This window comes from Myotis myotis, unplaced genomic scaffold (genome assembly GCF_014108235.1).
Source record: "Myotis myotis isolate mMyoMyo1 unplaced genomic scaffold, mMyoMyo1.p scaffold_m19_p_17, whole genome shotgun sequence".
Classification (NCBI taxonomy): domain Eukaryota; kingdom Metazoa; phylum Chordata; class Mammalia; order Chiroptera; family Vespertilionidae; genus Myotis; species Myotis myotis.
The window spans coordinates 39,594,922-39,659,648 of NW_023416321.1; the positions used below are offsets into that span (position 1 = coordinate 39,594,922).

Below are 64,727 nucleotides of genomic sequence, written 5' to 3' on the forward strand. Positions count from 1 at the left end.
GTTTAAAATAGTTGGCTCTCAAAAGAAATTTCAATCGTTGTACTGTTGACATTCCGCTCTGTTGACTAATGAGTTTGCCGACCACTGGTATATACTTATTGGCAAGCTCATTGAATTGTAGACATCAAATACATACAGATTTTAGATGTCAAGCATACCTCAAAGGTGGTTTTCTCACCCTGGCTGGTGTAGTTCAGTTGATCACAGTCCCATGTACTGAAAGTTCGCTGGTTCGATTCCCAATCAGGGCACATAGCCAGGTTGCAAGTTCGATCCCCGGTCATGGTGCATATGGGAGGTAGTAGATCAATGTTTCTCTCTCTCTCTTTCTCTCTCTCTAAAAAAATAAAAAATAAAGACCTATTTTTTAAGAGGTTAGCTTTCAAAAAAGCAAAACATCTCATATAAAAAATATATATACATTTTAGTCTGAAATCTCATTTATGGGAATCTATACTATAAAAATATGGGTATACAAATGAAGGTATTCATTAAAACACTCATCATAGTTAATACTGAATGCCCATCAAGGCAGTAATCCTTTAAGCTAGCGAAGAGAGCAGTTAAATCTCCATCTATTGATCTGGAGATATTCTCATGTATTTTTTTTTTTTTAGAGAGAGGGAGGAAGGGGGGGAGAGAGAGAGAGAGACAGGAAGTGGGGAGGAGAGAGAGAGAAAGAGAGAGACATCAATCGGTTGCCTTCTGTACACACCTCAACCAGGGATCAAACTTGTAACCTGGGTATGTGCCCTGACTGGGAATCAAACCCAAAACCTTTCCACGTACTGGACGATTCTCCAACCAACTGAGCCACACCAGCCAGGGCCATGTATTGTTAACTGTGGAAAATAAAATGTGGAGTGTGACCTCATTTTTGTGGAATAAATGACCCAAACTATATGAAGCAATCATATCAACAGAAAGGAGTGGGCAAGCAGAAACAGTAGATACTGACATTGATTGTCTGTCTTGCAATGGGGATGTGGATAGAAAACGAAAGCGAGAAGAGGGATACATTGCCTACTCTAGGCGCATGGACACCAAAAGTCTAATTACAGAAAATACTCTAACTTATCCCTGATTTCTGGAGTGTCCCTCAAGAAGTTCCTTCAGCCCGGCCGGTGTGGCTCAGCGGTTGAGCATGGGCCTGTGAACTAGGAGGTCACCTTTCAATTCCCATCAGGGCACATGACTGGGTTACAGGCTCAATTCCCAGTACGGGGTGTGCAGGAGATAGCTGATGGATGATTCTCTCTCATCATTGATGATTCTATCTCTTCCTCTCTCTGAAATCAATAAAATAAAATAAAAAAACATATTTAGCCATAGCCAGTTTGGCTCAGTGGATAGAGCATCAGCCCTCCGAATGAACGGTCCCCGTTTCAATTCCTGTCAAGGGCACGTCCCTCGGTTGCAGGCTCGATGCAGGCCCCAGTTGGGGGGCCAGTGGGAGGCAACCAACCCATGTGCTTCGCTCACATAGATGTTTCTCTCTGTGTGTCTCTCCCCCTCCCTTCTTCTCTCCCTAAAAATCAATGGAAAAATATCCTCAGGTGAGGATTAATATAAATAAATAAATAAATAAATAAATAAATAAATAAATAAATAAAACCATATTTTTAAAATACTTTTTAAAAGAAGCAGCAGGGCCTTCTATGGCCCCCAATGACAATCCCAGGGCTCCTTTAGCAAGTAGGTGAAGAGAAAGTGGGTGCAATCACCCAAGGACATCAGGCACTGCCAGCAAGAAAAGGGATTGGAACCCAGGCACCTTCAGAAAACACTATTCAATAGTAAAACTGCCGCCGAGTGTACACAGGGGAGAATGCACCCAGGCTCAGCCGCTCTCCTTCCTCCAAGCCCCATTCTCAGCACTTTGCTGAGAGGAGCAGCCGCCTTTCCCCCACCCTCTGGGCTAATCCCAGGCTCTGGTTTGTCTGGGGTGGGGCCCAATCCTGGAGTGGGCTGGCACACGCAGTGCTGCTTTATTAAGCCCCGGACTTGTCCTGAGGCAGCAGGACGAAGCCTGGCCGCGGAATCTTTGGTACCAGTAACAGAACCTCTGCCACCCAGGCGAGCCCACCTGCTGCCATGGGCCGCTACCGCATCCAAGTGGCCACCGGGGCCTGGCTCTTCTCCGGGTCGCACAACCGCGTGCAGCTGTGGCTGGTCGGGGAGCGCGGGGAGGTGGAGCTGCAGCTGCAGCTGCGGCCAGCGCGGGGCCAGGTGGGCGGGGGAAGCTGGACTCAGACCCCAACTGGGTTGGGCTCGCGGGCGGGAGGTGGGACCTGAGAAGCTGAGAGCCAGTGACAGCACAACGGCGCCAGCTGGGACTTCCAATGAGAAGGGACGCCTGCACTGAGCGGGTGAAAAATCCAGAGTCAGGGCCGGCGCTGAGCTGCCTCCCCCAGTGGTCCACGCAGCCGCCACTACTTCCCAATTTACCGGAGGCCAGTGTCTCTGTGGGGTCAGTGGTCAAAGAGAAGGTCCCAGGAGAGCGCGAAGGCTGCGAGAGCTCAGTTAATGGACAGGTGTAGGTGATGATGCTCAGTCCTCAATTCAAAACACTCAGGGCCTCGTCCCGCGTTCCAGGTCTTCCTGGTGAGCTGGGCATCTGAGACCCAATGCTGTCTTTGGCGGTTTTGTCACCGGACTCCACAAAGGACCCTGCACTCCAGTAAACGTCCTCTCCCGGGTCCCCGCTACTAAGCCTCACCGGGTTCTGTCCCCACAGGTGGAGGAGTTTGAGCAGGACGTTCCCCAGGACTTGGGGCCACTGCAGTTCGTGAAGTTGTGCAAACACTGCTCCCTGGTGGACGATGCCTGGTTCTGCGACCGCATCACCGTGCAGGGCCCAGGAGCCTTAGAGGAGGCCGCCTTCCCCTGCTACCGCTGGGTGCAGGGCGAGGGCGTGCTGACCCTGCCTGAGGGCACAGGTGAGGGGCCGCCTCGGAGAAGTGGGTGCAGGACTTAGGGAGTAGTGGGGAGGGGGGACATAGGGGATATCACTGAGGAAGGTCCTGAGGGTTTAAAAAGCGCATGGTCAGCAGGTTAAAGGTGGACAAGACAAGGGGAATGTTATACAGAGAATGAAAGAGCTGGAATTGGGACTGGACAAGGAAATAATGGATGTGTAGATCCCACCTCCCCAAAAAGGTGAGCACAGGGAATGGGAGGTGCAGCCATGCTGGAAACATCAGAGACAAAGTAAAGGGGAAAGGAGATCTCCATGTGACTGGGGACATGGCAGGGCAGGGACAGGTAAGGCTAGCACATGTGACCCCTGAGAGGAGGCATGTTAGAGAAGCAACAAATAATATGACATGAAGAGCGGGTTTGGGGGTGAAAATATGAAAAACAACTCTGAGGGCAGGGAGCACACTGACAGGGTGAGGGTGAATGAGGACAGCAAAGGGAGAATCTGTTACCTTAGGAAATAAGTACAAGAGACAATTGAGGAAAATGACAGGTAAGACTGGAAACCTGAACTAAAATGTCTTTGAGGCACAAGTAAGTATAAGTACCGACTTGTGAGGGCAGGTTTAAGCCAGGTTACCAACTATAAACTATGTGAAGTTGAGGCTAGGTGAGATGAAGCCAGGTAAATGTAGCAACATGGATCCATTACTTGGTTTGGCGCACATAAAATATCTTATCCCAGGGGAACAGGTGACAGTGGAAGGAGGCTGAGGTCAGAGGAGGTAAGTGTACCTAACTTGAAATATGTCATTTTGGAGAACAGCTTAAGGTGTGGACAGGGAAGGACCAGGACAGGGGAAATTAACAAAGAAATATGGGATCATGTAGGATAGGTGTGGACAGTGTGGACATTTCAGCTCATTAAGAATAAAGTTTATAGCTACTGTAATGAAGAACAGAGATAGAAAATTTTGAGTTAAGGGTTACAATAAGGCACCAAAAAATTGGATTTTCCTTTCAGGATAAACATGAGATTGGAGATTGGTGAAGTCAAGAAAACAGAGAGGGTAAAGATGAATGACCAGGGAATTAAGCAGGGAGAGAGAGCCAGAGAAAAAGGCAGAGTACGATGCCATACAGTTAAGGAACAGGAGATTGTGATCCCACTTCTAGGAATATATCCTAAGAAGCCCTTAAAACCAATCATAAAGAATAAATGCACTCCTACGTTCATTGCAGCATTATTTACAACTAGAGGCCCGGTGCACGAAATTCATGCATGGTGCGGGGGGGAAGGTGGGTATCCCTCAGCCCAACCTGCACCCTCTCCAATCTGGGACCCCTTGAGGGATGTCCGACTGCCCGTTTAAACAGGCATCCCTCTCACAATCCAGGACTGCTGGCTCCCAACCACTTGCCTGCCTGCCTGATTGCCCCTAATCACTTCTGCCTGCCAGCCTGATCACCCCCTAACCCAGCCGTGGGCAAACTACAGCCCGAGGGCCAGATCCGGCCCGTTTGAAATGAATAAAACTAAAAAAAAAAAAAAAAGACCGTACCCTTTTATGTAATGATGTTTACTTTGAATTTATATTAGTTCACACAAACACTCCATCCATGCTTTTGTTCCGGTCCTCCGGTCCAGTTTAAGAACCCATTGTGGCCCTTGAGTCAAAAAGTTTCTAGCTCTCTATCTCTCTCCCCTCCTCTCTGTAAAAAATCAATAAAATATATTTTTAAAAAAAAAGTAGCAGCTCAGAGAAGCTAAGAAGTCAGTCCAAGGTAATGCAGTTAGTCAGCAGCAAAGCAAGGACTGGTCTCTTGACTAAATAATTAACTACCCCCTTTACACTCATATCTCCTTTCCCTGACTTAGTTATATTCTTATCACTATCTCACATACTGTGTGTAATTTTACTTCGTTATTCTGTTTATTATCATTCTTCACTACTATAGTCTGATTTGTCCACCAACATATTCCCAGTGCCTGTATAGTGTCTGGTACATAGTAGTTCATGACTTTTTGAATAAATGAATGAACACTCACTAATTCTAATATATGGACATGCCAAGATATCAGCCTTTATTTCCTTATCTCCTTTGGAACTGCAGTGTCTAAGTTTTGTTCTTTTCTCTAGGTTTCCCTGTCTCCTTCCAGTCTCGGGCTCAGCTTTGTCATTTCCTTACCATGTGCATCTTCACATGCTCTGCCCAGCATGCAGCAGTCAACAACGGCCAGGTCTGGACAGCTAAAAGCCTGGGTCTCTGAGAGAAAGCTTCTGGGCTAGGGGACACTTCAGGGAGAGAGCTGGGGTCTAGGGTCCTGAATCAGAGTTTCTGAGTGACTCCGGATTCTTCCTCTTCCAGTTTGACTGGTATGCCTGGGTCCCTAATGCCCCAGGCTCAATGCGGATGCCCCCACCCACCACCAAGGAAGATGTCACAATGGACACAGTGATGGGCTCGCTGCCTAGTGTCTGGCAGACCAGTCTTCAGATGATTCTGCCACATCGCTTGTAAGCCGACACCCGCCAGACATGGTGAGAGGGGACCTCTGGAATTCTGAGGGGACTGATGGCTGACAAGGAGACATTAGGGTGAGGGACTGGAGTTTGGGTCTCTGTTTCTTAGGAGTAGAAGATGACTGATCCTTTCTTTCTGCTCCAGGTACCACTGGGGCATCACCAAGAAGAGTATTTCTCAGGCCCTGAGCCCAAGGCTGTTTTAAGGCAGTTTCAGGCTGATCTGGACAACCTGGAAAAGGAAATCCTGGCCCGGAATGAGCAGCTAGACCTTCCCTATGAATACCTGAAGCCCAGCCTCATAGAGAGCAGTGTTGCTATCTGAGCCCTAATTGTTCATCCTTCAAATACTTGAGGCCACCACCATGGTTAACATTTCCCCCACTCTTTTCATGGGTCTGAGTTGCTATGGTTCTATTTTCTCCTGTTGGGGTCCCTACCTAAATATCTCACCTGCATGAGGCATTGTCCTTCCTTCCAGTTCCCTAACAGGATGATCTTTAACTTGAAACCAACCCCCTTAGAGAAATCAAATATCTACTCATGCAATGTTTTCTTTCCTCTGGAAATGTTGCTTTCTCCATTTATCAATAAATCATTATATAATGGCATTACATTATTATTGATATAAGTGATTTAAAGGTATTTCTAATGGTATACTCAATTTTTAATACAGTGGGAGATAGAAGTTAATTCCATTCTTTTTTTTCCTGCTCTGGACAATCAGTTATCACAGCACGGTTCAGTGAAAAGCTCATCCTCCCTAAAAATTTATAATGCTGACATAGATTAAGTTGCCATCTATGAATGAATTAGTTCCTAGCTGTCCAGTATTTATACCACACTAGCATAATTGCCAGGGCTTTATACTTAATGTATCCTGCCTTTTACTGACATATTCATCCAATTTGTTCTTTAGAGGTACTTTAGCTTTCCTTGGGCTTCTGGCTTTCTATATAAACTAGAGGCCTGGTGCACAAAATTCATGCACGGGCGCGGTCCCTAGGCCTTGCCGGCAATCGAAGGACTAGCGTCTGGCATGGAAGGGCAGGTCCCAGCTGACCTCTGGGCCCTGAGAAGCACCTGGGCCCCCAGGCCCTCATGCACCCTCCTCCACCTGAGTCCCCATGCAGAGATGCAGGGAGCACGACCAGGTGCTGTGGCACAGAGTATATGGGCCTCTGGGCCACCCAGCAGCGCCACACTGAAGCTGGGCGGGCAGCACATTCTCTTCCAGCGGCCTCACAGACTGGCCACTGTGTGAACCCCCAGGGAGCCCAACTATCTCCTGTGGTCCCAGCGGCTGCAGCCCCGCCATGTTCCGCACCGCCCCCTGGGGGTCAGCGCATGTCAAACTCCCAGTTGAACAATTTGCATATTAGGCTTTTATTATATAGGACTAGAGGCCTGGTGCACAAAAATTTGTGCACTCGGGGGGGTCCCTCAGCCCAGCCTGTGCCCTCTCACAGTCTGGGACCCCTTGGGGGATGACCACCTGCTGGCTTAGGCCCACTCCCCGGGGGATTGGGCCTAAACTGGCAGTCAGACATCCCTCTGGCAGCCCGGGGGCCCTCGGGGGATGTCCACTTGCTAGCGGGGAGCAGGCCTAAGCTGCAGTCAGACTTCCTTAGCGCTGCTGAGGATGTGAGAGAGGCTCTCACCACTACCGCTGTGCTGGCAGCCATCAGCCTGGCTTGTGGCTGAGCAGAGCTCCACCTGTGGGAGTGCACTGACCACCAGGGGGCAGCTCCTGCATTGAGCATCTGCCCCCTGGTGGTCAGTGTGTGTCATAGTGACCAGTCATTCCCAGTCGTTCTGCTGTTAGGGTCAATTTGCATATTACCCTTTTAGTATATAGGAGTGCCTGGCCAGCCTGAGTGAGGGGCTGAGGGCCGTTTTCAGGCTGGCCACACCCCCTTCAGTGTGGGGGGGTCCTGCTGGGGTGCCTGGCCAGTCTGGGTGAGTGGCTTATGGCAGTTTGCAGGCTGGCCAAGCCCCCCAGTGGGAACCCTCACCCCATGAGGGTGTGGCCAGCCTGGGTGAGTGGCTGATGGCTGTTTGCAAGCTGGCCACAGCCCCTTCAGGGTGGGGGTCCCTGCTGGTGTGCCTGGCAAGCCTGGGTGAGGGGCTGATGGCTGTTTGCAGGCTGGCCACAGTCCCTTCAGTGTGGGGGTCCCGACCGGGGTGCCTGGCCATCCTGGGTGAGGGGCTGAGGGCCGTTTGCAGGCTGGCCACAGCCTCTTCAGAGTGGGGAGATCCTGCTGGGGTGCCTGGTCAGACTGGGTGAGGGGCTGAGGGCCGTTTTCAGGCTGGCTAAGCACCCCAGCAGGGACCCTCACCCTATGAGGGTGTGGCCAGCCTGGGTGAGGGGCTGATGGCTGTTTGCAGGCTGGCCACGGCCCCCAGCCACCCAAGCTCCCAGTGGAGGCTGGCTGGAAGCAGGTATCTGGGGTTTATTTATCTTCTATAATTGAAACTTTGTTGCCATGAGCGGAGGCCACAGCTGGCTCAGGGCAGGCGGGAAGCTTGGCTTCCTCCATCGCCCAGGCAACCAAGCCTCCTGCTTGCTCCAGCTCTGTGGCTGCCGGCCACCATCTTGGTTGGGTTAACTTGCATATAGTCGCTCTGATTGGCTGGTGGGCATGGCTTGGGGCATAGCGAAGGTGTGGTCAGTTATCATCATTGTCTTTTATTAGTGTAGATACTAGAGGCCCGGTGCATGGATTAGTGCACCAGTGGGGTCCCTTTGCCTGGCCTGCAGGGATCAAGCCAAAACTGGCTATCTGACTTCCCCCAAGGGATCCCGGATTATGAGAGGGCACAGGCCAGGCTGAGGGACCACACCAGTGCATGATTGGGGCCGGGGAGGGACTGAGAGAGGGCTCCAGGGCACGTCCAGCTCATCTTGGCCAGTCCCGATTGGCTGGACCCCAGCAGCAAGCTAACCTACCAGTCAGAGCATCTGCCCCCGGTGGTCAGTGCGCATCATAGCAATTGGTCAAACAGTCAGTCAGAGGGACAATTAGTGTATTAGGCTTTTATATATATAGACTAGAGGACCGGTGCACGAAATTCGTGCTAGGGGGGCATCCCTCAGCCCAGCCTGCACCCTCTCGCAATCTGGGACCATTGGCTCCTAACCGCTCACCTGCCTGCCTGCCTGATCACCCCTAACCACTCACCTGCCTGCCTGATCACCCCTAACCACTCCGCCTTCCTACCTGATCACCCCTAACCACTTGCTCGCCTGCCTGATCGCCCCTAACTGCTCACCTGCCTTCCTGATTGCCCCAACCACTCTGCCTGCCTGCCTGGTTGCCCCTAACCACCTCTGCCTCAGCTCCCGCCACTGCAGCTTTGTCCCAAAGGTCTTCCGGAAGGATTTCCAGAAGGTCGTTCAGCTGTCTGGTCTAATTAGCATATTATGCTTTTATTATTATAGACTAGGGGCCCCATGCATGAATTCGTGCACCTTGAAAGGAACTGTGGGCCACAAGGTTGTGGTAGGCACAGGAGTGGGTCTTGGCCCCTCCTCCGCACCCCCACCCACTGCAACCCCCGGTCCCATGTCCCAGCAGCCCCACTCCCGTTGCCACCGCTCCCACGCACTGACAGTGCTGGCCCCACTTACACCCACTGATGGCGCAGAGCAATTGGGGCCAGGGCCAGCCGCAGGTGCAAGTGACAGCTGCTGCCCCAATCACCCCTCAGGAGCAGGGGGAGGTGGAGAAGCCCTCAGAGGTAATCAGGGTCAGCAGTCGCCACTCGCACCCACTGATTGTGCCAAGTGATCAGGATTGGCGCCAAGCACCAGGCACTGGCAGCATGTGCAAGTGGCTGCTCCAGCACTAGCAGCGGGTGTGAGCACCAGGCGGGACCACAGCACACAGGAGCAAAGAATTTTCAGTAACCACCAGAGGCTCCCCCCGATGACAGTAACCGGCACCCTGCCTAGGTCTGGCACCCCTGCTCACCTGCCCCACCATTCCGCCATGGCTAACTGTGGGGAGCAGCTACAGTGTTTTGGACAGGTTCAAGCCTTGGACTGATGAGAGGGCACAGTCCTCTCATTGCCACGTGCAAGTCCCAGCTTGGAGGGAAGGGCTCTCCCAGCACAATTACAGCTAACAACTGTAGCTGTAAGCATGAACCTATGGTCCGAACACATGGCCCCATGTGCCTGAGTGATGTAGGCTTGATAGAGTGCAGGTGCATGTAGTTGAGTAGGATTGAAACCCACGAGAATATTGTAAACATCTTGATCACGCCCTTACTTTGCCTCGTGGCATCTGCTATATAATCAAGACACGGCTTGTGGGCGTCGTTGCTGTCACTCAGAGAAGCAGCGTCCCACCGAGACCCAGCTTTCATTCTCTTGTCTATCTTTTCTAAGCCTTTCAGCCACCCCCACTCAGGTTCACCCTTGTCCGTGCTGGTGTGGCACAGCTAACACCTGCCATGTTCCGCGCATGCCCCCTGGTGGTCAGCGCATGTCATAGCGACCAGTTGTTCGGTTATTCGGTTGTTCTAGTTGTTCCGCCATTCAGCCTATTTGCATATTAGCCTTTTATTATATAGGATTAGGACCTGTTTTCTAGTTCCACAAGTAAAATCACTTATAATTTTTTATTGGAGTGGCTTTGCATCTACATAATTTTTTTAAATTTTAAGCCAATTTTGCATTTCTGAAACATATACCCTGAGTTATCTTAAGCATTGTGAATTGAATTTGCTTATTTTGTTTACATATTTCACATCTGTGTTCATGAATAAGACTGGCCTATAATTATCTCGAGCTATCCTTGTCACATTTTTGTTAAGAAGGCTATTATTTCTCCCAAGGAATAAGGAGGGTAGTCTTCCTCAGACTGTGTTATTTGGGGGGAGATTTTATCTAAGATTTGAATTACCTTTTCCTGGAGTGTTTTATAGAATTTCACCTGTTGATATTATATAGGTCTGGTGGTTTTCTTCATGGGGAGATTTAAAAATACATATTAACATTCTTTAATATTTATAGGGCTATTCAAGTTTTCTATTTCTTCTTTAGTCAGATTTAGCTTTACCTTTTCTAGGACTTTTTTTACACTTCATCATATTGTCATTTAGTTTTTTCAGTATTATTTTCTTAGTTATCTGCAGCAAATGCTATTATTGTTCCTTTTCATTGCTAATATGGCTGTTTGTAACTTCCTTTTTTCTTGATCAATCTTGCCAGCAGTTTATCAGTTATACTGATATTCTGAAAGAACCAATTTTTGGCTTTTTGTTCCACTCAATTGTGTCTTTGTTTTCTAATGTGTTTTATATTTTATGTTTTTATATTCACAATTTCTTCTCCATACTCTTATTGGGATTTTTCTTTTATTCTTTTTCTATTTTGTTGGATATTTAATCTATCAAAAGTGTGACCTCATTTTAAGAGAAAGTGTGTGAATACAGGGACTTTTAAGATGGAGAAAATTAACAAGCATGCTTTAGTCCTGGTGAGAAAGATCCAAGAGAGAAAGAAAAATTGGTAATGCATAAGAAGAGTTAACATGATGTCTTTGGGTAGGTGAGAGATAATGGCACCTAATCCACAAGTGAAGGGTTGGCTGGTTTTTATGATAGGGATATTTCACCTATAGAAAAGGGAGATATGGTAGAATATATCTACACTTTTTTTTACTCACCAGGAATTATGATAATAGTATTGGGAATAGAGATCATGACCTAGAAATGAAATCTTCTAGGAATGAGGGGAACTGATCATAATAATAAAAAGATAATATGCAAATGGTTGTCACACCATGACGCCGTAATGACTGATCAGCAGGGACCTGAGGCTGCATGGCGCCTGGCCAGGGCAGGGGACCTCAGGCCATGCCCCATGCCCAGCAGGGCTTGATGGGGGACCTCAGGCTGCACCCCTCACCCCGGCGCCAGATCGGAGGACCTCAGGCTGCGACTCCCGCCCTGGCGCCGGGCCAAGGGACCTGAGGCTGCGCCCCCTGCCCGGCGGGGCTTGACAGGAGTGGGGCCGGCAAGGTCTGGGTCTCGCCCAATGGGTGTGGAGCTGGCTGGGTCTGGGTCTTGTGTGATTTTGAGGCATGCGCAGGTGGGCGGGAACTTGACTCTGGGTCCCACGGCCTGCCCCAGACTCTGACAGGAGGGAGATTTTCATATACATTTTCTTTCATCTCTGACACTTCTATTATAGAGAAAGGGCAAATAGCAACATTAAACTATTTCCCCTAATTAATTCCCTTTTAATATGCATGAATTTCGTGCACTGGGCCACTAGTTTGAGAATATGTAGATAATTACTACAAAAAAGAAATAGTAGTTGGTAGAATTTGATGAAGAGATTCAGAACTGGTTATGTTTAAGAAGGAGAGAGGAAATGACCTAGAAGTGTCAGTGAGGAACAAGAACATTTGTCTTAGTCCATTTGGGTTAGTAGAACAAAATATCACAGACTGTATGGCTTATAAACCACCAAATTAATTTCTCACAGTTCTGGAGGCTGGAAGTCCAAGATCAGGATGCTGGCATAGTCAGGTCAGGGCAATCTTCCAGGTTGCAGACTTGTATCCTCACATGGCAAAGGGACAGGGAACCTCTCTAAGGCCTTTTAATAAAGGCACTAATCCCTCATGATCTAACCATCTCCCAAAGGCCCCAGCTCCTAATTCCATCACATTGGACATTAGGATTTCAATATATGAATTGAGAGGGTAAAGGTGGACATTAACATTTAGCCTATAGCAACATTTAACCTGCCAGGGGATACAACATTAAAATTTCAATACTGCAGAAAAAGAATTAATGGAATCATGAAAATGGACAGACAGAAATTCTTGGAGATTAGAGTCCAGAAAACTGGACTTCTTGTAATAAGTGATATAAACAGGGAATACACAGTGTGAAAAATATTAGTCTCAATGATCCAAAGGCAGATAAGGAGGATGAAGTTTTGAGGATGTGGAGAAGAAAGATGAAGTCTCATTTCTGGGGCTCTCACTTGAAGCCTGCTGACTCAGGCAAAGGGACAGTCTTACTCCAGAGCCTTGTACTTCCTAAAATCAACTGCTGCCCAAAGAACCTGGACAGAAGGGCAAACTTACTCTAAGCTCTTTGGAGCCATGGAGGCCTGCAGACAGGCAATATTAAGCACTCTGCTGTAATGATTTATTGCCTTAATCAGAAAATAATAATAACAATAAAATTCTATAACTAGATGCTGAAAGTTCATTTGTTGAAGTTATGCATTCATCCCGTATAAAGCATCTAAGTGAAACAGAAATACAAGAAAACTTTCTTCAGATGGCGGCGGTATAGGCAGACGCGTCCCAGGTCGTGTCCCTGAGCAAATGGAGTGAGCAGCTGAAACTAGTAACATCCACCCCGAATTGGCGAAATTCCTCAGCTGGCGAGACAGTTTACAGCCGGGAAGAGCAGAACTCCCCTGGAAAGGTAAAAAAAACAGGGATTTGGGCAGGAAAGTTTGCCAGACCTCTGAGCCCAGAGAGTCGGAGGGAGACCGCGTGGCAGACAGCCGCATCCCTTGGGACAGGCACAGCCCCTAACAGGGGAAAGGAGAACCGCGGGATTCCTGGCGCTGCCGGGGGAATTGAGAGCTCGGTCTGTGATCACAGAGGACTGAGCCTAAAGGGGGCAGCCTGAAGAGCTGACCAGACCATGCAGTCCCGGTAAGAGAAGAAGCTTACAGAAACCAAGCCTTCCCTGTTTCCGCGGCCGGCGTTTGTTTGTTTGTTTTCACTGAACCCTGTTCATGGGACATTTCGGATACAGACACTCACCTGTGCTGAAGAGAGGGAGAGTGTGCGGAGGAGTGGAATCTGGGGAGAGACTGAGGAGAGAAGGGGGGCCGGGAGAGGTGGCAGCGAATTGAGTGCTGAGACACCCCTGAGCCCACGTCTGAGGCAGCCATTCTCTCCGGAGAGTGAGACTCCTCCCCCCAGCCCCCAGGCAAGGAGCACAGCCACACCCAGATTCCACCCTGTAGGAGATCAAGGATTAAAATAACCTGATCAGTCCCTGGGAGTTAACAGGGTCTGGCCTATAGAGGGATTTTCAATCCCAGCAACAACACAGCACTGGTAACTCTTACGCAGCCAGCTCTGGGCAGTGAACTTCCACTGGACAGAGAGGCCCTATAGCCTCAGAGGCCAACCCCAGAACACTGCCACCCAGAGGCTGACCCACAAACTGACTCTTTGCTAAACACAAAATAAGGCAGTCTGGGAAACAAATGCGGCTTGCTTTAAAATAAGGACTGTGGTTTACAACACAGAGGAACAGTGTATCGCAGGGAAACTCAACACTCTCCTGAATACCTGGCAGGTCTAAGGCGAGCCACACTGAAGAATAGAAGAACCGAAGGACCTTCACTACTGCAATATTTTTTTTTTCTTTTTTCACCTTTTAACTAAGAAACCAATTTTTTTTCTTTTTTTTTCTTTTTTTTTTTCTTTTTCTTTTTTTTTTTCTTTTTTTTTCTTTTTTTTTCTTCTTTTTTCCATCACCTGATTTTACCCTTTTAATTACTACCTTCTTATTTTTAACCAGTATTATTACTGCTACCATTTTACCATTTTTTTTAAAGTGCCATTTTATTTTCTCTTTATTTTATTTTGGGATTAGTGTTCTCCATTCTATTTTCATCGTTATATTATTGGTTGTTTCTAGTTTGCATTTATCTCCAGGGAGCTGTTGCTGGAATTTGTTGGGATTAATGGCTGTTCTATAGGAGCATTCTCCTCATATAAAAAGTCTCTTCCCCTCTTCCACTTCATTCTCTCTTTTCGCTCTTTTTTTTTCTTTTCCTTTCTTTTCTCGCTTTTACTTTCCCCCCTCCTTTTTCCCACTTTCATTTTTGCACTCCTTTTTTTGGTCCCTAATTTTCTTTTCTTTTTTCTCTTTTCTCTTTTTCTCTTCCTTCTTCCTTATCCCCTAATTCTCTTAATTCAGGTGGTCACCTTTATTTGGGGTTATTAATATCGTGAATATATTTGTGTATAGTGCCTGGTACGTGGTGCCTTGTTGTGTTGTATTTTGTGCCTTTAAATCAACACAGCAGATCCAAGCAACAGCAACCTCCTGAGCACCACACCCTCTGCTGAGGAACAGCAGCTGTACGTGAAACCTCGCCCCACCAGCCAGAAGAGCCACCACAGCTGTGAACAGCACCCACCAGAGGAGTTGCTGCCAACTGAAGAGCAGCTGCTACCGCAACCGCCCGAAGAGGAACCGCAGACCAAGGAGTCACTGCCACCAAGGGAGCAGCCACTGAACGACTCAACGTCTAGATATGTCAGTGAGATCAAACATGGGTAGACAAAGAAACCCCCAAAGGAAAGAGAAGGAGGACTCTCCAGAAAAGCAGCTAAGTAATACAGAGGCATGCAACATGACAGAAAAAGAATTCAGAATAAGGGTCCTAGAGTGCATAAACCGGATGGAGGAAAAAATCGACAACCTCAGCAAGAAGCAAGAAGAAACAGATGAAAAAATCGATAACATATGGAAGAAGCTAGAAGAAACAGATGAAAAAATCGATAACATATGGAAGAAGCTAGAAGAAACAGATGAAAAAATCAACAACTTAAGTAAGACCCAAGAAGATATGAAGAGTGATATAGCTGCAATGAAAAACTCCATTGAAAGTATCAACAGTAGACTAGGAGAAGCGGAGGACCGAATTAGTGATTTAGAAGACAAGGAAGCAAAACACACCCAAAATGTACTGCAATTGGAGAAAAAAATGAAAAGACAGGAGGAGAGCCTAAGGGAGCTTTGGGACAACATGAAACGAAACAACATACGAATAATAGGGGTACCAGAACAACAGAAGGATGAACAAGGATTAGAAAACCTATTAGAAGAAATAATATCAGAAAACTTCCCTGAGGTGGGGAAGAAAAAAGTCACACAAGCCCAGAGAGTCCCAAACAAGGTGAACCCAAAAAGACCCACACCAAGACACATCATAATTACCATGGCAAATGTTCAGGACAAAGAGAGAATCTTACAGGCTGCAAGAGAGAGACGGAAAGTTACATACAAGGGATCTCCCATTAGATTGTCAAATGATTTCTCAACAGAAACACATCAGGCCAGAAAAGAATGGACGGAAATTTACAAAGTGATGCAAAGCAAAGGACTGAATCCAAGAATACTCTATCCAGCAAGGCTATCATTCAAACTTGAAGGGGAAATAAGAAGCTTCACAGACAAAAAAAGGCTAAGGGAGTTTATCACCACCAAGCCAGCAATGCAAGCAATGCTAAAGGAACTGGTATAAAAATAAGAAATAAAAAGCTCAGAAAGAAAACAGCCACACAAAAACAGAAATGCCTACAAACAAGTACCTTTCAATAATAACTTTAAACGTAAACGGACTAAATGCTCCAAACAAAAGACATCGAGTGGCTGAATGGATAAAAAAACATGACCCATACATCTGCTGTCTACAAGAAACCCACCTCATTAGAAGGGACTCACACAGACTGAAAGTGAAAGGATGGAAAAATATCTTTCAGGCAAATGGAAAGGAAAAGAAAGCTGGGGTAGCAATACTTATATCGGACAAAATAGACCTCAAAGTGAAGGCCATAACAAGAGATAAGGAAGGCCACTTCATAATACTAAAGGGATCAATACAACAAGAAGATATAATCCTGGTAAACATATATGCACCCAATGCAGGAGCACCCAAATTCATAAAAAAACTCCTGGAAGATATCAAAGGAGACATCGACAACAATACAATCATAGTAGGGGACTTTAATACACCACTGACAGCACTGGATAAGTCCTCTAGACAAATAATCAGCAAAGATACAGCAATCCTAAATGACTCACTAGATCAGATGGACTTAATAGACATCTTCAGAACACTTCACCCGAAAGCCAGGGAATATACATTCTACTCAAATGCTCATAGGACATATTCAAAAATAGACCACATATTGGGTCACAAGCAAAGTATCCCCAAATTCAAGAAAATTGAAATCATAAAAAGCGTCTTCGCAGACCACGATGGCATAATATTAGAAATAAACTACAATAAAAACAACCCAAAATACTCAAACACCTGGAAGCTGAATAGCATGCTATTAAATATTGATTGGGTTACCAATGAAATCAAAGAAGAAATTCGAAACATCCTGGAAACTAATGACAATGAAAACACAACAATCCAAAACCTATGGGACACAATGAAAGCAGTCCTGAGAGGGAAGTTTATAGCTCTACAGGCCTATCTCAACAAACAAGAAAAAATGGTACTAAATCATCTAACTCTACAACTCAAAGAATTAGAAAGAGAGCAACAAGAAAACCCCAGAGTGAGCAGAAGGAAGGAGATAATAAAGATTAGAGCAGAAATAAATGACATAGAGACCAAAAAAACAATACAGAAAATCAATGAAACCAAGAGCTGGTTCTTTGAAAGGATAAACAAGATTGACAAACCTCTAGCCAGACTCACCAAGAAGCAAAGAGAGAGGACCCAAATAAACAAAATCAGAAACGATAGAGGCGAAATAACAACAGACCCCACAGAAATACAAATGATTGTTAAAAAATACTATGGACAGCTCTACTCCAACAAACTAGACAACCTGGAGGAAATGGACAAATTCCTAGAAAAATACAACATTCCAAAACTCAATCAGGAAGAATCTAAAAATCTCAACAGGCCAATAACTATGGAAGAAATTGAAGCAGTCATCAAAAAGCTTCCAGCAAACAAAAGCCCAGGACCAGACGGCTTCACAGGGGAGTTTTACCAAACATTCAAGGAAGAACTAAAACCTATCCTCCTCAGACTACTACAAAAAATTCAAGAGGAAGGAACACTTCCAAGCTCATTCTATGAAGCCAGCATCACCCTAATACCAAAACCAGGGAAAGACAACACAATGAAAGAGAATTACAGGCCAATATCCCTCATGAACATAGATGCCAAAATCCTCAACAAAATCTTAGCAAATCGGATCCAGCAGTACATCAGAAAGATCAAACACTATGACCAAGTAGGATTTATCCCAGGGATGCAAGGATGGTACAATATCCGCAAATCAATAAACGTGATACATCACATAAACAAATTGAAAGAAAAAAACCACATGGTCATATCAATTGATGCAGAAAAAGCATTTGACAAAATTCAACACCCATTTTTGATAAAAGCTCTCAGCAAGGTGGGAGTAGAAGGATCATACCTCAACATAATAAAAGCCATATATGACAGGCCCACAGCCAGCATCATACTCAATGGACAAAAACTAACACCATTTCCCCTAAGAACAGGAACAAGACAGGGATGCCCCCTCTCACCACTCCTGTTCAACATAGTACTGGAAGTGTTAGCCATTGCAATTCGGCAAGAAGAAGAAATAAAAGGCATCCAAATTGGAAAAGAGGAAGTAAAACTGTCCTTATTTGCAGACGACATGATATTATACATACAAAACCCTAGAGACTCCATCAAAAAGCTACTGGACTTAATACATGAATTTGGCAATGTAGCAGGATACAAAATTAACCCCAAGAAATCCGAGGCATTTCTATACACCAATAGTGATCTTTCAGAAAGAGAGATTATAAAAACAATCCCATTTACCATCGCACCAAAAAAATTAAGCTACCTAGGAATAAACTTAACTAAAGAGGTAAAAGACCTCTACTCAGAAAACTACAGGACGTTGAAAAAAGATATAGAGGAAGACATAAACAGATGGAAGAACATACCGTGTTCATGGATTGGTAGAATCAACATCATTAAAATGTCCATACTACCCAAAGCAATCTATAAATTCAACGCACTTCCCATTAAAATACCAACGGCATACTTCAGAGATCTAGAATGAACTCTCCAAAAATTCATCTGGAATAAAAAAAGACCTCGAATAGCTGCAGCAATCCTGAAAAAGACCAAAGTAGGTGGGATCTCAATACCAGATATCAAGATGTATTACAAAGCCACTGTTCTCAAAACTGCCTGGTACTGGCACAAGAATAGGCATATAGATCAATGGAATAGAATAGAGAGCCCAGAAATCGGCCCGAACCAATATGCTCAATTAATATTTGACAAAGGAGGCAAGAACATACAATGGAGCCAAGATAGTCTCTTCAATAAATGGTGCTGGGAAAATTGGACAGATATATGCAAGAAAATAAAACTAGACCACCAACTTACACCATACACAAAAATAAACTCAAAATGGATAAAGGACTTAAATGTACGACAGGAAACTATAAAAATTCTAGAAGAATCCAAAGGCAACAAAATCTCAGACATATGCCGAAGCAATTTCTTCACTGATACAGCTCCTAGGGCACTTGAAACTAAAGAGAAAATGAACAAATGGGACTACATCAAAATAAAAAGCTTCTGCACAGCAAAAGAAACCATCAACAAAACAACGAGAAAACCCACTGTGTGGGAAAACATATTTGCCAATGTCATATCCGATAAGGGCCTAATCTCCAAAATTTATAGGGAACTCATACAACTTAACAAAAGGAAGATAAACAATCCAATCAAAAAATGGGCAAAGGACCTAAATAGACACCTTTCAAAAGAGGACATTCAGAAAGCCAAGAGACATATGAAAACATGCTCAAAGTCACTAATCATCCGAGAGATGCAAATCAAAACAACAATGAGGTACCATCTCACACCTGTCAGACTGGCTATCATCAACAAATCAACAAACCACAAGTGCTGGAGAGGATGTGGAGAAAAAGGAACACTTGTGCACTGCTGGTGGGAATGCAGACTGGTGCAGCCACTATGGAAGACAGTATGGAGTTTCCTTAAAAAACTGAAAATGGAACTCCCATTTGACCCTGTGATCCCACTTCTAGGAATATATCCCAAGAAACCAGAAACACCAATCAGAAAGGATATATGCACCCCTATGTTCATAGCAGCACAATTCACCATAGCTAAGATCTGGAAACAGCCGAAGTGCCCATCAGTAGATGAATGGATTAGAAAACTGTGGTACATCTACACGATGGAATACTATGCTGCTGTAAAAAGGAAGGAACTCTTACCATTTGCAACGTCATGGATGGAACTGGAGAGCATTATGCTAAGTGAAATAAGCCAGTCAATGAAGGAAAAATACCACATGATCTCACTCATTCATGGATAATAGAGACCATTATAAACTTTTGAACAATAATAGATACAGAGGCAGAGCTGCCTCAAACAGATTGTCAAACTGCAGCAGGAAGGCCGGGGAGGGTTGCGGGGCAGGAGGTAGGGGGGTAAGAGATCAACTAAAGGACTTGTATGCATGCATAGAAGCATAACCAGTGGACATAAGACATTGGGGGATAGGGGAGGCTAGGGGACTGTCTAGGGCGGGGGGATAAAATGGACACATATGTAATACCCTTTGTAATACTTTAAGCAATAAAAAAAAAAAAAAAAAAAGAAAACTTTCTTCATATTACAAAATATATAAGAAATGAACTGAAAACGTTATATTAAACAAAATCATCTAAAATCAGGACCAGGACAGAGATCACCATCACCTCTATTATTCCACATTCTTTGTGAGAGTCCAGTTAATACAATAAGGAAGGAAAAGAAGTACAGTTGACCCAAGAACAACAAGGGGGTAGGGACACCAACCCCCACCGCCATTGAAAATCTGCATATAATGTTTGACTTCCCAAAAAGTTAACTACCAATAGCCTATTGTTGACCAGAAGTCTTACTAATAACATAAACAGTCAATTAACAAATATTTTGTATGTTGTATTATATACTGTATTGCTACAATAAAGTAATAAGAAATGTTAAGAAAATTATAATGAAAATACATTCACAGCACTGCATGTATTTATATTTTTAAAATTCACATTTACGTGAACTCCCTGCAGTCTGTATGTGACTTTCTATCTGAAGTGAGTCTCCTTTGGGCAAAATATATATATATCTTGTTTTCTTATTCATTCATCCACCTTACATTTTTTTTAATTTAATTCATTTATATTTACAGTGATTATTGGTAGGTATATAGTTATTGCTACTTTATTATTCATATTTTTTTTATTTTTTTATTCTCCTTAAAGAAGCCCCTTTAGCCCTAACCAGTTTGGCTCAGTGAGGAGAGCGTTGGCCTGTGGACTGAAGGGTCCCAGGTTCGGTTCTGGTCAAGGGCATGTACCTTGGTTGCAGGCACATCCCCCATAGGGGGTGTGCAGGAGGCAGCTGATTGATGTTTCTCTCTCATCGATGTTTCTAACTCTCTATCCTTCTCCCTTCCTCTCTGTAAAAAATCAATAAAATATATATTTTTTTAAAAAGAAGCCCCTTTAATTCTTTTTTTAATATATTTTTTATTGATTAAGATATTACATATGTGTCCTTGTCCCCACGTTACCCTCTACCCCCCCCCCCGCTCATGCCCTCACCCCCCCCCCCCCGTTGTCCGTGTCCATTGGTTAGGCCTATATGCTTGCATATAAGTCCTTTGGTTGATCTTTCCCCCTTACTCCCACCCTCCCCGACCGTCCCTCCAAGGCCCGACAGTCCAATCAATGCCTCTCCGTCTCTGGATCAGTCCTTGTTCATCAGTTTATGTTGTTCATTATATTCCACAAATGAGTGAGATCCTGTGGTATTTATCCGCTCTCCAGTTCCATCCATGCTGTGGCAAATGGTAAGAGTTCCTTTTTCTTCTTCCTCTTTTTAAAGAATACCTTTCAGCATTTCATATAATGCTGGTTTGGTGGTGATGAACTCCTTTAGCTTTTTCTTTTCTTTTTTTTTTTTTTTTTTTTTTTTTTTTTTTTTTTTTTTCAATTTTGAAGACTCAGTTTATTAACTGACCAGATTTACAAAAATAAGCATGGTAGATACCTTAGTTCATCCTTCTAATAAGCCTATTGATCTGGTCTTCCCTGTTCCCAGCATCTCCACCTTCTACAAAATGGGTGGTCTTCTTCTTCATCCCACCACGTGGAGAAGATAACTTAAAGGGCCACAGGAAGTTGTTCGCTTCTTTGAAGCGCTTTCCAACAGTGTAGATCTCATGAATCAGATCTTCCATGCAGATGATGCCATATTTACCAAGAGATCGAGCAATCAGTGAGTTATCTGTCAGGGCAATTCGTTTTTTGTTGATTTTGCCATAACCACGCTTGTAGATCAATTCATTCACTGACTTCAGGTTTGGGTACCCCCAAGCAATGTATGGCTCCACAATCCTCAGCATGTTAATGGAAGCCTTGTTGAGCTTAACGAAGGTGCCATTGAAGATCTGGCGAAGGCGAAGAAGCTGCAGCACCTTCCGGACCTTTGGGCTCACACCATTGATACCTCTGATCCTGATGACAAATGCCAACTTGGGCTCGGCGGGGACGTAGAAGTGGCCCGCTTTTCTCGCCATCCTGGCCATTCGGATCTCCGTTCGGTACATCTGCCTGTACTCCTTGTGGTAGTGCTTGGCCTTTTCGTAGATGAGCTTCCTCCTCGCCTTTCGAAGCATCTTTTGGGCAAACTTCTTCCTCAGGCGCTTGATCTTCAGCTCCGCGAAGTTCCTGCGCTTCTTCTTGAGGGTTTCTGGCACCGCAGGAACTTCTTCTTCTTCTTCTCTTCTGCACCCTCCATGGTTCCAGCCGGAAAAGAGCCCTTTAGCTTTTTCTTATCTGTGAAGCTCTTTATCTGACCTTCTATTCTGAATGATAGCTTTGCTGGATAAAGTAATCTTGGTTGCAGGTTCTTGCTATTCATCACTTTGAATATTTCTTGCCACTCTCTTCTGGCCTGCGTGCTTTCTGTTGAGAAATCAGCTGACAGTCGTATGGGTACTCCCTTGTAGGTAACTGACTGTCTTTCTCTTGCTTCTTTTAAGATTCTCTCTTTATCTTTTGCTCTTGGCATTTTAATGATGATGTGTCTTGGTGTGGTCCTCTTTGGATTCCTTTTGTTTGGGGTTCTCTGCGCTTCCTGGACTTGTAAGTCTATTTCTTTCACCAGGTGGGGGAAGTTTTCTGTCATTATTTCTTCAAAAAGGTTTTCAATATCTTGCCCTCTCTCTCCTTCTGGTACCCCTATAATTCTGATGTTGGTACGCTTGAAGTTGTCCCAGAGGTTCCTTACACTATCTTCATATTTTTGGAATCTCTTTTCTTTTTTCTTTTTCGGTTGGGTATTTTTTGTTTCTTTGTATTTCAAATCTTTGACTTGATTCTTGGGATCCTCTTGTCTGCTGTTGGATCTCTGTAAATTATTCTTTATTTCAGTCAGTGTATGCTTAATTTCTAGTTGGTCCTTTTTCATGTCCTCCATGGTCTCACTATACTTATTGAGGGATTCGTTAAATTTATCGGCGGTTTCCATAAAATTCTTGAAAAACCTTATAAACGTGGCCTTGAACTCTATATCCAGTTGTTGCTTTCCTCCATTTCTGCCATTTGTGACCTGTTTCTTTGTCTCCGCATTTTGGCTGCTTCCCTGTGTTGATAGAGTGGCCCTGTGCGCCAGGTGTCCTGTAGGGCCCAGTAGCTCAGCCTCCCCAGTTACCTGGGGTGGACACTCTTGGTGCACTCTTGGTGCCTTGGTTGTTGTAGGATCACTGGGAGGAATTGACCTCCAGGCCAATTGGCTGTGAGAATCAGCTGTGTCTGAAGTGGGAGAACTTCTGTGCTGAAGACACCCTTCTGGGGCAAGACTTGCTTCAGTGGGGCTTTGGTGCTCACTGAGTCTGCCCCCTGAGTGTGTCCCTTATGGATCTGAGGAGTTGCAATCTGGATGGTCCCCCTCTGACCACTGGCTACAGTGGCTCCTGGATCTAAGGAGGTGCTAATTCAGCCTCTGCCTGAGGCCACACAGCAGGAGCCACGAAGAGGCTCAGCTGTGAAGCAATGCAAGCCGCTGCGGAGCCTTGGGCCTTCTCTTAGAAGTTCCGGGTCTGCCTGGCTCGGCTGCAGTTAGGTACATTCACATGCAAAAGCCTCTGCCGCAGCCTGGGTGGGGCGGGGTCTCAGGGAATCAAAGGGCAGAGAAAGCAGCTATGGCTGATTCTCCGCCGGGAGTCGCGTGTCTCACTGTCCCGGTAACGGCTGCAAGCACCTCTGAGGGAAAGACGCCCTCAAGTTCGCCCGCTGCCCGACAGACCAGCTTCTCCCCTTATGAGTCCTGGGTCCCCAGAGACTTGCCGGAACCGGAGTTCAGAGCAGTCGGGAGCTTGTGATTCAAAAAGACAGCCGCATCCTCAGGTGCCACCCCCTTTCCTCGCGCGAGCGCGCGCACGAGCTGCCATACCTCTGCACTTGTACCTCTGCACTTCACCTCTGCAGCTCCTCTGGCTCTCAGCGTGCTTTTCTTTCCTTCTAGTTGTAGAATTTACACTCAGCCAGCCTTCCTGTTGTTCTGGATAATGTCTGCTCTGTCCTTTGCGGTATTTTTCAATTGTTGTGGGAGGCGGCAATTTCCCGGTGTTTATCTATGCCGCCATCTTAGTTTCCGCCCCTTTAATTCTTGATAGCCTTGGTGGGTAGAGTAATCTTGGTTGTAGAGCCACCTATTAGGATCTACAAAGTGATCTGCAGATGGCTGCCACTTGTGCTGGGCTTGGAGGTGCCCATGAGAGACAAGCTGCAAACGGAGTTCGACTGCCACCAGTGCCAAGCCTGGGGCCACTTAGCCAGAAGTATGGGAACACAAAGTCCAGATGCTGCTTCTTTGGGGTTTGTGAACCTTTGAGGGATTTTAGCAAAGTCCACAGCATGAACCAAAACAGGCCATTTGTATGGAAAAGCCACTAGAAACAGCTTCAGTGTGTTTGAACGTTGGGTGGGGTAGCATCTCAGGGAATCACCAGGGCAGGTGGAACTGAGAATGCCAGGTTATGGAGACTCAGATATGGTGCCCTCCTGCTGGCTCTTTGGGGGAAGGGCTCAGAAAAGGAACAATGGCTCTGCCAGCACTTCTGTCTGGGAGAAAGCTGCCCCTCCAACACTTGCCCTGATGCCAGACAATTTGGTTCCTCCCCATATACGCCTGGCACCTTCCAAGCTGCTGCCCCTGTGCTGGAGCTCAGAGTGAGTCCAAGGAAGTCCATGTGTAGGCCCTTTAACAGGAGTGCCTGGGACTCAAGCAGCCCTCTGTCTCACTCAGCCACCCTCTCCAATGGGTTTTACCGCCAGAAGCTATGAGGACTTCTCTTCCTCTCACTGGAACCCGGGCTTGGGAGCCTCATGTGGGGCTGGGACCCCTTGCTCCTCGGGAACACGTGGCTGGGACATCCTCTCAATCTTTAACTACCACACATGGTTGTGTGACCAGTGGGTTCTTCCTTTCTGTCCCTCCTACCAGTCTCCATATGGCTTCTTCTGTGTGTCTCTAGTTATAGGACTGCTGTTCGGCTAGACTTGAGGCTGTTCTGAATGATGGTTGTTCTGTAGTTTGGTTGTAATTTTGATGCATAATTTTACTGCATTTATCTACCCCACCATCTTGACTGGAAACCCAGCTATTCCACCAATAAATGTGTATCCAAAGAAAACCAAAACACTATGGGCAAGATATGGAAGCACCCTACATGTCCATCAATGGACAAATTGACAAAGAGAAGGTGGTACATATATACAATAGAACGTTACTCAGCTAAAAAAAAAAAAAAAAAAAAAATGTTGCCATCTGTCACAGTATAGATGGACCTGGAAGGTATTATGGAATACTATGCACCTGTAAAAAAAAAAAAAAAAAAAAAAAAGGATCTCTCACCATTTGGGACAGCATGGATAGGCCTGGAAAATATTATACTAAGTGAAATAAGCCAAACTGAGAAAGAAAAATATCACATGATCTCACTCATTTGTGGAATCTAATGAACAAAATAAATTGACAAACAAAATAAGGCCCAAAGCATGGAGACAAGGAAAGACTGACATACCTGGATTGTGGGGTTGGGGAGACAAGAAGAGATAAAACAAAGAACCTTTATACTTATATGCATAGCCCATGGACATGGGCAACGGGGTAGTGAAGATCTGGGAGAGTGGATAGGGGCTTAGAGGAGGGGAGAAAATGGGGAATGGGAGATACCTGTAATACTATCAACAATAAAAATATATTAAATAAATAAAAAACAGAAACAAACTCATAGATAGAGAACATTTTGATGGCTGCCAGATGGGAGGAGGTTGGGACGATGCATGATAATGGGGAAAGGATTAAGATGTGCAAACTGCCAGTTATAAAAACAGTCACAGAGATGTACGGTACAGTATGGCTAATACAGTCAATAATATGGGTGATAACTATACATGGTGTCAGACAGGTACTAGGCTTAGCAAGGTGATTACCCTATAAGTTATATTAATATCTGATCAATATGTTGCACATCTGAAACTGATATATTACATGTCAACTGTAATTGAAAAATTAAAATTATTTTTAAAAAGGACTGAATTCATTTAAAAAGTGGATGAATTTCCTTCTTCCCTGAAATCAATTTTTTAAAGTGTTATTGAGCACCTCTTATACTCCAGGTACTGAGGTAATAAGTGATATAAACAGAGATTTTGCCCTTAAGGTGTTTCTAGTCTAGGTTGGAGACAAATATGTAAAAAATAAATGCACTGGTATGTTACTATAAAGAAAGAATTCTGTACAAGGCGTTGTGGCACCCAAAGCAAGGAGGGGTGGGTTTACCTTGGGGAAACAGAAAAGGCTTCTCAGTAACTTGCAGTAACTTGAACTGAGTCTTGAAATTTGAGTAGGCAAAGGGAGTAGAGGAGGATTGGGAGAGGGGAGGCATCCTGGGCAAATAGGCAGCAAGAGTTTCAGAGAGATGGTAAATTTTAAGGAAATTCATGAGGCTGGGACCAGGAAGAGGTAAGTGATGTGGTGGGAAACAAACAGGAGGCCCTTGAGGAGACATGTGGGGTGCGCTGGGGAGAGATTACAAGGGCCTGCAACAAGGCAGTGTCAGCAGGAATGGAGTTGGAGGAGAGTAAGATAGATGCTAAGGAAGTGGAAGACTCCATTTTCAACTCGTGCTGATAGAAGAATGTGAGAGAGGGCAGAAGAGAGAGAGGGGGAGAAAGCTTGATCCAGAGTGATGCCCTGGTTCCTGGCTCAGGCAACCAGCTATAGGATGGTGTCATTTACTGAGAGGTGGGACTCATAAGAAGTGGAAAGATTGGGGAATAGGATAAACCTGCTCTTTGACAAACCAAGTTTGGGGTGCCTCTTGGAGTTATTATAGAGGGGTAGTTTATGGCCCAGTTAACTGTCCACTGCTTTGTATATGTGAAAACATTAATGTCTGAGAAAGATCAAAGGCCTGTCTGACTTGTTCACATTTGCATCCCAGTGGCGGGTACACAGTGGACCTTTAATTAATATTTGCTGAGTGACTAACTGAATGCATGAATGAATGTGTTTGATAGTGGGAATGCAGCAATGAGTATCTTCTGAATCCATCCTCTGGGAGCTTGCTGTCTGTCCGAGGAGACAAATGCATAGACAAGCAGTGTCAAACCGCATATTAAATGTTTGAATCGAGGTTGCTGGGCAGTAAGGACTGGGATGGGAGGGAGCGACTTAATCTTTGTGTTGGGTTTTAAAGAACATATACAAGTTTTCTAGGCAGAGAGGAAAAGACATTCCAGGAAAAAGGAATAGACCATCTAAAGGCTTAGAGGGGTGAAAGTGTATGGCATGGTCGTCCAGCTAAGGTTTAGTGCAGCTGTGTGTCCAAATGGCAATCATTATGCCTTTTGTCCCCTTAAATGGAAATCTGCCCCATCCACAGCCCTTGCTGAGGGGAAAGCTCTGAGTATACTTGCTTTACACAAAATGAAAGTGCTACTCAGCCACAGGTGGCCACTTGCCCAAGGATTTGGGATTATATTCTGGATATTTTGAATATGGTGGTATGAGACTCAATCTTGTTAGAGAATGCTGATGTTTTTGTTTTATCAGGCTGTTGGGCTGGTTGGATTTAGGTACCAAATTCCTACCCGTCTTCTGTGGCAATAGTTTTAATGCCAGTTTTGTTTTTCAGACTTTTGTAATGCTATTTGCATCTGTCCCATGTGTGTGCCACCAATGGCAAGTCTGGAACCTGGGTGGTGGCTTATGTCAATTCCATTTTCAAAGTTGTTGGTCGTCTGTTTGTGATAAGATCTTTACATGTGCAATTCAGGAGTGAGTTCAGGAGAGAGAGAGAGAGAGAGAGAGAGAGAGAGAGAGAGAGAGAGAGAGAGAGAGAGAGAGATATCAATTGGTTGCTTCCTGTATACACCCCAACCAGGGAACAAACTTGTAACCTGGGTATGTGCCCTAACCCAGAACCTTTCCATGTACTGGATGATTCTCCAACCAACTGAGCCACACCAGCCAGGGCCATGTATTGTTAACTGTGGAAAATAAAATCTGGCGTGTGACCTCATTTTTGTGGAAGAAATGACCCAAACTATATGAAGCAATCCTATCAACAGAAAGGAGTGGGCAAGCAGAAACAGTAGATATTGACATTGGTTGTCTGTCTTGGAATGGGGATGTGGATAGAAAACGAAAGCGAGAAGAGGGATACATTGCCTACTCTAGGTGCATGGACACCAAAAGTCTAATTACAGAAAATACTCTAACTTATCCCTGATTTCTGGAGTGTCCCTCAAGAAGTTCCTTCAGCCTGGCCGGTGTGGCTCAGTGGTTGAGCATGAACCTGTGAACCAGGAGGTCACCTTTCAATTCCCATGAGGGCATATGCCGGAGCTGCAGGCTCAATCCACAGTAGGGAGCATGCTCAATCCACAGTAGGGAGCATGCAGGAGACAGCTGATGGATGATTCTCTCTCACTGATGTTTCTCCCTCTCCCTCTCCCTCTCCCTCTCCCCCTCCCTCTCCCTCTCCCTCTCCCCCTCCCCCCTCCCCCTCCCCCTCCCCCTTCCTCTCTCAGAAATCAGATGGGCGTCAGAGACCCACGGCACAGGTGTTGGGGGAGGAGGCTATGCTGTCTCTGGAGGCCTCGTTACCGGCTCCACAGAGGACCCCGCACCCTCAGTTAAGCGTCCTCTCCCGGGTCCCCGCTACTAAGTCTCACCGGGTTCTGTCCCCACAGGTGGAGGAGTTCCAACAGGACGTTCCCCAGGACTTGGGGCCACTGCAATTCGTGAAGTTGCACAAACACCACTCCCTGGTGCACAACGCCTGGTTCTGCAACTGCATCACCGTGCAGGGCCCAGGAGCCTTAGAGGAGGCCGCCTTCCCCTGCTACCGCTGGGTGCAGGGCCAGGGCGTGCTGACCCTGCCCGAGGGCACCAGTGAGGGGCCATCTCAGGAAAGTGGGTGGGGGACCCAAGGAGTACTGGAGGTGGGGGAGACAGAGGATAGCATTGAGGAAGACCCTAGTGGTTGAAAAGGTACATGCTCAGCAGGTTAAAGGTGGACAAGACAGGAAATGACAGGAAAGTTATACATAGAATTAAAAGTGCTAGAAGTGGGGCTGGACAGGGAAATGAGTGATGTGTACATCCCACCTCCCAAAAAGGTGAGCAGAGGGAATGGGAGGTGCAGACACACTGGGAAACAGAAGAGCCAAAGTAAAGGGGAAAGGAGATCTCCATGTGACTGGGAACCAGTTAGGGCAGGGACAGGAAAGGCTAGCACATGTGACCCCTGAGAGGAGGCAGGGAAAGGAAGCAATAAATGATATGATGTGAAGAATCAGTTTGGCTGTGAAAACATGGAAGACAACTGTGAGGCCAGGGAGCACACTGCCTGGGGCGGGGGGGGGGGGGGTGAGGGCAGGGGGAGGGGGAAGATGAATGAGGACAGCAAACAGAATCTGTTACCTTAGGAAATAAGTACAAGAGACAATTGAGGGAAATGACAGGTAAGAATGGACGCCTGAACTAAACGTCTTTGAGGCACAAGTAAGTATAAGTACCGATGAGGGCAGGTTTAAGCCAGGTTACCAACTATAAACTATGTGAAGTTGAGGATAGGTGAGATGAAGCCAGGTAAATGTAGCAACATGGATTCATTACTTGGTTTGGCACACATAGACTACCTTATCCCAGGGGAACAGGTGACAGTGGAAGGAGGCTGAGGTCAGAGGATGTAAGTGTACCTCACTTGAAATATGTCATTTTGGAGAACAGCTTACGATGTAGATAGGGAAGGACCAGGACAGGGGAAAATAACAAAGGAATATAAGATCATATAGAATAGATGGTGTGGACATTTCAGCTGATTAGAATGAAATTTATAGTTACTGTAATGAAGAACAGTGATAGGAAATTTTGAGTTAAGAGTTACAATAAGGTGTCAAAAAGTCAGATTTTCCTCTCAGGACAAATATGAGATTGGAGATTGGTGAAATTAAGAAGACAGAGTGGATGAAAATAAATGACTGGGGAATTAAGCAGGAGAAACAGAGACCGAGAATAGATAAAAGAGTACGATGCCATACAGTTAAGAAACAGGAGACTGGGATCCCACTTCTAGGAATATATCCTAAGAAGTCCTTAACACCAATCAGAAAGAATATATGCACCCCTACGTTCATTGCAGCATTATTTACAATGCCTAAGATCTGGAAATAGCTCAAGTGCCCATCATTAGATGAGTGGATAAAAAAGCTGTGGTACAGTTACACAATGGAATAGTGTGCAGCTGTAAACAAGGCTTTCTTACCCTTTGCAACAGCATGGATAGACCTGCTGTTGCAAAAGGTAATAATGGGAGAATATTATGCTGAGTGAAATAAGCCAGTCAGAGAAAGACAAGTATCCCATGGTCTCACTTATAAGTAGAATCCAAAGAACACAATAAACTGATGAACAAAACAGATCCAGAGGCATGGAGGCATGGAACAGACTGACATACTCAGAGGTGAGGGGTGAGATGGGAAGAGCTTAACCAAAGAATTTATGTACATACATGCATAACCAATGGATACAGCCAATAGTGTGGTGAAGGCCTTATGTGGGGCAGGGGCTGGGAGGAGGAAAAAAAGGAGGGAATAATTAGAGAACATCTATAATACTGTCAACAATCCTATATAATAAAAGGGTAATATGCAAATCAACCAAATGGCAGAACAACCAGTCACTCTAACAAGCACTGATCAAGCAGGCAGGCAGGTGAGCAGTTAGGGGCAATCAGGCAGGCAGAGCAGTTAGGGTGATCAGGCAGGCAGGCAGGCAGAGCGATTAGGGGCAATCAGGCAGGCGAGCGGTTAGAGGCGATCAGGCAGGCAGGCAGGCATGCATTTAGGGGTGATCAGTCAGGCAGGCAGAATGTTTAGGCACCAGTGGTTAGGAGCCAGTGGTCCCAGATTGCAAAAGGGATGTCTGACTGCCGGTTTAGGCCCTAAACCAGCAGTTGGACATCCCCCAAGGGCTCCCGGATTGCGAGAGTACACAGGCTGGGCTGAGGGAACCCCTCCCCTCCCTGTGCACAAATTTTGTCCACCGGGCCTCTAGTCCTATATAATAAAAGGCTAATATGCAAATCGATCGAATGGCGAAACGACCAGTCACTATGATGCGCACTGACCACTAGGGGGCCGATGCTCAATGCAGGAGCTGCCCCCTGGTGGTCAGTGTGCTCCCAAACGGGGAGTGCCACTCAGCCAGAAGCCCTGAGCTAGGCTGAACCTCTCCTGCCTCCGCAGCAGTGCTAAGGATATCCAACCAATGGCTTCCAGACTGCAAGAGTGTGCAGGCCGGGCTGAGGGAACCGCCTGAGTGCACAAATTTCCTGCACCAGGCCTCTAGTTTAAAAATAAAAAGAAACAGGATATTGGACAAAGCCAGGGCATAGCATGAGATTGCAGAAAGCATTGAAGAGAATTGCTTTAATGTCTCCCCAGCCCGCCTGGCAAGAAACAATACCTTGGATGTGTTCCAGAAGCATCAAGAAAAGGAACTGGAGGAAACACAGCAAATCTACTGGTGACTGTCCTTTTAGAAGCCTCCCAGTTAACCCCCTTCCCTGACAACTTTCTCCATCAATGACTTCTACCCCCTCCATTAACCTTTTCCCTCATCTTCTAGCTGGGCCACCTGGGTTACCCAAGACAATTGATGCAGGCAGTATAGATGGTCTACCTCCAAATATGAGATTCCATGAGCAGAAGAGGCTTCACTATGGATGGACAGTGATTGCAGGGTGAGGAAATGGTCAGAGAGGAGTGGGGCTGGTGGATCCAGGAACAGGTAGGATTTGGTAAATTGGTGGTTTCATCCTTGATATCTGCTCTAGGCTTATGGAGATGGTCCTCAAATATATTTACACCCTCCCAAGCCCCTGGAAACGCCTGGAAGATTTTGATCAGATCTTCTGGGGACAAAAGGCTGCCCTGGCTGGTCAGTTATTTGCCCAGGTCCAATAACACCTTGATGACCCTTCTAATGAGGTATGTGTCACACTGCATAGTCTCCAAAACTTCTTGCCAAAATAGAATTTAAGAAACAGAGGAAGTCTCTCTCCTTGAGTTGGACTTGCCCGCCTGGCTCCCCGACATTTCCAAATTAAAAATAAATAAATAAATAAATAAATAAATAAAAATAAAAATAAAAATAAATAAAAAAATTAAAAAAAAAAAAGAATTTAAGAAACAAGAAAACCCACTGCATGGGAGAACATATTTGCCAACATTATCACCGATAAGGGTTTAATCTCTAACATTTACAGAGTACTCATACAACTTAACAAAAGAAAGATAAACAACCCAATCAAAAAATGGGCAACGGACATAGATACTTTTCGAAAGAGAACATAAGGAAGGCCAAGAGACATATAAAAACATGCTCAATGTCACTAATCATCCAAGAGATGCAAATCAAAACGACAATGAGGTACCACCTCACACCTGTCAGAATGGCTATCATCAATAAATCAACAAATGACAAGTGCTAGCAACGATGCGGAGAAAAAGGAACCCTCGTGCACTGCCGGTGGGAATGCAGACTGGTGCAGCCACTGTGGAGAACAGTATGGAGTTTCCTCAAAAAACTAAAAATGGAACTCCCATTTGACCCAGTGATCCCACTTCTAGGAATATATCCCAAGAAACTAGAAACACCAATCAGAAAGGATATATGCACCCCTATGTTCATAGCAGCAAAATTTACCATAGCTAACATAAGTGCCCATCAGCAAATGAGTGGATTAAAAAACTGTGGTATATCTAAACAATGGAATATTACGCTGCGGGGGAAAAGATGGAATTCTTACCATTTGCAACAGCATGATGGAACTGGAGAGCATTATACTAAGTGAAATAAGCCACTCAGAGAAAGATAAATATCACATGATATCATTCATTTGTGGAATATAATGAATATCATAAACAGCTGAACAAAAATAGATCCAGAGATAGAGAAGCATCAATCAGACCATCAAACTTCAAAGGGAAGGTAGGGGAGGGCGGGGGTAAGGGGGAGAGATCAACCAAAGGACTTGTATGCATGAATATAAGCCTAACCAATGGACACAGACACCAGGGGGGTGAGGGCACAACGGGGGGAGTAACAACAGCGAGGATAAGGACACATTTGTAATACCTTAATCAATAAAGAAAAAAATTTTAAAAATAAAATAATAAACAAAAAAATTTAAGAACTGGGGATCTCACAAAGGCCTCATGAACGAAAATATATGGGCTGGGTATGGAGGAGTCATGTGACTTAATCCCTGTAGTAGAGTCTGAAGGAGAGGAACATCAGGTTGTGGTGAATATCCTCCTCCTAAACTCCACTCTAATCCCACAGAGAAGGTTCACCAGTGCTGGCAAAATGACCAGCTTTTGGCTACCAGTTCCTCAATGGCACCAACCCCATGCTGTTAAGACGCTCCACCTCTCTGCCCTCCAGGCTGGTGCTGCCCTCAGGGAGGGAGGAGCTTCAGCCCAATTGGAGAACTCCAGGTATACCCTCCAGCCCGTAACTGTCTTCTCCTTGTCTATGAGAGGAGTAGAGGTGGTGAAGGGGAGGGACCAAAGTTGAGTCTGGAAAGGGAGGCTGTGGTAATCCACTGTCCCTGGGTGTAGAGTCCTCTGCTGGAAAAAATTAGAGGTGATGATGTAGGGAAAAGCATCGAAGCTGGATTCTGCCAATAAAGCTGACCATTAGGAGATGGTGGGGAAAGGAGCTTGGGCAGCCTGACAAGGGGAGAGCCTGGCATACCTGTGCTACAGAATCAACTGGCATACTTAGTCCTAAAACTTCCTGACACAGACAAGCTGCAGGTCTCTAGGGAAGACTCCTTTCATGGGGTCTTAGTCCTCCCTGTAAAATAAGAGAACTTGAACTTGATGTTCTGGTGCTTCCTTCAGTTCTGCCACTGGGACTCAGGTACTGATATAGGATAATGGCAAGAAAGGAGAGTGACTGTCTTTACATTTCTTCCCCTTTGCCTTGGCCATGGGGAGGAACGTTTTCAACTCTAACCATAGATACATTACACTTTTCTTAGAAAGGTTCCATTTTTCAGGCTGATTCCACTGGATGGAATTCCAGCCAATGTGATCCAAGGAGAGAAGTAATACCTGGCTGGCCCCCTTGTCAGGCTGAAGATGGAACCCAGTGGGAAGCTGCTACCCATGGTCATCCAGGTGAGGTACCCTGGGTATCCCATTCCCAACACTGCCCTGTGTTCATCCCCAACATCTGCCAAGGGACACAGACAGCAGGCTCTGGTCACCCACCCCTGCCTCATTCAGTGACACCTGTCCTTGTATCCAATATGTCCTTTCTACCTGACAGCCTACTCACTACTCACCTGAAACTGCCTTTTTGAGAGTCAGAATGCTCTCTGTTGGTTCTCACCATAAGGCTCCTTAATCTCTTTTTGACCTATGATTCTGTGGAATATTCCTTTTTCTTAGACGTATTTTCTCCCTTGGTTTTAATGTTTTCACTCACTGTTCTCATCAATCAGTTGGTAAGAACTGTCACTTATCTCACATGTCCAGCTTTTCCTTCCTATTCTACCATCCTAACTCACACCCTCATCAAGTTTCTCTGTCATACTAGACCAGTGATGGCGAACCTATGACACGCGTGTCAGAGGTGACACGCGAACTCATTTTTTTGGTTGATTTTTCTTTGTTAAATGGCATTTAAATATATAAAATAAATATCAAAAATATAAGTCTTTGTTTTACTATGGTTGCAAATATCAAAAAATTTCTATATGTGACACAGCACCAGAGTTAAGTTAGGGTTTTTCAAAATGCTGATGCGCCGAGCTCAAAAGGTTCACCATCACTATACTAGACACTTCTAATTCGTCCTGCTTTGAACCTGACCATCATGGCACTGACACTTCCCCACAGCACTTGAGGATGAGTGGAAGGGCCTTCATTCCTCCTACTATATTATAATCCCTGGGAGACAATAATCTTAGTCACCAGTGTTTCCCCCAGAATAATAAGCATAGTTTCTCACAGGATGAAGCCAGTGAATGCTTAACTCCTGTTTCAGATCCAGCCTCCCAGCGCCAGCTGCCCCACCCCACCACTGTTCCTGCCCGCAGATCCTCCACTTGCCTGGCTCCTGGCAAAGTCCTGGGTCCGAAGTTCAGATTTCCAACTTCATGAGCTCTAATATCACTTGCTGAACACTCATCTGCAGGGTCAGGTCATTGCTGTGGCCACCATGAGGTGCCTCTCAGGACTGCACCCTGTCTTCAAGGTACATCCTCTACCCTCCATGTCCCACCTCCAACATCCCAGAGGAAGGAAACAACACAACAATTCTCTAGGATTTAAAGAGCGTAAACCACCTGTTTGGGAAGAAGTTAACAAAGCTTCTTCTAATTGAATGAGTGTCCATGTTATTGTAATAAAAAAAATCTTTATAGCAATTTGTAAACAGACAAGGGGAAATTATTGTGTCAGGACCTTGCAACTTGTGGCTGGCTGTATTTCTAATTTTTAAATTATTTTATTTTGAGATAATCATAGGCTCTCATGCAGTTTGAAGAAATAATAGAGAGGTGCTATCTATTTCACTAAGTCAAGTTACTTAGCAAATATTCAGCACTGATTGTAAGGCAGCTGGTATTCTCCAGCAGAGACTGCTGTAGAGCAGGAATATAATTTGATAAAAGTATTGCTCTGCTTTCAAAGAGCGAGCATTTAACTTGCAAGACAAATGGTAGAAATGAAAAATAAGCAGAGAACAGAATCTGGATAGAGTTAGAAATCAAAAGAAAAAGCAATAAACACTATATTTTTGATGGAGAATGTTCCAAAACTTAGAATTCTTTAAGTAGAAGGTCAAAGGGACAAAAGACCTGCCCAAGAGGTTATTTAACCTGCTTAATGAGAGGTGCATGACATGGTAGTTAGATCAATGGAAAGGAAAATGCAAAGACTTTGTGATGAGAGGAAATAGTTGCAGCATGTCTGGGTGCAAGACTGGAGAGAAAGCTCAGAGGTCTGAGCTGCTGCAACAACTAGGCCACCCAGTAGTACAGTTGTAGTGATCCAGAAATATTGTAATTTTATACAGCAGTGAGCCTAGAATCTATTGCTAACCAGAAGGCAGCAAAAATAGCCTTTGCTAGCCTAAAAAACATTTCTGAAATCGTGATGACACTAGCAGCAGGAGCAAAAATGGTACAAGCTTATGAACCAGAACAATTGTCAGAAACAATACATTCAGCAGAAGCCCATTTTGAAGTCAAAGATGATATGTTCAGTTTTAGGTACATGGAGTTTGAAGTGGTAGCAAGATATGTGAGTACATGCTATGTAGACCAAGCATGTCAAATTCAAAGGCTAACACGGGCCAAATAAACAAGGTTTAAGTTTATGTGGGCTGCAAAAAAAAACAAAAAACAAGAAAAACAAAAGAATCAATTTTCATAGAAATGTAGATTTATTTCAAATAGTATAGTATAAAAAAAAAAAAGCAATGATATAATTAATGTTTTCTTCCTGACACTTGGCATCTCTTCTCTGCTACTATCTTTCCTACTTCGGGGGAAATCTTGTTCGCAGTGATTATTTTCAAAACTGACCCAAGGTGAACATCACTAATTCTGGATCTGACAGGAGACTTATTTCCTTTCATAACTGTAAATAACTGCTCACACAGATAAGTACTTCCAAACATGGAAATAATTTCATATGCAAATTTTCGAGTATTTTCAAACCTGGCAGGTAAATATTTGTAAAATTCAGGCACGCCAACTTCACTGAATTTTGCCTTCAAATCTGAATTGCACTGGATCTCAATTACCTCCATTTGCATTTGATTAGGTACTAAGTCTATATTTATTGAAAAAATCGAAGAAAACAAAGAAAACTTGTCCTCCAAAAATTTAAAATCTGCAAACCTTGTTTCAAATTCAGTTCTAAGGCTTAAAATTTTTTCTGCGTATTTTTGATACGACGCAGTTTCACCTAAACTTGATTTGTTCATGTTGCATGTTGGAAAGTGCGTTAAATCTTCATTTTTCAACTGCTTTTCCCAAAGAACTAGCTTACATTTAAATGCTTTGACTTGGTCACACATGTTTGTAATAATCTGATCTCTTCCTTGCAATTTTAAGTTTAAATCATACAAATGTTTTGTTATATCAACCATGAAGGATAAATCCTGCAACCATATTGTGTCAAAAAATAGGCTTGTGTCTTGATTTTTAGACATTAAGAACTGACATATTTCTTCTTTCAAGTCCCAGAATTGTTTAAGAACCTTGGAGCAGGAGAGCCAACGTACCTCGGTATAGGACAAACTGGAATATTCGCTGTCTAATTCACTTAAGAAAGCAGAGAACTGTGGCTGATTTAAACTTCGAGATCTTATGAAATTGATAATTTTTTTGATAGATGTCAACACATTTTCCATGTTTATTACCTTTGCGCATAATACTTCTTGATGTATAATGCAATGTGTATGATGAATCATGGATCCGTCATAAATTTCACTTTGTTTTTTTTGCAGTAATTCCACGAAACCATTGTTTCCGGTCATCGAAGGAGCTCCATCTGTAGCTGCAGAAGTTAATTTTGAGAGAGGTAGATTGTATTTTTGCAGAAGTTTAAAAACACAATTAAATATATCTTGTCCTGTACTAGTGTTATGCATCGGTACTAGTTCCAACAACTCCTCAAAAATGTTGAAATCCGTGTCGCAAGCACGAAGAAACACAGCTAACTGAGCCACGCCTCCAATGTCCGTACTCTCGTCACAGGCAATGGAGAAAGCTTCGAAACTAGGTGATTTTGCTTTGATCTGAATACTTAAATTGTCAGCCAAATCAGTAACTCTTTCCGCAACTGTATTTCGAGACAAAGAGATTCTCTGAAAAGACTTCACATTTCCAGGACAAATAATTTCTGCAGCTTTAATGAGACATTCCTTGATGAAACCACCTTCAGTAAAAGGTTTCGAGTGTTTAGCTATCAACTCCGACAAGACGTAGCTTGCATGCACCGCCGCTTCACTTTCTTGAGATACTTTAGTCACCATGAACTGCTGTTTATTCAGCCCCAACTTGAGCTCTTTCAACTTTTCTTCTCTCATTAATCCCTCGTAATTATCATACTTTGACTTATGTTGTTCATAGTGACGATTAATGTTGTATAACTTTGGTACGCTAATAGCATTATTACATATCAAGCAGATTATTTTATTTTTTACTTCACAGCAAAAATACTCCAATTCCCACTTTTCTTGGAAATTTCGATGTTCATCAGCAATTTTTCGTTTATTTTTACTACCACTTGATTTCGATAGAGACATGCTGAATACAAAGGGCTGAAATAAATGAGTAATCATTAACATAAAATAATAGAACATTTTAATAAAAATTAATATTTTCTCTTGAACCTTAACTTACCAGACACTGAATAAACTGCACAAATTAATAAGCGTAACGCAAATAAACCTATTTTTCTTGTTCTCCGAAAGCGAAATATTTCCTGTTGCACACACCAAACAAGTCAGTACAAGACTAATGACGTGGCAATCGGCTGCTAAAATATTCGCTGCTAGTATTAGTGGAGAGAAATGGTGCGCCTGTGCATAGGTGCGTAAGGGAAATGAATCCAACACAATTCTAGTAATCAGTCATTAGCGAACATTTTAGTTCGTTATTAATAATTATAACAGGATATTGTAAAAATTAAGCTACGAACTTTGTATTAAAACGTTTCTTACATACCGTTGTATTGGCTGGGCCGCAAAAATATTCCTTGTGGGCCACATGCGGCCCATGGGCCGCGAGTTTGACATGCTTGCGGTACCTAGTCAAACACATCAGGGAAATAGTTCTGAAAATTCTCAATGCACTGAAGCACTTTAAAGGTTCATAGTTCCAACAGTATCCTTTAACTTGGCTCATTTAACCCAAAATGACAACCACTGACCATTTACCCTTTATTTAAAGCTACTACTCAATTCCACAGGACGATTTTAGAAAAACATTTTCTTAAAACCCCCCATACAACCTCATCAAGCTTCTGAATCCATACTTACTCTTCATCGTCATCATCCTCATCATCATCGTCCTCATCATCCTCATCAACAGCAAGTTTTACTTTTTTCTTTAAAGAGAAAAACAACAAAAAACCTCATGAGCAAGTGCCCAAACTAAAAATCAGAATAAGGTACCTGTAGTAAATTACATCTATACCTGCGGAACCCTGCTACCACCTCCAGGGGCAGAACGCTTTCCAGACATGAGTTTCACATCCTCCTCCTCGTCATCTTCTGACTGCATCTTCCTCCACAGCTAAAATAAATTTCTTTATTAGCTACTACTAAAACTCAACCCAGAAGCAAGAACTCAGAAAACAGGGCATTAATTTACAGTAATGAGTATTTAAAAACAGACTCTACTGCTTAAAAAAGGCAAAAAGCAAACAAAATTTTTTACAAAAAGGAACTGTGAGGCCTAACACTCATTACTAGGTTTTATATGCAAAATAACAGGTGTTTCCAGTGATAAATTAGTAATATATGTAACTACTAGATTCCCATTTGAACCTACTATAAAGACAGTAGTCCTGCTGGGACAAAGTAGCTGCATAAAATAAAAATAACATACCTACTAAGTGCTGTCCACTTTGCATCCTTTGCACCGGCCCCTAACCTGACCTGTGAACAGAAAAACAGCACTTCAACTTAAGTTTCTGTATTATACAATCCCCCCAAAAGTTCTTATATTAAAAAAAAAAGTTACTTATAAACTTTTCACTATTACCACTGATGGAAAACTAATTTGTGCACAATGTTGTCTTCAAGTTTTATGGGACTTTGACAATCAATTTCTCATATTCAATAAATTTGAACAAATGCGTAGGGGTGCCCTCAAAAATTGCATACACACTTTAACAGCCGATAGCTCAATTTTGAAAATGAAATGCACTTTAATAAACACCACCTTTATAATTATCCAAAGTGTGTGCCTACATTTTGGGGAGACACCCTGTAGTTGTACATGTCATCACCTATCCACAGTATGATTACCTAACATTTATTGACCACCTACAAGTTAAGCAGCAAGCTATGGGCTAGTCTCTGCAGGGGACAAAGATTTACCACTACTCTAAAGGACTTTTTAAGGCAAATGAAGTATATAAACATGAAAAGTTGAACAGTAGTGTAACTGGACTTTTATATGATTACCAAAGGAGTGATAAAAATGCCAAGTTTTGTATCACAGGTATACAGAAAATCAGTATATACAATACTCAGTTATAAAAATACTATCATAAAAATTAAATATTAAGCCACATGAATAGGAACTAAGGCTGAAATCGAGAAAGGTTTCGTAGTTTATTTTGAAAAGTTTAAGTACCATTTGTAAAGATAATTGGTGCTCATTTTCATCATTATCCACCTTAAAGTGATAATCTTTGTCGGCTTTTAGTTCACAACCTGTAAGTGAAGAAAAAAAGCAACTATAACATGGAGAAAAAAATAATACTGAAACTTCATATGGGTAACCAAAAAGGAAACAATTAACTTGTGATTTTTCACTATCTTACCAGAAGGCCTCTCTTCCTAGGTTTCTTGAATACAAATGCCTACAATCAAATAACATCCATACAGGCTTTAACCATCCCTAGGATATGTCTATACTTGCCTTAAACATAATTTCTGACATAATTTAATGTACACCATTTCTGTTACTTCAACAATATGTTGACATATCCTAGGGAATATTTCCAATGAAAAGGGTCAACAAAAAATATCTTGATATAAATTGATCAGAAACCCAGCTATTCAAAATGGCTAGAAATAAAAGCACTATTTGTACAGTGCATATTAGCTATTCCACTAATAAGCAAATTGTTTTAAGTACCATCAGAGTAAAATTTTAATTAATGTAAATGATTCCATTTAATTGCAGCACTCTAATACCATAGTTACTAGTACATAGATGTTTAAATATTATTGCTCAATTAACAAAACTCAGCATGGCACATGAAACAAAATAAACTTGGGGCAGAATTTGCAGTTACTTGAAGCCTGACACACAAAGAAAGGGCTTCAACAAGTTTACTGAAAACCAATTCTGCTCTTTCCTTAGTATGATATGTACTGTGTCCTGGGAAGAGGAGGAATCCCAAAACCTTGATATATAATATAGTAACAGTACTGAGTCTTATTGACCCAAATTGAACCTGAGCACATTTCTCATCTTTAAAAAAAAAAAAAAAAAAAAAAGCTCTTTGCTCGATTCTGCACATAAAAAAAAGTCATTTATAGGAGTCAGGACTCGTGGTTTAGATCTTATCTATTTACCTGCAAGTGCAACCTTCCTTAAGTCACTTTAGTTCTGAGCATCACTATCAGCACCTGCCTAGCAGGCAATTCCCACCTCTCGCGGTGAAGCCTGGTGAGAACCTGCCTGAACAAAGACCTCCACCATCCCGGTGCTACCAACCACTTCACCCAACATTTCCCACCTGACAGCCCCAATGAAGCCCCAGGATCCCGAGCTCAGGGATGACAAGACACCAGTGAGCCCCGGAGATAGCGCCCACACCCCTTCCTTCCCCCGACCACCTGCAAACCACAGGCTCCCAGCGCCTGCGCCTCCCCTGCACCCCGCCTCCCTGCACCCCGCCGAGGCACCGGGGCTCGGGGCTCGGGGCTCTAGAATGCCTGAGGCCTGGAGAGCAAGGCCAGGCTCTGTGCACCCTCTCCTCCTGGAAGAAGGCCTATGCCTCACACCACGAGCTGCACAGCCTCCTGCACCACTGGGGCCCCGCACCCAAGACACTGGCTGCGAATCGAAAGCCGCCGCGCACACACACAGCCCTTGGGAAAGGTAATGCCTGGAACTCGATGGTTTACCCCAGGCAACACTGAACCCTCAGCCAGGCGGTTCCCAGGGAACCCCAGACTCTGGGTCTCCAACCGCTCGCCCCCAAGCTTCAGGTCACCCCTCCTTCCCATCCCTTAGTGCTCACCCCTCCCGCTGCTCCACCCCTTAGTGCTCACCCCTCCTGGTGCTCCACCCCTTAGTGCTCACCCCTCTCGATGCTCCATCCCTTAGTGCTCACCCCTCTCAATGCTCCATCCCTTAGTGCTCACCCCTCCTGGTGCTCCATCCCTTAGTGCTCACCCCTCCCGGTGCTCCATCCCTTAGTGCTCACCCTCCTGCTGATGCTCCATCCCTTAGTGCTCACCCCTCCCGGTGCTCCATCCCTTAGTGCTCACCACTCCCGGTGCTCCATCCCTTAGTGCTCACCCTCCCGGTGCTCCATCCCTTAGTGCTCACCCTCCCGGTGCTCCATCCCTTAGTGCTCACCCCTCCCGGTGCTCCATCCCTTAGTGCTCACCCTCCCGGTGCTCCATCCCTTAGTGCTCACCCTCCCGGTGCTCCATCCCTTAGTGCTCACCCTCCCGGTGCTCCATCCCTTAGTGCTCACCACTCCCGGTGCTCCATCCCTTAGTGCTCACCCTCCCGGTGCTCCATCCCTTAGTGCTCACCCTCCCGGTGCTCCATCCCTTAGTGCTCACCCTCCTGGTGCTCCATCCCTTAGTGCTCACCCCTCCCGGTGCTCCATCCCTTAGTGCTCACCCTCCTGGTGCTCCATCCCTTAGTGCTCACCCTCCCGGTGCTCCATCCCTTAGTGCTCACCCCTCCCGGTGCTCCATCCCTTAGTGCTCACCCTCCTGCTGATGCTCCATCCCTTAGTGCTCACCTCTCCCGGTGCTCCATCCCTTAGTGCTCACCTCTCCCGGTGCTCCATCCCTTAGTGCTCACCCTCCTGCTGGTGCTCCATCCCTTAGTGCTCACCTCTCCCGATGCTCCATCCCTTAGTGCTCACCCCTCCTGGTGCTCCATCCCTTAGTGCTCACCTCTCCTGGTGCTCCATCCCTTAGTGCTCACCCTCCCGGTGCTCCATCCCTTAGTGCTCACCCTCCCGGTGCTCCATCCCTTAGTGCTCACCCCTCCCGGTGCTCCATCCCTTAGTGCTCACCCCTCCCGGTGCTCCATCCCTTAGTGCTCACCCCTCCCGGTGCTCCATCCCTTAGTGCTCACCCCTCCCGGTGCTCCATCCCTTAGTGCTCACCCCTCCCGGTGCTCCATCCCTTAGTGCTCACCCCTCCTGGTGCTCCATCCCTTAGTGCTCACCCCTCCTGGTGCTCCATCCCTTAGTGCTCACCCCTCCCGGTGCTCCATCCTTTAGGCTGCAGGGCCCTGCCATCTCGCCTCCCACCCACTCAGGCCTCCAGCCGGCCTCGCTTCCTTCCACAGCCCGGCCTCTGCCGCATCCCCGCCCCGCCCCCTCCCGCGCCCCCCACCTCAAAGCCACTAGGGACTAGGCCCTGCTCGGCCTCCCTCCAACCCCCCAGTAGTTACCGAAAAGGCAGTTCTAGGGCCTCAGAGGGCTCATGTCCATGTCCATACAACCTTCCAGGGGGCGGTAGCACGCACTCAGGTGAGAGAGAAGGCGGGCGGAGAGAAACGGCCTCTGCGATGCACGATGGAACCGCACCCGGGAAAGGACGCGAGCCCTCGGCGTCCACATAAAGCACCAGGAGATCTCGCGAGAGTTCCCACAGTCTCGTCGCCGCGCGCGTGCTCAGGAGCCCCTCTCCCCGCACAGTAGCCCTCCCGCATGAGCGCTCTCCGACCCGACTCCTTCCTTCCTCGCCCCCCGCCTCCTCCAGGTACTCGCCGGGCTCCCACGAGCACGCGCACTCACTGCGAAGCGGGCCCCACCCCTCCGCCGCCGCGGCCGGTGCGCACGCGTGCTTCCCCCGGGAGCGCGCGCCCCCTCCCCTTCCCAGCTCTGCGCGCGGGCCTGGCGCCAAAAGTCTGCGCGGCCCACCCTGCAATATGGCGACGGCAGCCCTCAGCGTGTATGTGGGGGTGGGAGGATGAGGAGAGAGAAACCAAAGAACTTTTACACTTATGTGCATAGGACGTGGGCAATGGGGTGGTGAAGATCTGGAGGGGGCGGGGGGGGGAGGGTGGGGGGGGAAGAGTGGGCGGGGGGGGGTGGATAGAGGCTTGGGGGGAGGGGGAATGGGAGAGCTCTGTAATGCTATCAACAATTAAAATATATTAAATAAATAAATAAAACAGAAAGAAGCTCATAGATGCGGAGAACATTTTGATGGTTGCCAGATGGGAGGATGCGTGATAATGGGGAAAGGATTAAGATGTGCAAACTGCCAGTTGTAAAAACCGTCACAGGATGTACGGTACAGTATGGCTAATACAGTCAATAATATGGGTGATAACTGTACATGGTGTCAGACGGGTACTAGGCTTAACCTATAAGTTATATTAACCCCTAGAGTGCTGGGGAGCGAGATCCCGCGCTCCTGTCTTTCGCCAAAAGTGCTGGGAGCGTTATCGCGCTCCTCCTGCAGTGTCACTCACTATTAGATGCTAGTAGTTCACTCTTTATTGACAGATGGCACCTAAGTGCAGATTTCCTAAACTGCTGTAAAATCAGCAAAAATGCCTTGGCAATTTTAGCATAGTTCCTAGGATATTGGTTGGCACTCAAAGGGTTAATATCTGATCAATATGTTGTACACCTGAAACTAATATGATATTACATGTCAACTGTGATTGAAAAATAAGTTATTTTTTAAAAGGACTGAATTCATTCAAAAAGTGAATGAATTCCCTTCCTCTCTAAAATCAATTTTTTAAAGTGTTCCTTGAGCACCTATTATACTCCAGGTACCGAGGTAATAAGTGATATAAACAGAGATTTTACCCTTAAGGTGTTTCTAGTCTAGAGTGGAGATAAATATGTAAAAAACAGATGCAACGGTATCTATAATAATAAAAGTGTAATATGCTAATTAGACTGGACGTCCTTCCAAATGATGATCTTCCAGACAAAGCCCAGGTCCCGGGTGCCAGAGGGAAGCCAGTGCCGGCAGCTGGGGGAAGGAAGGCCTACTCTTGCACAAATTTTGTGCATCAGGCCGCTAGTGTTACTCAATGGAAAGAATTCTGTACAGGGGGTTGTGGCGCCAAAGCAAGGAGGGGTGGGTTTACCTTGGGGAAACAGAAAAGGCTTCTCAGTAACTTGCAGTAACTTGAACTGAGTCTTGAAATTTGAGTAGGCAAAGGGAGTAGAGGAGGATTGGGAGAGGGGAGGCATCCTGGGCAAATAGGCAGCAAGAGTTTCAGAGAGATGGTAAATTTTAAGGAAATTCATGAGGCTGGGACCAGGAAGAGGTAAGTGATGTGGTGGGAAACAAACAGGAGGCCCATGAGGAGACATGTGGGGTGCGCTGGGGAGAGATTACAAGGGCCTGCAACAAGGCAGTGTCAGCAGGAATGGAGTTGGAGGAGAATAAGATAGATGCTAAGGAAGTGGAAGACTCCATTTTCAACTCGTGCTGATAGAAGAATGTGAGAGAGGGCAGAAGAGAGAGAGGGGGAGAAAGCTTGATCCAGAGTGATGCCCTGGTTCCTGGTTCAGGCAACCAGCTATAGGATGGTGTCATTTACTGAGAGGTGGGACTCATAAGAAGTGGAAAGATTGGGGAATAGGATAAACCTGCTCTTTGACAAACCAAGTTTGGGGTGCCTCTTGGAGTTATTATAGAGGGGTAGTTTATGGCCCAGTTAACTGTCCACTGCTTTGTATATGTGAAAACATTAATGTCTGAGAAAGATCAAAGGCCTGTCTGACTTGTTCACATTTGCATCCCAGTGGCGGGTACACAGTGGACCTTTAATTAATATTTGCTGAGTGACTAACTGAATGCATGAATGAATGTGTTTGATAGTGGGAAGGCAGCAATGAGTATCTTCTGAATCCATCCCCTGGGAGCTTGCTGTCTGTCTGAGGAGACAAATGCATAGACAAGCAGTGTCAAACCTCATATTAAATGTTTGAATCGAGGTTGCTGGGCAGTAAGGGCTGGGAAGGGAGGGAGCGACTTAATCTTTGTGCTGGGTTTTAAAGAACATATACAAGTTTTCTAGGCAGAGAGGAAAAGACATTCCAGGAAAAAGGAATAGGCCATCTAAAGGCTTAGAGGGGTGAAAGTGTATGGCATGGTCGTCCAGCTAAGGTTTAGTGTAGCTGTGTGTGTCCAAATGGCAATCATTATGCCTTTTGTCCCCTTATATGGAAATCTGCCCCATCCACAGCTTGCTGAGGGGAAGCTCTGAGTATACTTGCTTTACACAAAATGAAAGTGCTACTCAGCCACAGGTGGCCACTTGCCCAAGGATTTGGGATTATATTCTGGGTATTTTGAATATAGTGGTATGAGACTCAATCTTGTTAGAGAATGCTGATGTTTTTGTTTTATCAGGCTGTTGGGCTGGTTGGATTTAGGTAGCAAATTCCTACCAGTCTTCTGTGGTGGTGGTTTTAATGCCAGTTTTGTTTTCCGGACTTTTGTAATGCTGTCTGTCCCATGTGTGTGCCACCCAGTGGCAAGTCTGGAACCTGGGTGGTGGCTTGTCTCAATTCCATTTTCAACTTCTTTGGTCGTCTGTCTGTGATATGATCTATGTAAGTGCAATTCAGAAGTGAGCACAGGAGTTCATAAACAACATTTTGGGGTTCCTTTCCTAAGCTCCATCTCTTTGGTATTTCCAGCGCTTCCCTGTTTCCTGGTTTCTCCCTTTTTGATCCTCCAGCAAAAGTTGGGGTGTAACTTACGCTGCCATACACTTATGGCAACAGTGCCCTCATCTGAATTGAAGTGGTATGACGACAGAGAGAGAAAAAAAGCAATCGGGGTTTTCCCCATTCTCTTGGGACTACACCTCTTCTGATTAGATAGGGCGGTTCCCCTTCTTCAGAGTTGTAGGTTCTTATAGGTTCCCACTCTATGGTCATTCCCACTCCTTAAGCCAGACCTGAGAGTTTTCCCTGAACCCCCCTCTGTCCATGCTGATACACATTTCTGGGCTTTAGGCTGCCTTGAAGTCAGCCTAGGAATTACTGGAGGGGGAAAATGGTAAACTCCCCCAGTTTGCATTCTGGTCTTTTCCCTCAACCCAACTGCTGCTACTACTATCACAGCCCTTAAAAAGCTGCTGCATGCATTCTACTCAGGTCTTTCACCGCTGCACTTGGTGGGAGACAGGAGCCATGGTTTCCTCCTCAGGGACTTCCCCTGTGTGTATGTTGACAAGCTGTTACCTGTATTCTGTCTGTACCTCTTAGTGCTCTTAACCTCCTAATCACTTTCTTAACTTATTTCATTATGTTTACTTATCTCATGTTTATCTTCTAGATGACTGTGCTTTCTGTTCCTCGTTGTACTTTGTCTTCATTCCTGTTGTGATTTTTCTTTTACTTCTATTTCTTTTCTGAGTTTTACTAATTCTCATTTTCATCCCTGCTATTGTCTGGTCAAACCATTACTGAATTATTATATTTTCTATTTTACAGTGTTTTTAGGGGCAATTGCTTCATATTTTTAAGTTCATGGTGATATCTTTGGATATATGTTTTTATTCAGTTCATGAAAATATATTTCTGATTAGTGCAGCGGTTCTCAACCTTGAATCGCGACCCCTTTGGCGATCGAATGACCCTTTCACAGGGGTCGCCTAAGACCATCCTGCATATCAGATATTTATATTACGATTCATAACAGTAGCAACATTACAGTTATGAAGTAGCAACAAAAATCATTTTATGGTTGGGTCACAACATGAGGAAATGTATTTAAAGGGCCAGAAGGTTGAGAACTACTGGATTAGTGTTTTCTATAGAAATTATTCATCCTATTTTCATGTTTAAAAGTATATACTATCTCTATTTAAATATTGTATTAATTGCTTTTTCTTTTATTTTAGTAAATCTTTATTGTTCAGATTATTACATTTGTTCCTCTTTTTTTTCCCCCCATAACTCCCCTCCTCCCAGTTCCCGCCCCACCCTCCGCCCTCACTCCCCACCCACTGTCCTCATCCATAGGTGCACGATTTTTGTCCAGTCTCTTCCCGCATCTCCCACACCCCTTTCCCCCCCAGGAATAGTCAGTCCATTCCCTTTCTATGTCCCTGATTCTATTATAATCAACAGTTCATTCTGTTCATCAGATTATTTATTCACTTGATTCTTAGATTCACTTGTTGATAGATGCATATTTGTTGTTCATAATTTGTATCTTTACCTTTTTCTTCCTCTTCCCCTTCTTAAAGGATACCTTTCAGCATTTCATATAATCCTGGTTTGGTGGTGATGAACTCCTTTAGCTTTTCCTTATCTGTGAAGCTCTTTATCTGACCTTCAATTCTGAATGATAGCTTTGCTGGATAAAGTAATCTTGGTTGTAGGTTCTTGCTATTCATCACTTTGAATATTTCTTGCCACTCCCTTCTGGCCTGCAAAGTTTCTGTTGAGAAATCAGCTGACAGTCGTATGGGTATTCCCTTGTAGGTAATTGAGTTTCTTTCTCTTGCTGCTTTTAAGATTCTCTCTTTGTCTTTTGCTCTTGGCTGCCGGAAGCCAGTCCATCCTTGCTGCTTGACACAGTCGCTGCAGGAAAGAAACATCTGCACAGCATATGTTTCAAGGGACCTGGCGTATATAGCGTACTGTTCTTAATATGTTTGCTCCCCTTAGCGCTGTGTGTTTTAACCAAGGTCACCTCTCCGAGAAAGGTGTTTCCCCAGGTAGGGATTTTTCCCTGAAGTCAGGGAGGGGATAAAACTCCTTAACTAAGTGCCAGGCGGGTAGTTAATCACTTTAACTACAAACAATCACGCTTAAGCTACATAATCTTTACAGCCTGGAAATACATTAGGGAATAATATTAATCCTCCAAAAACCGTTTGTCCCCGATGTCAGAAAGGATTCCATTGGGCAAAGGAATGTAGATCAAAATACCATAAAAATGGTCGGCCTTTAAACTCTACAAATAGCTCCCAAGGAGGTTATATCCCATCACCTCAATTGGGAAACTTGAGAAGGGGCCAACCCCAGGCCCCTGCAATAATAGGGGCATCGACCTTCAACCCCTCTGCAAATTTCAATCAGTCAGTGACCTCTTCAGGGCAACCCCAGGCAGTGCAGGATTGGACCTCCACTCAACCACCCATGCAATACTAACCCCAGACTCGCCAGTAGCAGCCATTCCTACAGGAGTGTCTGGGCCGCTGCCTGAGGGAACCGTAGGTTTAATATTAGGACGGAGCTCCACCTCGTTACAGGGGATCTTAGTCATCCCAGGAGTTGTTGATGCAGACTACACAGGAGAAATACAGATTTTACTTTCCCCACCCACCACAACTATACAGATTCAGCCCAACCAGAGAATTGCCCAATTACTCCTGTTACCAATACATAAAATAGGGACAGCCGTTACCCAGGAAGCTAGAGGGGCCGGAGGCTTTGGATCTAGTGATGCAGCATTTTGGATACAAGAAATCCATGCTATTAGACCTACAAAAATTTTACAAATTCAGGGAAAACCAATTGAAGGTCTATTGGATACAGGAGCAGATGTTTCCTGCATAGCAGGGAAGGATTGGCCCTCTTCATGGCCCACGCACACCACCTCCACTTCCCTAGTAGGACTAGGCAAGGCATCTAATGTAAAAAAGAGTTCTCAGATTTTAACTTGGGCTGATGAAGATCAACATTCAGGAACATTCTGTCCCTATGTAATTACGACTATCCCCTTTACATTATGGGGGAGAGATATCTTGTCTCAAATGGGAGTTCTATTATATAGCCCCAGTGATAGAGTAACATCACAGATGCTAGACACGAGATTTAATCCAGGAAAGGGATTAGGAAAAGAAAGTAATACCTCACACTCCTCGACAGGATTTATAATTGGGGCCATTGCCCTTAGGACTGCTGATCCCATAGTATGGAAATCGTCACAACCAGTATGGGTCGAGCAATGGCCCTTAACATCTGAGAAAATATCAGCAGCCCGACAATTAATTGATCATCAATTAGCAGAGGGACATATAGAGCCATCAAATAGTCCCTAGAACACACCCATGTTTGTAATAAGAAAGAAATCAGGCAAGTGGAGACTTTTGCAAGATCTAAGAGCCATAAATGCCACCATGGAAGATATGGGCTCCTTACAACCTGGATTGCCCTCCCCTGTGGCAATTCCACAGGAGTATTGTGTTGTTGTTACTGACTTACAGGATTGTTTTTTCACTATACCTCTTCACCCGGCTGATTGTCAAAGATTTGCATTCAGCATACCATCAGAAAACTTTAAACAGCCTTACCAGAGATATCAATGGAAGGTTTTCCCACAAGGGATGAAAAATAGTCCTACATTATGTCAAAAGTTTGTAGATCAGGCATTGCAAGTTATTAGAAAGAAATTTTCAGATCTATATCTTATTCATTACATGGATGATATTTTACTAGCTCATAAAGATCGGGCTACTTTACAGGAAATTCTTACTCAGACCATCCTTGCTTTAGAAGAACATGGTCTAAAAATAGCCCCAGAAAAGATTCAGACTGAACCTTCTTTTTCCTACTTAGGCAGAATATTACATACCTCTACTATCACCCATCAGCCTTTACAATTAAGAAAAGATCATTTAAACACATTGAATGATTATCAGAAACTATTAGGTGATATCAACTGGGTCAGGTCATATCTAAAAATAACCACTCTTGACTTAAAACCTCTATTTGACATTTTAAAGGGAGATTCTAACCCTAAGTCTCCCCGACAATTAACTGTAGAAGGAGAAAAGGCTATAGCAAAAATAGGACAGGCCATCAATAAACAGCAACTACAGTATCTAGATTATTCCAAATCTTGGGCCTTAATTATTCTAGCCACTAAATATACTCCTACAGGATGCTTGTGGCAGGAAGGACCATTAGAATGGATACATTTACCTGTCACTCCTAGGAAGATTGTATCACCCTATCCCTCCCTAGTGGCCACTCTCATTATCAAAGTTAGACGACGCAGTATCGAACTCTTTGGAAGAGAAGTTACTGAGATAATAATACTTATAAAAGAGAACAATTAGACACACTATTACAATTTGAAGAAGAGTGGCAAATAGCTATAGGTAACTTCCCAAGACAAATTTTACATCATTTGCCAAGATCACCTATATTGCAATTTCTCTCCCTACATCCGTTTATATTTCCTATTAAATGTTCAAAAGAGCCATTATCACCTCCTGCCTCCTTAGTATTCACAGATGGCTCCTCTAATGGTAGGGCAGTAACAATCATTGACTCAATAACCCATGTTCAACAAACTCTAGAGACGTCAGCTCAGAGAACAGAGCTTTTGGCAGTTATTTATGCTTTTGAACAATTGCAACAGGTTCCCTTTAACTTGTACACTGACTCTCAATATATAGTTAAATTATTTCCTCATATTGAGACCGACTCTCTCCCACAAGGAAGAACAGCCATTTTCTCTTTGTTAACTCAGCTACAAACTTACATTCATAAACAGGAAAAGGCTTTCTATATTGGACATATTAGAGCTCATTCCTGCCTACCAGGACCCTTAAGCGAAGGAAATTATCAGGCGGATTTACTAACTCGCCCAGTAGTTTGTACAGCTCTAGAAGAAGCCCGGCGGTCTCATGCCATTCACCATCAAAATGCTTCTGCTCTCCGTCTATATTATCGCATATCTAGAGAAGCTGCTCAAAGTATTGTGCGTGACTGCGGCCATTGTCCTACTCATTTTCCTAGCCCTGCTACTGGAGTTAATCCAAGAGGACTTAGACCCTGTGACTTATGACAGATGGATATTACTCATGTCCCATCTTTTGGCAAACTTTGCTATGTGCATGTTTGTATTGATACCTTTTCTCATGTTATCCTTGCTTCTGCACATACAGGAGAAGCCTTTAAAGATGTAAGTCAACATCTATTCCAATGCTTTTCCTACCTAGGAATACCAAGGGCACTTAAAACAGACAATGGGCCTGCCTATACCTCTAGAGCTTTTAAAAACTTATGCTCTACATTCGGCATCGCACATACTACAGGAATACCCTACAATCCTCAAGGCCAAGCAATAGTAGAAAGGGCTCACCAAACTTTAAAAACACAAATTAAAAAATTACAAGAAAATGAGTTTAAATATTCCTCTCCTCATCATGTTCTACAACATACTCTATTTGTAATTAATATACTAAATGTAGATTCTGAGGGAAATTCCCCAATGTACAGGCATTGGAACCCTGATTTAACTAAACCTAAAGCCCTCGTCAAATGGAGAGACTTGCTTACAGGAGCCTGGAAGGGACCTGATGTACTTTTAACCTGGGGGAGAGGATATGCTTGTATATTTCCACAGGACGCAGACTCACCTGTGTGGATTCCAGACCGTCTAGTCCGACCTTATGTCTCACCGCCCGCCATCTCTGCCTCATCAAAGCACACCTGACCAGTGCCCGTCTGCAGCAGATGTGCAGCCCTGAGCTGGAACAATCTGTCCATTGGGAGGATCACATGTGCCTCCTTTTTGTCTTTCCACATGTCCCAGCTTTGCCCCACATCTCCTTTCCTTTTTCCTTTTTTTAAAATCTAACTACTTGTTTGCTGGTTCTTTGGCCTTTCTCCTTCTTTCCTGAACACAGCCTCTTCTAGAATCTCCCTACCCTACTGTTCCAGGAAGGGCACCTCCCTTTTATGCTGTGACTAGGGATGCTTGGTATATGTCCCATATATGGAGTTTTCTTGTGCCAAGAGCCTGGGCTGAGAAAGCCCTGTTCCGGGACTCTCCTTTGTCCTGTATTGGCCCCTCTTACCCTTGTGCCAAGAGGGACCTTCTTCTTACAATCCAATTGCCCATAGCTATTGCCTGAGCTCTCTGTTCATGCTGAGGTTGAAGCCTCATGGTGGATGGTACCATGGATCTGTCTCTCACCCAATAGCGTGAGCTGGGCCCTCCCTGGAGAAGAAACCCCAAGATATGTGATCAATGCCGGTGCCCCACCAGCAGGCAAGGGGATCCCAAGGCAGTTGCTGGGCATGGAGGCCAGAGGGACATAGGCTACCAAGGAGACAGAACTGAACCTCACATCACCCTACTTGGCCCAGAGATGGCTGGTAGTCAAAGACGGGTAAGACCCCACAGGGTGGGGCAACCTAAGACAGGCACAGTCGGGGGGGCCAGTAGGAGAGAACTTGGGGTTCAACAGAGGTGGGGCACAGATCCTCACCCCCCCCAATGGTTCAGGGGCTTGAACACTCGCCCCTTCTGAGGAAGGTCTCCTGTCCCCATGGCTGCTTCCCACTGCCCATGCCCAGCTCAGATCGGGACCCAGGTAAAGACAGAAACTGGCTGACAGCAGCTGCCCTCTCACTGCAACAGGACTTGTTTCCCATTTCTACCTTGGACCACAGGGAAAGGGGAAGCTGAAGGAAAGGGCTGTGTCAGGATGCTGCCTTCTTCCCTTTCTTCTCCCTCTTTTTTCTAAACACTTCCATGCCTTGTAGTTCTTTTGCTTTCTCTTCTTTTTCTCTCTACTACCCTCCATCTTCCATATCAGCTGACCCAGAGGGCACAGCTTACTCCTCCTCGGACACCGACACCACCATCAACCACAGCCCTGATGGACCCTTTGATGCAGCCCTTCAACTCGCTGACGCTTCGGGAAGCCTGTCGCCAGTGATGCCACCCGCTAGCCAGACCAATAAAGACAATCAAACCAACAACTTGAGGACAGCTGTAATCCCTTGACTGAAGAGGCCGGCAACCTTCTACAGGAATGGGGCTCCTTGTGCGCTCCATCCACTATGTTTATAGTTATGCTCACTGTCATTGCTTGCCAGTCTTCTTCCGAGTTTTAAACGGCCCAATCTGAGAGGTAGCCACTGATTTGCATGCGCTATCATTTAAAAAATAAAAAAGGGGGAATTTGCCAGAAGCCGGTCCATCCTTGCTGCTTGACACAGTCGCTGCAGGAAAGAAACATCTGCACAGCATATGTTTCAAGGGACCTGGCGTATATAGCGTACTGTTCTTAATATGTTTGCTCCCCTTAGCGCTGTGTGTTTTAACCAAGGTCACCTCTCCGAGAAAGGTTGTTTCCCCAGGTAGGGATTTTTCCCTGAAGTCAGGGAGGGGATAAAACTCCTTAACTAAGTGCCAGGCGGGTAGTTAATCACTTTAACTACAAACAATCATGCTTAAGCTACATAATCTTTACTCCCTGGAATGGAGATAAGAAACGCCCTAATCTTTGCAATGGAAATTGACAGGATTAAAATCAACTGGTATAAATACGGATGTAACAAGACAATAAACAGCAGAACCTCTCTGGAGATCCAGACCAGAACTTGGCTGGAGATCCTGGCTAGGCTGCTGATCAACTGAACACTGTCTCCGTGTCCTTCCTTCTTCACCGACTCCGTCTATGCCTTTGGGAACCCCTGGACCTGCTGGGGTTGGACCCCGGCACTTGGCATTTTAATTATTATGTGTTTTGGTGTGGTCCTCTTTGGATTCCTTTTGTTTGGGGTTCTCTGCGCTTCCTGGACCTGTAAGTCTATTTCTTTCACCAGGTGGGGGAAGTTTTCTGTCATTATTTCTTCAAATAGGTTTTCAATATCTTGGTCTCTCTCATCTTCTGGCACCCCTATAATTCTGATGTTGGTACACTTGAAGCTGTCCCAGAGGCTCCTCACACTATTTTCGTATTCTTTTTTCATTTTGCTTTTCCGGTTGGGTGTTTTTTGCTTCTTTGCATTTCAAATCTTTGCCTTGATTCTTGCGCTCCTCTGGTCTGCTGTTGGGAGTCTGTATAGTATTCGTTATTTCAGTCCGTGTATGTTTAATTTCTAGTTGGTTCTTTATCATAACATCGAGGGTCTCATTAGATTTCTTGAGGATCTCAGTAACTTTATCAGCGGCTTCTAGACAGTTCTTGAGAGACCTTAAAAGTGTGGTTCTGGCTGAAACCGGTTTGGCTCAGTGGATAGAGCATCGGCCTGCGGACTGGGAGGTCCCAGGTTCGATTCCGGTCAAGGGCATGTACCTGGGTTGCGGGCATATCCCCAGTAGGGGATGTGCAGGAGGCAGCTGATCGATGATTCTCTCTCATCGATGTTTCTGACTCTCTATCTCTCTCCCTTCCTCTCTGTAAAAAATCAATAAAATATATTTAAAAAAAAAAAAAAGTGTGGTTCTGAACTCAGTATCCTCCATTGACAGTTTTGTCCTGTTTCTTTGTCTCCGCATTTTTTATGCTTTCTTGGTGCACCCCCTAGTGGTCTTTGTGCGCAGTCTTGTTGTAGTTAAGCCTTGATTGTTGTAGTTAATACTAGGGGGATTTGACCTCCAGGCCAACTGGTTGTCTAATTGCTTTTTTAACTTATATTTGAATGAGTTAAGTTTTTCTCTATCAGTTATTTGCAGAAATTTCCTGTTGACACTGGGTAATGGAGGGACAAGAATAGCCGCCTATGGTGTGCAGTTCAAGGGTTCCCTTTCGTTTCTAGAAAGATGGGCTGTGTCCTTCAAATATGATGTTTTTAACTATGGGTGCCTCTCCAAACCCATGCAAGTTCAAGAGGGCTTGGTCCCTTCACTGAGCACTGCCAAGGGACCCAGCCAGTGTCTTTCACTGTCATCTCCTCACCTCCCAAATGGGTTATTTCTGAGTTCTGCCACTCATACGCCCCTGTAACTACTCCTTCTTCCACGGAGCTCTTACTGAATAGCCTTCTGTGCTGCTGCTGCCTTTGGACACATAGTTTTGAGTTTGAAGCATTTCTCTGTCTTCTGTATTGCTAAATATTAGATTTTAATTCCCTTTGTTGTTTGATGTTCTTTATAGTTTGCTGTTCTTTATAGTTTCAAAAATGAGAAATGGGAAAATATATATATATCACTTGAGGTCCTCAACTAAAGAACTACTGAAAGATGTGTACTTCCTTGAGAAGAGATAGTATCTCAGAAGGAAGGCATGGGATGCCAAGAGTACAAAAATACATATTAGTAAATACGTTGTTCACTTTTATTAATTTTTGTTTAAAGGATTTGATTAGCCACTATAAGGAAACAATCATAACTATTTTTAAGATTTTATAGAAAATTTATAGCCCTAGCTGGTTTGGCTCAGTGGATAGAGTGTCGGCCTGCGAATCAAAGGGTCCGGGGTTCGATTCCCGTCAAGGGCACGTACATTGGTTGCAGGCTCCTCCGCGGCCCTGGTTGGGGCTCCTGCAGGAGGCAGTCGATTGATTTTTCTTTCACATCAATGTTTCTCTCTGTCTTTCCATCTCTCTTCCACTCTTCCTAAAAATCAATGGAAAAATATCCTCAGGCGAGAATTAACAAAAAAAAATTAACAAACAAACAAAAAAAGAAAATGTATAGTTTTCTGATTAAAAATATAAAGTTAAACACACACACAAGAAATACAATGGGTAGCTTCTAATTCAGAAAAGGGGGGGAGTACAGTCAAACCTTGGTTCTCAAATGTCTCCCATCTCAAGCAATTCGGTTCTTGACCAAGTTGTTAATGGAAAAATGTCTTGGTTATCGAACAAAACTTCAGGTCTTGACCCAACAACCCTTTTATGCTGATACCAGTATGATCAGTCATTCGTCTCTCAGGCGACGAACAAAAGAGAGAAGCACGAGTATGAGTCAGTTGTGTTGTTAACATCTCAGGAAATTGTACTGTGAATATTTTCATGGTTTTTTCTTTGCTTTTGTTGCTGCTTATTATTACTAAATACTGCTTATTATCACACGGGTCCTATGAAGGTTAGTGATAGCAGCAAAGTGAAAAGAACTATAGCAAAAAAGAGGCACAGACTGGGAGTAACTGTTAAGATAAAGATCTTGGTAAAACCAATTCATGCTGGTTAGAAATACAAACAAGGAGCAGGTTGTATCAAGTTACAGTAGATTAAGGAAATAGATAGGACTGATAGCTCTTAGCCTTTTGGATGCATCCTTTCCTGAAGAACCTGATAAAAGTTGAAAATTCTCCAGAGAAATCTCATCTACAGGAAATTTACATCCAATTTCAAGGGATTCACAGATGCAATAAAACTTAAGAATAAGAGGAAAAATTCACAAAAACAGGGGCCTAGAATATATTTTTGTCAGGCCTTTTGGGCCACAAAGTAGGTAATTTGGATCACCCCACCTCCTTGAGCAAAACAATTGATCTGAGACAAGTCTTCTGAAACCACAAATAGCATAGAAAAGACTGGGACATTCCCACTGACTGGAGACCACCTCAGAAATCTTGAAAGTGATGAACGTAGAGATACTCAAACCATTTTAGGCAAACTTAGGAGTAAAAGAAATGCTGCTTGTGAATTTAGAAAGGATAAAACCCTCTAGTCCAGTGGTTCTCAACCTTTCTAATGCCGCGACCCTTTAATACAGTTCTTCATGTTGTGGTGACCCCCAATTTCACTGTTACAAATTGAACATAATTAAAGCATAGTGATTAATCACAAAAACAATATGTAATTATATATGTGTTTTCCGATGGTCTTAGGCGACCCCTGTGAAAGGGTCGTTCGACCCCCAAAGGGGTCGCGACCCACAGGTTGAGAACCACTGCTCTTGTCAGACCTTGGGGATGGTTTCCAAACCATTCGGTAGTTCACACATGAAATCCAAGAGGTATCAACCCTGCTCTGTAACTTTGGTTTGCACAACTCATTGTCCTTTTTAAAAATATTTTTTTATTGATTTCAGATAGGAAGGGAGAGGGAGAGAGAGCAACATCAGTGATGAGAGAGAATCATTGATCAGCTGCCCCCGCACCTCCTATCCCGGGGATTGAGCCTGCAATCCAGGCATGTGCCCTGACTGGGTTGAACCATGACCTCTTGGCTCATAGGTCAATGCTGAGCCACTGAGCCATGCTGGCCAGGTCAACTCACTGTACTTAAACAGAAGAAATGGTGGCGAGTTCAGTGTGGGGCAGTTCAGTTTCTAGATCATACTTTAACGATGCCAAAAGTAATATGGGCCGAACCGGTTTGGCTCAGTGGATAGAGCGTCGGCCTGAGGACTCAAGGGTCCCAGGTTCGATTCCGGTCAAGGGCATGTACCTTGGTTGCCGGCACATCCCCACTGCAGGAGGCAGCTGATCGCTCTCTCCCATCGATGTTTCTAACTCTCTATCCCTCTCCCTTCTCTGTAAAAAATCAATAAAATATATATATTTTTTAAAAAGTAATATGGACATTTTTAAAAATACTATATTGAGGAAAACAGCAACTATGGTATAGAAATAGCACAGTAAGGATATAGGTATATAAAACCTGTAATTTACAGCCTTGGGATTCAAAGCAAAATATGTCACTTATGGACTTTTAATGGGTAGTAATTTGCACTTGGTTATAGGCTATAGGTTATAGGTATTGAGCTTATTAGCACAAGCTCATTGGAATAGGAGCCCAACAATTATGATAGGCCTTGGAACTTTGTGAGCTTTTAAGAATTTCTGTTCAAAAAATAGATTCCTACTTTCCACCCAGTTTTTCTGTATACCTAAAATTGCTCTAAAAAGAAAATCTATTAATTTTAAAAATTTATAGTCTAGATATAAATAATATTCTTTTAAAAAAAAAAACTTGGAGTCAGTTTGTTTTCGTTGAACAGTTAAAAAACTAAACTAGATTTGTTTTGTCTTTAGAAAGAATTTAAGGAAACCTAACTTACGAAGTATGTACTTCTTAACATGAAGATGAATTACTGTTCCTGGTTAGACAAATCAGGAGAGGGTGTTAAACTGAGTGAGCATGAAAAAAGAAATAGATTCTTTAGGAGACGTGCTTTGGAGGACAATTGGAAGTGACTGAAATGCACAACAACGAGGGGAACCAGTGATGTTTCACTGCGGGGGGGAGCAGTGTTGCTCTATTTTTGCTTTTGCGTAATTAACATAATTAAAATGCCCTAAATGGAAAAGTAGTTTGGAGAATTGACTATGTATATGATTACTCTCAAGCAGGTCATGGGTAAAAACAGCTGTGTATTTTTGACACAACTACAAATCAACAACCTTCAAAAGAATCCCAATCATCCACTGACTCAGGTCAGATATATGTTCCATTCAGGTGTGTGTTTGATACCGTAAGGCCTTAGGTAGTTCCAGAAGTGACCGTAGTCCTGGATACTCTCAGGAACACCAGTACCATGCTTAGAATGTTGCAGTAACTCTCCTATATATTACCTACAACTAAAAATAGAATGATGGTTATTTTACAGTGTCTCTGGAACTGTGAATGATAACCATGACCTAGAATTCCTGAATCACATAGTTAATTAAGTTGGGTTGTTAACATGCAGTCTACCTTCTCTTTATCATTCAGGTAGTGTTAGGCACACTGAGAAGGCATCAGTTTCTCCTCCTGGAGCCGCTTGTCACATTTTTCTGATATGTCAGGAAAATGTTATAGTTGAGCACCGTCCAGAGGGCTCTTTAAATCAGCAGCTATAGCTCTAATGAAACAGTCACCCAGAATGAAAGTTGGGAGGACACAATTTTCCACCTGCATTGGTGGGTGGTTGGGATTCTTTGGAAAGCTGTTGATTTGCAGTTGTGATTTGCAGCAATAAAGGAATAATTAATGGAGAGATCTCTGCCAAGATCCATATCAGTACCTTTCAAAAGTACACAGCCTCGTCCTGGATATAGCACTAGCCCTAAAGCGTTGTGGGTTTGATTCCCAGTCAAGGGCACGTACCTCGGTTGCAGGTTTGATCCTCCCAGAGCAACCATGTTGAAATTTCTCCTCCCCCCCTCCCTCCCAATAAAAAAAATATCCTCAGATGAGGATATAAAACACACACACACAAAAAAAGAAAAGGCACAGCCTCTGTAGAGCCAAGTACTGCATAGTCCAGATCATGTCCTCCACTATTGTCCACAGAAAATCCTACAGGGGCACATTCTCAGAGGCAGATGTTGAGAAAATCTCCCAGGGGCCAAGAGCTTTAATGAAGAAGGAAGCCGACAACTCCAGTATTACATCAAGAGTTCACTAAGGGAACTTACATATGAGGCACATCCTGAGTGGTGGCAAGACGATGTGAGTCGCCTCTATGCCTGGGCCTTTGCTAAAGAACTTGGCAGGTGCTAAAGAATTACATAGAACAGGGCAAGATGGATGGGGTCCTGGAGTGTGACTCATCTGGGATGAGTGAAAATGCCGCATCATGCTTGCCCAGGGCAGCAGGCAGGGCAGTGGCCTGTTCCAGGAAGCAGCACACCTGAGGGACATAGGGAGGAGTAGACCAGTCTCTGGGATGTACTGCAGGGAGCAATCCCTGTTCTGGCTGGAATCTAGCTCGAGGGTCCTGCAGCGGCCACCTCATGGAACAGTCTCTCCCCCACAGCAGAGATGCTGCTGCTGCTTTTCCACTTTTTATGTTGAGATTACGCTATTAAAGCTGGGGCAGTGAAACAAGGAAGGGCTTAGGGTAAAAGAAGCAGCAGGAGAGCCTAGGCGGGCTGCTTTGGTCCTCTAGAAAGATTATGGGGAAGAAATGGAAGCAGGCAGGGCTGCCTTAAGTCACAGGGAAGTCAGAGAAAAGGGGCCTTGGGCAGGGTGAGGGGGTTAACCCGAGATGAGCTGCTGCTGCCCAGGCCTCCCCTGGTTGCAAGTCTTGTGGGGACCCTTAGAACTTAGGAGAAAAGCACACCTAAGAGAGAAAGGGAAGCAAGGCGTGGGTGTGGACATGCTCCCCAGAGGGAGCGTGCCCAGAAATGCTTAACATAAATTACTTTCTCAGTGTGGGAGGTAAAGACAAACAGGTCTAACTGTGACTTGCTCTCACCCCCACGCGCCCCCCCTCCCCGCCGTGTCTTGTGTCTATTGGTTGTGTTTATACTAGTATGCATGCATACAAGTCCTTCAGTTGATCTCTTACTCCCCCCAACCCTCCCCTACCTTCCTGCTGTAGTTTAACAGTCTGTTTGATGCTTCTTTGCCTCTATCTATTTTTGTTCAACAGTTTATAATGTTCTTTATATTCCACAAGTGAGTGAGATGACTTGGTACTTTCTTCTGTGTTCATGAAAGATAACATGAGATATGCAGTACAGAGCCCAGGCTGCTGGGGCTCAGTGGGTTGGGGCGTCATCCCGGGCACCAGAAGATCATGGGTTCTATTCTTTGTCAGGGCACATGCCTAAGTTGCAGATTGGATCCCAGGTCCGGGTGCATGCAGGAGGCAACTGATCAATGTTTCTGATCTCTCTCTCTCTCTCTCTCTCTCTCTCTCTCTCTCTCTCTCTCTCTCTTTCTTTCCCCTTCCCTCCCTCTCTTAAATCAGTAAAAATTTTAATGCAATACTGAGTGATTATATGAAGACCTCAACAACTGAGCCACTCCCCTTTTTATGGTTACTGCACCAGCTTTTTACTAGTAAAGTCATTAAATGATAAATATGAACTATATCAAACATACAAAAGAATATAAGCATTTTATATAAATCTCACAAGATAAATCTCTTGTTACTGTCTTATATCATACTGAATGACTTTTCTTTTTTTCAATTTAAAAGATTTGGGGAGCCAAAGATAAATACTGCATGGTATCACTTATACATGTGGAATCTAAAAAAAAAAATTTGTTCAAGTCAAACTCATAGAAATAGAGACTGGAATGGTGGTTGTCAGGGGCTGGGAGTTGGGACAAATAGGAAGAGATTGGTAAAGGGCATATATTTTCAGTTATAAAATGAATAAGGTATAGGGATCTAATATATAAAACTAGAGACCTGATGCACGAAATTCATGCACTAACCCTCAGCCCGGCCTGTGCCCTCTCGTAGTCCGCCTCTCGCAGTCCGGGACCCCTCATTCCTTACTGCCCGCCTGCTTGCTCCTTACCGCTTGGTTCACTGCTCCTGCCACCACTGCTGCACTTGCCAGCTGTGAGCCCAGCTTCTGGCTGAGTGGCCGCTCCCCCTGTGGGAGCACACTGACCACCGGGGGGTAGCTCCTACGTTAGGCGTTAAGCGTCTCTCTGGTCAAAGGCAGAGGAAAGGGGCCAACTATCAAAACAGAAAACTTTTAGATATATAATTGCTCTATCCCAGCCAAAATCACAGAAAGAACCACAGTCCTATCACACCCCCTCTCCGTCAGCAAATGCTGAATGGGGAGCTTAGACTTCCCCTCTCGCCTGGCTGTAACAAGGTACCTCTCACATCCACCTCCTGGGAGGGTATCAAGAAGACTGGGTGGAGATATGGGGCTTTCATCGCCATGTGTGTTGCTGAGATCTCCCTTCCGAAGTGTCAGGGGAGACCACAAGGGGATCCTAGACTTCATCTCACATGGCAGTAACAAGGTGCCACTCTCCCTCCCCATCAGAGTCAGAGGAGGCCAAGTGAATTGGCAGAGTGGATTTAAAAACATGACCCAGCTATAAGCAAGAGCATAATACTCGGAGGGGGGCGGGGGTCGCTAATCTCAAAAGGTCACATGCTGTATGATTCCATTTATATAACATTCTAGAAATGACAAAATTATAGAAATAGAAAACAGATTAGTGGTTGCCAGGGGTTAGGGATGGTGACGGGTGGAGAAAGAATGTGAAACCAGAAAGATCTTTATGTTAATGGAATAGCTCTGTATCTCACTTGCAATGGTGTTTACAAATCTACACATGTGATAGGGCATAGGATGATACACACTCACTGAACCCCTGTTGGTTTCCTGGGGGTTTTTTTGTTTTGTTTTTTTGTTTGTTTTTTTAAAATATATTTTATTGATTTTTTACAGAGAGGAAGGGAGAGAGATAGAGAGTTAGAAACATCGATCAGCCGCCTCCTGCACATCTCCCACTGGGGATGTGCCCGCAACCCAGGTACATGCCCCTGACCGGAATCGAACCTGGGACCCCTCAGTCCGCAGGCCAACGCTCTATCCACTGAGCCAAACCGGTTTCGGCGGTTTCCTGGTTTTGATATTGTACTCTAGTTAACATTAAGATGTACATGGCACCTCTTTGTCCTATCTTTGCAATTTCCTGAGAACCTATAAATATTTCAAAATAAACAATTTAATGAACCACGAATACCCATAATAATGTGAATAAATCACCGAGACATTATGCCAAGTACATAAAGCCAGATGCAAAAGAGTGTATTATGTGTGATTTCATTTATATATAACTATAGGAAAGACAAATCTAATTTATGGTGACAACAAACCCATGGCTTCCTGGGGCCAGGGAGTTGACTGAGCACAAAGGAGCATTGTGGTGCAGTGAAAACATTGCTTATACTAGTATTTAAGTGGTCATAAATGTAAGGATGTATAAATCTGTCAGAACTCAGGAGGATATACATTTTAAATGCATGCATTTTATTGTACATAAATTGTATATTACTGTCTGTTTATAATCACTTCTTAATAAAACAAAAAATCACCAAATCATAGTTTATGAATAAGAAAAGAGCAAAATATTTTCATAAACAGTAAAATATATAATTGTACCTTTTTATTATAAAATATGGCTTACTTGATGGCGTATTTTACAGACCTAGAAAAAATATTCCAAAAATTTATATGAAACCAAAAAAGATCCCAAATAGTCTCAACAACCTTGAGGAAAAAAAAACAAAGATGGAGTTATCACAATATCTGATATCAAACTATACTGCAAAGCCATTGTCATCAAAACAGCCTGGTACTGGCATAAGAACAGGAATGTAGACCAATGAAACAGAACAGAGAACCACTTCTTTATGGTCAGTTAATATTTGCCAAAGGAAGCAAGAGCATACAATGGAATAAAGACAGTCTCTTCCATAAATGATGCTGGGAAAATTGAACAGGTATATGCAAAAAAAAAAAAAAAAAAAAAAATGAAACTAGACCACCAACTTACACCATATATAAGAATAAACTCAAAATGGATTAAAGACTTAAATATAAGTTTCGAAACCATAAAAATCCTAGAAGAAAACATAGTAAAATCTCAGACATCTCTCATAGCAATATTTCTGACAATATGTCTCCTAGGGCAAGGGAAACAAAGAAAAAATTAAACAAATGTGTTTTCATCAAATTAAAAAGCTTCTGCACAGCAAAAGAAACCATCAATAAAATTAAAAGGGAACCACTGTATGGGAGAGCATATTTGGCAATGATGCATCTAATAAAGGGTTAATATCCAAAATATATTATAAAAAATTCTCCAGGAGAAAAAAGAGAAAGAACTATATAAGGGGAAAAATGCTAGTAAATATTAAATAGTGAGTCAAAGTGAAAATATAAGGCCCATCACTGGGCAGTCTTCCCATACATACCCAAATGCAGTTCCCTTTAAACTGGCTGACTCAGGTCCTAGAAATAGGAAAAAAGCAAGGAAATGCCAAGTTCCCACCCCTGAGAGAAGTTTCCAGCAACTAAGAGAAGGCTACCCTCTGAAGAGGACCCTAGGAGGGTAGTGAGAAATCCACTCCACACCTAACTCACTCACACAGATCCTGGGCTGCCTGGGGAGAACGCTCTCACAGGTTGGCACGTTGTTGCAAGTCACCGTCTCTCGGACCCAGACAATAGGTGCCCGGTGCTCCAGCCTGAAGACTGTGCCTCTGCCTTACCCCTCGCATTGCCCATGATTCTTTGCTCCACGTACCAAAAAATCAATTCCAAGTGCTTTTTTACAAAGCAAAGACATTTACTGGCTCCTACGATTTAAAACGGCAAGAGTTGTGTGACCTCAGGTGTGGCTGGACCGAGGGGTTCAAACAACATCATCAGGACTCAGTCCCTCTCTTTCCCTCCATGTCACAGCTTTGCTTTCCTCCGTGTCGGCTTTATTCTCTGATAACCTTTCTCGCGTGCGGCCACTGGAGTCAAGAGCCAACAGGTCATTACAGGCCCACCTCAGGGG

At 44.4% G+C, this 64,727-nt stretch overlaps 1 protein-coding gene and 2 pseudogenes across 2 annotated transcripts; 1 reads left to right on the top strand and 2 right to left on the bottom strand.

Annotated features, from left to right (window-relative positions):
- Positions 1–2,094: 2,094 nt before the first annotated feature.
- LOC118671546 lies at positions 2,095–35,533 on the top strand (annotated as a pseudogene).
- On the bottom strand, positions 21,272–22,094 carry LOC118672029 (annotated as a pseudogene).
- A 774-nt stretch (positions 35,534–36,307) lies between the features above and the next one.
- LOC118672024 (general transcription factor II-I repeat domain-containing protein 2-like) lies at positions 36,308–43,622 on the bottom strand. 2 transcript variants are annotated; one of them, XM_036341340.1, is made up of 6 exons: positions 43,283–43,622; positions 40,262–40,341; positions 39,509–39,558; positions 39,095–39,193; positions 38,938–39,005; positions 36,308–38,217 (listed from the first exon to the last, which is right to left on the bottom strand). In XM_036341340.1, exon 6 carries the CDS (start codon positions 38,200–38,202, stop codon positions 36,376–36,378), a length of 1,827 nt encoding a protein of 608 aa, XP_036197233.1. In that variant the 5' UTR covers positions 38,203–38,217; positions 38,938–39,005; positions 39,095–39,193; positions 39,509–39,558; positions 40,262–40,341; positions 43,283–43,622; the 3' UTR covers positions 36,308–36,375. The 2 variants fall into 2 exon arrangements, with proteins under 2 accessions (XP_036197233.1, XP_036197232.1); XM_036341339.1 differs by lacking the exons at positions 38,938–39,005; positions 39,095–39,193; positions 39,509–39,558; positions 40,262–40,341; positions 43,283–43,622 and adding an exon at positions 38,624–38,845.
- Between the last annotated feature and the right edge of the window lie 21,105 nt (positions 43,623–64,727).

Bases quoted from the DNA above. Each gene is read 5' to 3' on its own strand.
- LOC118672024 (XM_036341339.1), bottom strand. From the start codon at position 38,803: ATGAGCCAAGTTAAAGGATACTGTTGGAACTATGAACCTTTAAAGTGC. The intron at 38,218-38,623 runs GTATGTAAGAAA...CATTTATTTCAG, and splicing joins GCGGCCCAGCCAATACAACG to CCCTTTGTATTCAGCATGTC.